Raw genomic sequence first — 72,089 nt, 5'->3', positions numbered from 1 at the left:
TCTGTTTCACCATCTTGGTTGGGTGGGTAGTAGAGGATCCCTACTGCTATACTCCTCCTTGTGCATGGAATTTCTATTCATAGAGATTCCAGAGCACAATTAGTTACTTGTAGAATTTATATCCTGCTTGACTCTATGCAATCCTTAACCTTAAGAGGATAATTTTATGACTGCGCGCATAGGCTGCAGTCTATGTGTAGAAAGTACATGCGTACTTCAGCCTGAATTTTCAAAGCAGACTTGCACGTGTAAGTTTGCTATGAAAAATTAGCAGATGTATGTAGAACTTTGCGTGGCATATGCACACACACAAATTCATATCTATATATGTGTTCATTTATGCAATAATGTTCAAAACTGAAATTATATCCCAACTCTGCCCCCCCGAATGCCTCTTCCATCATGCATAAAAGTGCGCATGAAATCATTTTAATGCATACTTTCACATGCACAATCCTCACGATTGTGGGGCAACCACTGCTAGTTAGGGGCAGAAATGGACACTCCATCACATTAGGAGGCGGTGTACCTGAATAGGGTGCATGGCCAGATGAAGGTTGAACCAAGGCCTGTAAAACCACACCTAGCTTGGGGAGCATCTTGGCATGCAGCTCTAACACTGGAGCAGGGTCAGAATCAGGCACCTAAGAGAGAGTATTGGAACAGGAACACGAGAGAAGCACTACAAGGATAGGTGTGAAGCAGGAACAGGGGAGCTGAACTGCAGAGCTGAATGTGGTGCAGGTACAAGGCCATATTAACAGAGGTTCCAGAAAACATATCCCAGGAAGCAAGGGTGCCCCTCAGTTACTCTTCTTGTATACTCTCAATAATCAAGGTGTGTCCTGTGCTGAACCAATGGGATCTTCAGAGGGTGGCTAACTATCTAGCAACTGGAGGGTAAATGTTCCCTGGTCTTTTGCTTCTTCTTTATTGCCCATTGATCCTCTGCAGTTTTCTGGCCTCTGCCTTTTAGGGTCACTGATTCAAGGCCTGTCAATCTTGACAGAACTCTACAGTACTCCATGGAGGCCACTTATCTGTTTCAGAGAGGACTATAAAGAAAGGGGGGTTTCATTAGCTTAAACAGTTTGAGTGTTGAGTCTGATAAAGTGCTGGTTTAATAGTTCCTGATGTATGGGTTGGTGGCAACATTCATTGGTGCAGCCTCAGAACACACAATTGTCTTTGCTGTACTATTGATGCATTTTGATGTTTTACTGATGTATCCCACTTAGAATGTCTTGGCAATTATGGTGATTAATGCATTGATTAAATAATGAATACATACATACAAAATTAAATAAAATTACATAAATGGTAGAGGTAGTTGTTTAATTGACAGTCACATGCAAGATGGGAGACCCCTGTTGGTAAGTTATACATTATAAAGGGTTTCAGTCTCAGAGGAGGCTCTCCTCACAGCTCGAAACTAGAGACCTTGATTGCATGGTATCATCAATTGTGAAATTGGTCAGAAAAATGAAAATATAAAGAATTGGGCAATGGCAAAAGTTCCTCATTAGGAGATGCTCTCTTTCATGGAGGGGATACAGCAATCTGCATATTCAAACATATTAATCGCAACTACCATTTCCAGAAAGAAATGGGCTTTTTAAAATTAATTTATTGAAGATTACCAGATTTTAGAGGTGTAAACTTTCTTTTGAAAATTCATTCAGATTTTGAATGTGCTTTCTGATTGAAGTAGGTGCTTACAGGAATGTTGAGTGGCATCTCATTCTGAGGTCAATATCAGCCTCCAATCTGAGAACTGTAGATGCTGGCATTCTGCTTTTACTGTTTAGAAATGAGTGTGTGGGTAGCTCTGTAGAGTGACACCTTTAGACCTCCAACCTGGATACACAGTGGCCACAAACAATTATTTTTGGAAGTCATTCATTAACCTACCTGAAATGAGTTGGTCTCAGCCCAGCAGTGGTTCACCTGGCTAAAACCATAGCAACATAGTGAATGAAAGCAGATGAAGACCAAAATGGTCCATCTAGTCTGCCCAGCAAGACTTCTGTTAAGGGTAATAGCAACAGCCGCTCCGTTCAGGCTACCATTATCCTGAGCATCAGATATTTTGACACATTCAGCAGAGGGGCCAAGGACTGAATGGACCTGGAAACTGAATTACCTTTCCAGCTTGTAGAGCCCCTGATTGTGCTGTTCCTTTTCTACATACCAGTGGGGGCCCTGAACTTCACTAAAATTTAGTTTATTTTTAATTTTTTAAAAGTCTGAGGTACTACTAGTTTATTCCAACTTGCTACCCTGTTGCTATCTTCTTTTTATGCTGGCTGTCTGCTTGTTGCATATAAGAACCAGATTACACATAAGTGTTTCCTATTGATTCGAAGGAATATTAGTGTTTGTGAATCTTTTGCTTGCAGCAGCATCAATATCAATTTTCTCTCAGCAATCTAAATCCATTTTCTGTTCCTCATTAAGATTAATTGCTGAGCCATTTTTCACTTTCCTTTCAAGATATTATAACATTCTTCTGGGGACAGGTCAGGCCTATCTACCTCTGCTTTCCTGTCCTGTCACTCCGTCTCATTCTGCCCTCTGTCCTTTTTCAGTGCTCAGTGAGATGCGTATGGCGTGATTGTTTTCTTTACCCCTGTGCTTCCTCCAGTTGGATGTGTGCCATGGTTTACTCAGCACCTGAATGCTGCAGGTCTACAGTACAAAGAAAAAGTGCTGGAATTTACTGTCCCAGTCAGATGCAGATTCAATAAACTTTATTGGCATGACAGTCTGTAAATCTTGCCAAAGTAAGAAGAGGTCACTTCTATCTCCTTCATTGAGAGGCACAACTAGTATGGCACAACCAGCTGAAGTTGCTAGAACTACTTTGGTTGAGGTGTATGTGATAGCTGGCTCATCTTCCAACACAATTGTGTCTGGCAGGGTTGGAAATGCTTTGGTGGACTTGCTTATTCTCCAGCTGATGTTGTACTCTCAAAAAAAAAGGGTCAAGTCACTGCTGATGTGGTGAGAGAGCTGGCCAGTCAACCTGGCTCTCACCTCTAATCCTGAAGCCATTTCACCTTAACGGAAAATTAATGATGCAGATGGGAGCCATTGTTGAACGAAAACTGGTTGGTTTAAAGTACTGCTACTAATTTTAAAACAAAAACCACAGCAGGGATAAACAATCTCCAGATTTCAGAATATTCTTAATAAATATGCATGAGCATAAGGGAATTTAGGGTACTTCTGGCAGCTCCATTATCTGACCTTTTTAACACTTCCTTAATGTTGGGAGTGTTTTCAAAGGATTGGAGACAGACAGATGTGTTTTCTCTTCACAAAACTGGATGTAAACTTGGTTAATCTGACCTCAGTGGTGAGTAAATTAATGGAATCAGTACCAAAATGGAGGAAAGAGCAGTTTCTGAAATCCAATGGATCCAAGGCAGCATGATTTCACCAGAGGTATGTCTTGCCACCTAATCTAAGCAATGTCTTTGACCAGGTGACCAAAGGTCAGGGAAGAGTGCTAAATGTCATGGATTTCAGCAAGGCCTTTGACACACTGATGGGGCTATATGGGTGACTTATAAACAAACTCAGCACCCTAGATATGGGCCCTAAAGTGACTGACTAGATTAGAAACTGGTTGAGTGGGAGGTAACAAAAAGTAGTGATAAATGGAGTTTTCTCCAAGGAAAGGGGGCTACCAATGGTGTGCCACAAGGATTGGGCCTTGATCCAGTTCTCGTCAACATTTTTGTCAGCAATTTTGCAGAAGGGCTATCAGGAAAAGTATGCCTTTTTGCAGATGATTCTAAAATCTACGACATGGTAGACATCTTGGAAAGTGTGGAAAATTTGAGGAGGGATCTAGTGAAGTTTCAGGAATGTTTTAGAATTTGACAGCTAAAATTTAAAACTATAAAATGTAAGGTTATGCATTTGGGTTGCAAAACCAAGGTCAGTAGTACAAGAGTGGGATCTAGGGTAGACAAGGCAAAAACCAGGAGGATGTTTGGCTGCCCAGGGAGAGGAATAACCAGTAGGAAAAGGAGGTGATAATACTTCTGTATAAATCCCTGGACCTCATTTCTAAACATGACACCTTCAAATGTATATTAACCAAAAAGTATCAAGAGCAGCCACTAAAATAGCCAGCAGTCTTTATCATAAAGCATATGAGAGATGTAAAGATGTAAAGATCTAAACATGTCTACACTAAGGGAAAGCAAAGAAAGGGGAGATATGAGGAGATATGGCAAAGACCTTTAAATACCTCCAAGGAATAAATGCACAGGAAGCTGGACACTTTCAACAGAAAGGAAGATTTGGAATGAGGGGTCATGGGATGACATTGAAAGGAGTAATCTAAGGAAATATTTATTTACAGAAAATTTGTAAATATATGGAACAGTCTTCATGTGAAGGTGGTAGAGGACCATATCAGAATTCAAGAAAACATGGCTCTAGCACTGAGGATCTCTGAAGGTTAGGAAGGGACTATAAAGCTGAGCAGGAGATATAGATGGGCAGACTGGATGGACTATATGGACTATCTGCTATCATGTTCTCTGTTTCTATGCTTTTATCAGATAAATTTGCAGATAACTGAAGCAGTGTGTATACATAGAAATATAGAAACATATAGGCGATTTGTATCATGTTCTCTCTACCTTGCTTGACACACTCTCTACCTAGCTGCAATCAAGCTAGGTAGAGAGAACATGGAACAAATCTACTCTTCTTAAGAACATAAGAACATATGAAACATAAGAAATGGCCATGCTGGGTCAGACCAAGGGTCCATCAAGCCCAGCATCCTGTTTCCAACAGAGGCCAAAACCAGGCCACAAGAACCTGGCAACCTTTCATCCCTCCAAATCACATCGAATCTTCACTGATGGTAACTGTGAGGTTCGTATGTATGACTGTGCATGCTAAACTGCCTCCTAAAACCCAACTCACTCCCCAAACCTCACTCCGAATTACTAGTGCCCCCTCTTACAGTGGTATAATTAGTTAACTTTTTAGTGAGCCTCTACAGAGGTGCTCTCCAGGAAAATTACCCTAACTACACCCTCTTTTTTTTTTTTTTTTTTATTGTGGGTGCTATTTTTGCTATATTTATAGAAAAATGATGAAGCTAGGCCTAATTTAGCTTTATAATTCCCATCTCTTCCTTAGAGATCTATTGTATTTATCATATGTTTTCTTGAATTCAGATACTGTCTTTGTCTCTATCACTTTCACAGGGAGGCTGTTCCATGTTCCTTCTCTGTAAAAATATATTTCCTAAGATTACCCCTGTGTCTGCCCCTTTCTAGCTCATCCTATGACCACCTAATTCTAGAGCCTTCTCCTGTGCATGGAAATCTTTGAGAAATTTAAATGTCTCTATCATATCTCCCCTTTCTCACCTTTTCTCTAGGGTGTACATAGTTAGGTTAATTTTTTTTTAATTCATTTTTACCAATCAATACAAACACATTCTGGATGGTGAGTGGTTTCTGCACACCTTCCTATAGATACAACATGACAGATCCTACCATTAACACCCAAGAGAAACAAAACTCCATAATCCCTCCGTTCCATCCTGTTCTAACCGCTTACCCCTGTACACATATGCTAGAGTGGTACAAATGTTAGAAAAGGTACAAGGTTAGAAAAGGTACAAATAACTGCCACTACATACGCATGAGGTAAGACTATGCAAACCGGGGCTATTTCCATTAGGAAAAAGATAATTAAGAGGAAATCTAATTACACTATGGAAACATATCAAAGTACCCTACAGAAATTTCATAGGCACTCTATTTACCGAACAGCTATAAACATAACAAGAGGCGTCCCCTAAAATTAAGAAAAAGTAAATAACGCCGCCCTCAATGAGGGGAGTTTTTACTGGGAGTGGTAAAATTCTGGAAGATTTTGCCAGCAGAAGTCATTTTGGCCACAACACTAAATAAATTCTAGAGGAAAATGATATTAGTGAATATAACGATATAGCTAAACACTAGAGAAAAGTGCGAGCCCAGCAATTCTGAGCTGATCGCTGGATTTGGAATCGGGAAAGATTTTTTTTTTTTTTACACTGCTGCAGAACTGGTTAGAGGAAATAACTCCAAACACACTTTTATTGGCCAGATACTAGCAAATGAAATACAGAAGAGTGCGATAAAAGCAAATTCCAGGTAAGCCAAGAGCATGGTGCTTAATCCTTGAAAACTATGTGACAGTGCTTCCCCTTTAATAGGGAAATATGACTTGCAATTATATTTTGCTGTTGCTGTTTTTGGGTCCTGAGGAGGCTACCATCACTGCTGAGATGGGGGGTTGTGAGCTATGATTATGGGTTATTAAAATGCTTTTGTGACTTTCGGTGATTGGGAATAAATTAAGCTGTACACAGCAGAATGGGTAAAACTGTACTATAATTGCTTCATGTGCCAGGCTGTAATTAAATGAGGGCAGAGAAAAGAACTGAAAACAAGAAGAGGTGGGGGGATGAGTGAGAAGGGGAGGGAAAAGAGAGAGGACAGGAAGGGACAGAGAAAGAACAGATGGAAGAGATAAAGGAAGAAACAGAAGGGGAAGAAAGTGAGAAGGAAAGAGAGAGAACAGGGCAGGCGGAAAGAAAGAGGGGAAATACAAGGGGAAGGAGAAAAACAGGGAGGGAAAGAGCAGGAGCGAGAGAAAACAGGGAAGAGAACAAGGATAGAAAAAGGGAGAATAGAGGGAAGTGAAAGTGAGCCATAAGGGGAATGAGAGTTTAGGAAACTGACAGAATAGGAGAAAAGGAGCAAAAGAGAGCAAAACAGTAACTGAAAGAGGAAAAGTAAGATAAAGAGAGAGGAAAAACAATAGAAGGGAAGTGACCTGACAGATGAAGAACAGAAGAAAAGAATAATAATTAGAAGAATAGAAAAGGAAGGGAGACAAGCAAGACAGAAGGAGAAATAGGTCAGCAATTTACCAATTATCCATAATTATTCATTTGAGTTTGCTCTCTGGGTTGCGGTGTGACTTATAATTCTGGGTCAGCACAAAAATATGTCTCATAAGACTATACGAGCCTGGAAGTTCCCATATTCACTCCACCTCCAGAGGCTCTCTGTATCCATACACTGCCCATAAATTGTTGATTTGTGTGTGTGTGTGTGTGAGTGTGTTTGTGTGTAGAGAGTGAGGCGTGCGTATCGGGAAGGGAAGAGTCTCAGGCCAGCATGCACCACGTGGATTTTAAGAAGTGCCCGAGTACACGCATATCTCCTGGTATGTGCACAAATCGAAAAGTTAAAAGAGAGGGGTGAAGGCAGGGCATGGGCGGGATATGGGCGTTACAGGAAGGTCACTTGTAATGTACACGCAGGGGTCCCCTATCATGTAAGTTTACTTCTGCTATGGATGGCATGTAAGTTTTAAAATAAAAAATCAGGGCTAGTCAGTGGGATTTGAAGGGTCGAGGCTAATAGGGTAAAAGGGAAGAAGGTTAACTGGGGGGGGGGGGGGGGGGGGTTTAGGAAGGTGGGAGCCTTTACCTTGGTGAACTGGGAATGGACTGGGGAAACTGGTAGTTGCGTCGATGCGTGTATCTAATAAAATCCCCCCACTTACGCAGTAGAGACAGCTTTTGCTTGCACAAGCGCACATCTAGACAAAATTGCATACACATGTATGCATGTACATTCTATTTTATATCATATGCGCATCCATTCGTGCAAGTTTCCATATGTGTGTACATGTACGCTTGTGCGGCCATTTTAAAATCACCATCCCATGGTATTACCACAGGTTTCTGGTGCTAGGCAGAAACTGGCATCCAATGGAGATAATTTTCAAAAGAATTCCACAGTTAAAATTAGAATATACATGTGTAAGCAGATTGTACTCATACATGCTGCTTTACAAACATCAAAAGTACACGCATATTTTGGGTTTTGTGAATGCATTTACCTATGCAGAAAAGTGGCAGTTAGGGGCCAAGAAGTAGCTACAAAAATTTCTATTTTATAAGAGAGTTACATGAATACATTAGGCAACTCATTCATGTAATTTTACACCTGCTGATTATCTAATGCAATTGATATCAGACTCATCTGTTTTTGTTGGGTGGGAGGTCTGGGTGAACTGTGGATTCAGGGTGAAGTACTAGAGAGACTCAATGAACTGGGGAAGGACAAGGTGAACTGGCGGAGGGAACAGCAAACTAGTGATTTCAAGTACACATGTGTAAATGCACTTTACCCAAGTAAGTGGGCTTTTGAAAATTGTTATAATATATGCCATTGAATTGTCAATAGGTTTTTCTCACGCTAAGTGCACTTAATGTGGGGCACCATAGTATGTTGTATTTAGATTTGTAACTCCTACACAAAATCACCTGAAAATATAATATATATCTAAAATGTAATATATATATATATATAAATATATATATATATATATATACAGAAAGAGAGAGAGATGTAAAATAAAAATAAAAAATAAGGAAATATAATTAAGATAAAAAAATAAAAGATAAAAATAAATCCTAAAAAATTGCAACATACCATTAGTGGGATACTCACTTGGATATCCATTGAACACCTTGCCTGTCTCATGAATAGACACCTTCCCCTTGTGGTAGCTTTTATCTAGTTGCACTACAGAGAAGAGAAAATGTTGTTCCTTCCTTCTTTAAATCAAATACAGTATGGATATTATGTATCATAATTGCTTCTAATGATAAAAATATTTACTTTTAACACTAAAAACAATAAAATAATAACAATAATAAAAAAAAATTAACAGAAGACTGCTTTAAGTCTCCAATTCACAGATTAAAGCACAAAGCATATGTGGAAGGGCACTCAAAACAGCGAGAATGCCTCTAAAAGCCACATGCAGAAAAGCAAACGGACATGTATGTGGGAGCCTGTGTGTATGTATGTATGTATACCTGTGTGTGGGTATGTGTGTGGTTATATGTGTGTGTGTTTGTGTTTGCCTGTGTGTATGACTATGTGTGTGTGCCTGCCTGTGCCTGCCTGTGCCTGTGCATGAGAGCCTGAGAGACAGGGCTTTGCAGACAGAGCATGTTAGCAAAACATACCCGGTGTTGCTTGAGTTGTCTGGTTCACAACTGATGTACATTTTCACAACCAAATAAAAGTGGAAAAGATATTATTTTAATGATTTAACAAATTAAAGGATGAGCCTGTGTGTGTGAGAGAGCCTGTGTGTCTGTGTGGGTACCTGAGAGACAGGACCTTGCAGTCAGAGGATAATGTCTTTGCACAATGCGCCTTCCACTGTTCAGGGCGCCATATGGCGGCCACAGACATGACAGCATGATTGGCACAAGCCTTTTAAAGATAGATAGATAGATATCCTTAATCACAAAAGTTAAATTATCTCCATACCTAGAGTATGGGGATAAAGCCTTTTGTCCTTGAAGCTAATTTTAATCCTATAACTTCCCTTCTCTTTCCTTACAAACTATTGAAATCAAGTTCTTAGTTCTTAGTGCTTATGTTTTATGTTCCCTATAAGGGAATTCTGGATCAGTTTTTCATGTTTGATTTTTCTTCCTGAGAAAACTTTGGCAGCTCTTTTGAGGGAGGCTTGAAGGAGAGGAATGGAGGGGCCTGGACAGGTATGGGCATGTGGGTAGGTAAGTGAGGGAGCAGATGAGTAAATAAGGGCGTGGGGTGAAGGGATGGGTGTCAGTAGCTGGGTGTGTACGTGGGTAGGTGAGAGCATGGAGGAGTCAGCAAGTGGAGTGACAGGTGGAGTGACAGAGTGGAATGGGTGTTTGTGTAGGTATGGACGAGGTGAGTGAGAGGGGTGCTGAGTGAGTGGACTCTCAATTGGCCCTTCCTTGTCAGTGAACCTCCAGAAGGGAAGTGGAAGGAATCAACCTCATGCACAGAATTGTAAGTCATAGAGAGTGAGGTGGGCACAGTTAAAAAATCTGTGGGAGGACTGACTTTTGTTAAAGAATTGCTCTACACTGTACTGCTGTACAATAAAAGGATTCTATTAATTCAATAATTCCCAGACTTTGGATGTCAGCCATCTTTAACCTGTGCGCTCCTCCTCACTCTCTTTGCTTTCCTTGTGAATGACTAAGGGTCTCGTTTACTAAGCTTTTTACCCCTGGATGCAGAATGGAGAATAAACCTTAGCAAGCCAGAGTCCGTCAGTTCTGTTTCTCCTCTTTCATTTTTCTGCATGTTATTCTGAACCTGAAAACCCGGAACGAATGGAGTCCAAGGCCAATTCCAATGGACAATAACTGAGAATAGATGCCACTGAATCTGCTGCTGCATCCGGTTAAAAGAAGAACATGCATAAAATATTCCAAGTAAACTGTGAAAAACGGTGAATTTCCTTTTTCATAGTGGTGGATTCGTGGCAGTAGGCGTTATCAGATGATCACCCTCTGACGTTTTGCCGCATGCCGTTCATTTGCTTTGGGACATCAAACTGCCAATGCAGGCAGGTTATAGGCTGCAGGTGGGATCACGTAACCGAGGCTGAGGGACTGATAAACTAAGCTTGTTTCCCACAAACACTCATACAGGCGCATATCAGCGCGCAAGCAAAGATACACTGGAATTTTAAATCGTGCGTGCACTAGCCTGCGCATATTTTAAAATATACCAACCACAAAGAAGTATGCCTTTCCTAGGACTTTATCGGCTTTTATGTGCATATGTAGTCAGATTTTAAAACATGTTCGCGCAAGGGACAGCTCAGTTTTTCCAATTAGTCCGCCAGTTTGCCCCGTTAATATCGAGGTCTTCCAGACCTCTCTGGTTCTTCATCCTGCACCCCCCTCAGTTGACCCCTCACCCTGTCCCGTAAGCCCTAGAGATCTACAGCCTTGCTCCTCATCTGGAGCAGCAGTAAATTTTTGCGGAGAACAGGCTGATGCGCGCCGCAGTCTCCGGTTTTAAAATACAGAGTTATGCGCGTAACTGTTGGCCCAGCTCTGGAACGCTTATGGTCCGCCCCTTTTCTTATTTTTGACATGCGCACCAGAATATCCGCGCGTACTTCGCAGCTTCTTAAAATCCGCGTTGCTCGCAGGGTAGGTAAGGGCATAAGGAAATTCCCTCCCAAATCGCTCCTTCATTGGAGCAGACTGGGAGGGAACTGGGGAAGGCCCGATTGCATTGCTGTGCATTTTTTAAATAAAATCCCCCCCCCCTGGTTCTACACGCAAGTTGGAACCTGCACGCATATGTATGCGCCGCTATAAAATCGGGCACGCGTGTGTGCACGGGTATCAGATTTTATAACATGCTCGCGTCAACGCTTCCATGTTATAAAATCGGCGCGTCCATATACACACACCAGGAACCACGCGCACATGGATGCCCATGCGGTTTTTAAAAAATCTACCTCTAATCTCCTTATTGCATCGGGTGCTAGTCTAGTGCATCCAAAACGCGCGTCCCACCGTGCATAAACCTGAGTGCTAGGCTGGGCACATTTTATTGCATCGGCCTGTCAGCATTTGTTTCTCCTACTGCAATCCGTCCTCTCATACTATTTGATAGCCCATGCAGGCATTGCAATATTTGCATGTGCAATTGGGCTGAAATAACATAATAATCATAGCAGCAATAAAAATTCATTATAAATTTAGCATAATAAGCTAACACTTCCTAAAACTTTATGCTTTGTTGACCTTTTCTTACTCAACAAAACTGCAGTGCTTTGTAGGTAGGCATGAGATAGGTTGTCACTGGGAGAACTAAGTGTGGATCTTGTATGCTCTTCTATCCAAGATGGTGGAGCACAAAGGATGGAGACTTAACATAGATTGCCCTGGATGGATGAGGAAGTTCTTTCTGGGTTTTCTGAAAGTCTCTAAGGAGATTATTCCTTCCAATTCTCACTTATTTTATTGGCCTGGTTATAAAGTCATTTGCTTTGATTCTGAAGTGGGTATGGTTTGAACATTGTCTTGATAATTTTGATCTTTCAGGATTCTTAGAGCCGTGATGGAGATAACAGAAAGAGCTGCTCTTTTGAAACAGTTACCCAGGAATCAGAAAAGCAATGGATGATGAAGTTATGAAAGACACCCACTTTTTAGGTCAGAAAATTGCATTATTCTCGGATATTTTTAAAGAAATACAGCAAAGAAGGAAAATGTTTCTTTAAAACAAAACAAACCAACCCAAAAACAAAACAGAGAGTGATTGCCTTAAGATTTGCTTTCTTATTAAAATTTCCATACAGCTGTATTGTGAAATATCAAGGTGGTAAGTATATATTTTTTGACCCAATACAGCCTGAGGGATTTTTTTGCAGAAGAAGACAATTCCTATAGGTTCTGCCAAATGATCCTGAAATTTGGATTAGGTCCTTATACTTTTTTTGTGTATTGTCATCTAGAAAGTTTGACTTTTTGAATCTCCCACTATTTGTGGCCTAAATAATAGAGGTATTTTTGCTTTACATTTTTCTTGTATTGTTCTAGGAATACTATTGCATTTAGACTGCTATAAGAACATAAGAAAATGCCATACTGGGTCAGACCAAGGGTCCATCAAGCCCAGCATCCTGTTTCCAACAGTGGCCAATCCAGGCCATAAGAACCTGGCAAGTACCCAAAAACTAAGTCTATTCCATGTAACCATTGCTAATGGCAGTGGCTATTCTCTAAGTGAACTTAATAGCAGGTAATGGACTTCTCCTCCAAGAACTTATCCAATCCTTTTTTAAACACAGCTATACTAACTGCACGAACCACATTCTCTGCTATGTTTTCATGTATTAATCTTCTCTTGATTGTAAGTTTGAAATTAATAGAGAGATTAATATCAGACTGTCCTGGATAAGCAGGTATCTTGCAGGTGGTCACACTCTATGGCTGGCAGCTGGGATGTATCCTTAGCAGTGAAGACAGAATCTCTGGGCAGACTGGATGGGCTGGATGCTCTTTTTCTGCCGTCATATTGAGCAAGTCATGGAGCAGGAAACGTATCTGGTGAAAGTCTCCTGGGTAACTTTATTTGGATATTCAGCAGAACATAACTAGCTGATTGAACCCAGCTAAAGTCAAAATTACCCAGATAAAGTTATCTGGATAACTTTAGGACAGCCCTCTGGCACGACCAGTTTAACCTGGACAACTTTATCCAGATAGCACAGCTAAAGTCAAATCCCGTCCTGGAACACACCAGCATCACCTCTTTTTTTATACGGGTAAATTCTGTGCAGGGAATGAATTATCTGGATGAAATGTAAACGATGAGCTGGGGAACATTTTTTTTAAATTACCCAACGTTAACCTGGCAAATCTTTTGAAGATGAACCTCTATGTTACAACGTCACTTACTTCAATTTACCTAAATTTGTCTTGGTCTAAGCCTCAAGGGATGGAATGAGATGAGATGTGGCTCAGAATAATGTTAACTGCAGAACTTATTGCAAATAACTCTGACGATGTATGCCAAGAAACTCGAGTTTCTTTTGGTGTCCCATACTTGAATATGCATTTTGATATCTGACTTCTGCACTGGATTGTAATCTGACAGGACTTTGTACTGTCTCTATCTGTTTGTATAACCTTTAAAAATATCAGTAGAAAGTATATACTGAAAGAAAATAAATGTTACTAGTGTCCTGTTATTTTTTCTTACATGTTCTCTCCAATCTGCGAAATTAAACTTTGAAACTAGTTCATGATGCAATGTTTTATAAAAGAGAAACTTTTATGCACCGCATACAGTAGCACCAACGTTTTATCAAGGGAATAAGTTGAATCTCCAGAACTCCTTGGTAATAGTATGGACATAGGACCAGATAGTATGTGTCTCCCATTTTGGGCCTGATTCACTAAGACTTTTCTCCCAGTCTGTGTGTATAGGAAACAGTTTAAGTGAACCAGGACGTTTTCTTGTCCAGGGCTCTGGTTGGCAGGGCAGTTTTAGAAATGTGAGTGATAGATAAATAAATACCTTTGTGCCTATGGGAAAAATGCTTGGTACTGGATACAGAATGGGAGAAGACAAGACATAGTACAAAGTTAAATAGTGGCTGAAAAAGAATAATTGGCCCATCCAACCTGCCCAGTTATTCCTGTCCATATTGCTAAAAATACATCCCAGCTGCCAGTCAAACAGCATGACTGCTTAAAAGATATTTTTTCCTTAAGGCTCCTCACCCAATATGGGTTTGACAGTTTCTTGGTTTTGATTAATTGCAAATACTACTACTCTTATCATAAGGCTTGGGGGTAACTGTACGAAGCGGCAGTTACTACCCTTGAGAGAAACATGGGGGTATCCTGCACGGAGCGGCAGATACTACCATAAGAAGCTTGCTGGGCAGAGTAGATGGAACATCTGGTCCTTTTCTGCCATCATTATTATCTTATAATGTTACTAAAGGTTGTCCAAAACTATTTTTATCATCCTCCTTCTTTGTATTCTTTTATTCATTTTGGGCGGAAGGGTATACAAGATCTCTATTTAGTTCACACCCAGCACACCTCCCTTCTAGGTCTCTGCGGCCTTTTTGGATGGTACCCCTGCTACCACCAACCTGTTGGTCTCTGGGAAATTGTAGTTTTATCTCTTTAACAATTGACAATATAATGAGTTCTTATGTCAAATTCATTTCTGTCTATAGTAGTCAGGCCCAAATCTTATGGTTTGTCTTTTATTCTACACAGTCAAAGTCCAGTTGAGTACTTCTAGTTCTGTGAGCTTGCCAAACAGACCTGGCTGTGGTTGAGTCACTGACCCCTTAATTTGTAACTGGCTAGACCAATCCAGTTACCATCCTTTTTCTTTTCATCCTTACTCTTGATGTGTAGGCTGCTGGCACAACCTGCTACCCCCATGGCCTGTGGTGTCTCTAGATTGCGCTTCCTCTATCTCATTCACTTTTTGCAACGAAATATAGCTGCCTAGGTAGCACTAGGTAGTTATGTTTAGCCACTGAAAAAAAATGGCTGTCCCAGGAGGTATGTCTAGGTTGGGAGAGAAAAGTACACATGCATATTGGCTTATCCACTATGTGCATGTAGTTCTTCCATGTAAGTCAACCCACAGAAATAGCAGGTATAAGTTTACATGGGTATCAGATTCTGAGCTGTTCTGATGGGATTAGAATGGCTGACGAAGATTATAGCGGTGTCATGGAGGGACGGTTGTCTTCCAGAAAGTTTGAAAAGGCCTGTGGTAAAGCCAGTTTTGAAGAAATCTCATTTAGAACCAGCAGCGTATCTATTGAGAGTTATAAGAAGAGGGGTAAGAGAGGATCAGTTGGTGGGAGGGAGGGGCTGGGGAAGTGAGAGCAGCTGGGGGGTGTAAGAGGGGGTCAGCAGGAAGGGTGGAGGTTGAGAGATGGGGTCAGTTGGAGAGGATGGAGATTGAGAGGATCAGCTGGAGTATGGTGAGGGTGAGAGTGGAGGGATTGTTGGAAGGGGACCACACCCCTACTAATTTGCTTTGGTCGCTCTCTGAGCTCATGTGAATTTTCAAGTGCTAAGATGGGGTCACGTTGGCTTAAAGTTTTGAAAGCCCTACTATAGCTCTTTGTCCATGTGGTATTGACCCTTCTAGATCAGTGTTTTCAACCAGGGTCTGGCTAGCTACCTTCCTTAAATTATGCAGACCAGAGGTGGGAGGGCTCCCCCAGGAAATGCTCCCCTCGCCCACCTGGTCTTTAATCTCATGGGTCAGCACTGCAGCTGGTCTGTGTCACTTTAAGAAGGTAACTAGCCAGTTTAAGAAAATTATCGTATAGAAAATTACTGCTCTAATTAAAAAAAAAAAAAACACCTCTCTCTCTCTCTTCCCATTTTCCTCTCCCCTTTATCAGTCAGCCAAGAGTACTGTCCTCAAACAAAGAAATCGCCCTCTTTCTCTCAGCTAGTCGCCGGTTGATCACTGAAAAAAAAGCATCTCTCTCTCTTTCCCTCCCCTCCAAGCCAGCCACCAGTTGGTCATTTAAGAAAACTCTCTTTCCCTACCTCACCAGTCAGCCCCAGCTCATCATTAAAAAAAAAAAAGAGAAATCCCTGCCTCTCTCACCCCTGCCAGCCAGCAACACTTGCTACATTTAATGCCTCGGTGCCATGGACTTCCCCCCCCCCCCCCCCCAGGTGTGGCCTCATGTCTGGGGAGGGAGCCACTGCATGAGACTGTCAGCCTTGGCTCTGCTCTCAGGCCCCCACACTAGCCTTGCCCCCCCTCCTAGCCTCTGTATGCAACTTGGGGGCCTGAGAGAGAGCGGAGGGGATGCCGACTCAGTCTCATGCAGGCGCCTTAACATTCAGCTGCAAGATGCTCCCCTCCCAGAGTTGGGGGCTTCAGGGTTGGCTCCAACTGAGAAAAAAAAACTCCATCTGCCGGGCAGTGGGAGAAGGGTTAGAAAAGAATCTCTGCTGGGGGACCCAAGAAGATGGCATCTGCTTAGAAGGTCGTGAATAAGGAGCTCTCCCAAATTAGAATTTCTTTCGAAAAGATGCCTCATACTAAGAGGAAGGGAAGAGTTAGAGGGGAACCCCCGACCCCAACGACCTTTGTCCCCTCTCAGCTTACTATTGGGAACTTCTTTTCACCAAGTGGCGCGAAAACTCCGGGAGCGATTCCAGGCGTCGGCGTGGGTGCGGAGCAAGCACAGATGCCGCTGGATTTGAATATCTCGCTGAGTCCCGGAGAACCCGAGATGCCTCTGCCACCGCGTCCTGCACAGTCTCCGGTCTTGGGCGGTGGCGACCGACTGGAGACGTCGGAGGAAGCTGTCCCTATCGGGAGAAACCTGGAGAAAGAAGGTGCGAGACCTAAAGTTAGAGGGAATACTGATGGGAAAAACGGGCTCCCACTAACATCGACACCGCGAGGGCAAAATGGCCGGACGGAGGTCTCAGAGATGAGGAAGGAACCCTGTCCACAAGGAAAAGTGAGTTTGTTTGATAATTCGAGTGTTTCACAGACAAGGCCTATAACACTGGAAAGTATTTGGCCCACTTTAATGGATTTAAAATCAATCATTTTGAGCCTAAATGCAACGGTTGTAGATACACAAAATCGGGTATTAAAAGTTGAACCGTTAATATCACAACATGATGAGAACATCCTAGGATTTGAAAATCGGTTTAGTCAAATTGAAAAGATCCAGACGGGATTGATTCAAGGAGAGCTTGCAAACAGCAGGAAAATTGAACTTATGGAAAATCAAATGAGATACAACAACTTAAGAATTCTTAATTTTCCTAGTGTGAAGCTCATACCCCCATATGAACAATATAAGAAATATGTGATGGAGAATTTAATGCTAACTTTATAAGCAATTCCAACTATAGCAAAAAAATTTTTTGTATCATTGGGGAAAAAAAAGAATGTGGTTAAACAACAAAATGAACTCCAGTAGAATGAAATAAGTAATATTACTGCTTTTCTGGAACAAACTATGTCTGAACAAGTTGAATATCATGGAATATTATGTGTAAAATTTGTGTATGGAATAGATAGGGATAAGGTACTCAAGCTATCCCTAAAGAATAGAGATAAGTTGTACCTAGGTCAAAAAATTTGGACCTTTCCAGATATTACTAGAACCACACAGGTACGAAGGAGAAGTTTTCTCCAAATGAGCCAGGAAGTTAAGACCTTAGGGGCTCAGTCTACAATATACTATCTGAGTAAATGTGTAGTAAAGTATCAGAAAGAGAGGTTTGTGTTTTTAGAACCAATTGAGTTACGCAAATTTCTTGATGCCAGATTACCTGTTACTGTACCTTAGTCTGGGTGGGTGTTGTATGAAAAAGTGCTACTTTCATTCTAAATGTTTTGTAATTTTGCCTGAATTTGCTCAATTGTTAACTATCTTGGGTTCTCTTTTGCTTTATAAGAGGGTTATTTCCTATTGGCTGAGATATAATGATTAGATTACTACTGTAAACATATTTTCCTTTTGTTGCATATATATCGGCCATTAATCAATATTTGTTATTGTATAACTGTTTACCTGAACCTAACTAATGACAAGCGGTTATTGCTGTCTGTTTGTTTAAAACTTCATTAAAAAAAAAAGAATCTCTGCTGGCTGCGGGGCAGGTCCCGCTTCCTCCTCGTACCCCAGCGATCACCGTCAAGCTGCGGGCTGGCAGAAATGCTGCCGGGCACTGGTGCTGCCCCGTGGACTGCTGGTTGAGAAGAACCACTGCTCTGGATGATTGCTTACCGAGGGTAACATTAAGCACATCGCTTACAACATTTTACATTTCTTCCGTAAAAATGAAGATTCAAAGATTCCCATTATCTGGAGAGTCACTTTCTTGCTCTTTCTCTCTTTTTTTTTTTTTTTATCAATTTACACTTGGGACTGCATTGTTCTTTTAACTTTCCACTCTACACAGGTTGCTTTAGTGCCCTTTTGCTGGAAAAGCAGCCATGACTGTCACCCCCAGAGGTGGCTGCTTGATTTCTTTGAAAGAACTGAGCCTCGGTTACGTGTTAAGATTGTTTCCAGTAAGAGTCCAGATGTCTTGGATATGTAAAAAGGTAGTAAATTGTGTTCCAAGGCAGAGCCTCCTTTAGGCAACCGTTGTCCTTTGGAGCAAGGCGCAAATTCTAGCAAGGATGCCCGGCACATGCAGCTGCTGTTCTCCTCGGAGAAGGGCTAGTATTATAGTTATTCGCCTTTCTTTCCCACTCCTTCCATGACTGAACACAAGCTCTCTTGTAGTTCTTTCTTTTATGTCTCTGCTCATGTGCACTGAGATTGTTTTTCTTTTAGCACAGTTTAAAAGAAACTGACAACTCTCAGCCAAGAAATACAGAAAGCCCCTCCAGCCTAGTTCCATCCTGCTTTGAAATAGCAAACCCTGTCTCATCTCCTTCTTCTTTCTTTCCTCTCAGCCAACCTGATTTCTTTGTGTTTATTTCTTCTACTTTGTGTTTATTTCTTCTACTTTCTTTCACTTGCCCTCTTAATTTTACCGTCTCTTCCACGTTTTCAGTCTTTCCCCCTCCTGCTATCTTTTTCTTTCTTCCTTTTGCTCTTTTCTTCATTTCACTCTTGTTCTCCCTCTTTCTCCTCTTTCACTGTCTTTTCTCTTTCTCTTTCACTTTCTCACTTTGCCTTTTGCTGTCTTTTCTCCATCCTTCTCCTGTCCTTTTCTCCCTCTCTAGCCTCCTCCCCTTTCTCTCTCTTTTCTTCCTTCCAATCTGTTTCCGTCTGGGTATCTTCCTGCCTCTCTCTCTTTCTTTATTCTGCTCTCTCTCTCTCTGATTCCCACTCATTGTCAGCTTCAGATCCAGGAATCTTTATTGACCTGACAATGTGTACACAACGTTGCCAAAGCGACACAGGGGAATGCCTATGTACTAACAATCCTTTCTCCCACTTTGTGTCTATAAGAACAATGCCTTTGTTCAGAGTTGCCTAAAGTGGTTAAAAATAAAAGAAAAGACAAAACAATGTAGACTAGCAATAGTAATAGAATAAAATTACAAAGTAGGGAAAGAAAAAGAAAGACATTTCCAGGATTCTGGTGATGGTCAGTTCTCCTGTCGCCTGTCTTCCTGTCTTGTTCTTTTCCTCTTTCCCTCTCTTTTCTTTTCTCATTTTCTCTCTTTTCCCATTCCCTGACTTTCTTTCTTTCCTCCCTCTCTGGCTCTCTGTCTTTCCCTTTTGTTTCGTTAGACTAAACTCAGTCCATGCATGAGGGAGGAGGAGGAGGCTGTAAGATAAGAAGCAGGAGGGGGTCATTCGGTGAGGTTGGGTGACCGCTGTCTCTGAAGCCATTGCAGGTCCGGGTACAGAAGTGCTCTCTCTCTCCCCCCCTCCTCCCCATGACGTCAGCCATGCCCTATAAAAAGCCGGACAGCAGGGGCTCTCTCACAGCCGAGCCGGTACCAAGCCCACGAACCCACGATGCCCACTCCCAGCGCCTCCAGCGCTGCAGCCAAGAGCTTCCGCCGAGCCGTGTCCGAGCTGGACTCCAAGCAAGCTGAGGCCATCATGGTGAGAGCGCTCATCGCATGTCGGGGGGGGGGGGACGGATTACTTTTTGTCGCTCTTTTGGTAAAAATGAAACTTTATTTCCCATGAAAACGCAGACCCCGCTAAAAGACATAAAAAAAATACCACTCCACAAACAGGGTTGGATCTTTGGGGAGGGGTGGGGGGCAGGGAGAATTTTTCGTTTGTTTAAATACAGAAAAGAAACGTTTCTCTTTAGGGATCAGCCTGAAACGAGCTGAGACTGCTGGCAGGTTCCCGGGTGCGTTTCTCCGGCTCCTTTGCAGTAGAGCAGGAGCCCTGGAGCGTGTGGGCTGCAACTTTTCAGCTGCCGAGGGGTGTGAGGGGACGATCTTTATTCTGCTTGCGATGTTAGGGATCCCCGCCTGACCCCATAGGAAAGCGGAGCAGGCAACTCATCGCTAAGGCGAGGGTCGCCTGCCGGGGAAGGACACCCTGGGCCACCCTGGAGCAGGTCAATATTGGAGGGATGGCAAGGCTTAGACGTGGGGGAGGAAAGAGGTGTGCCGCTCAGCTGCCGACAGACGCTGCCGGTGAAACGATCCTTTCTCTAGTTTGTTAGATTAAATGGATATTTTGCTTTCGTCCGTTTCTTCAAGCGTTTTCCCCCTGTTGAAGTTTGGATCCCATTGATGCCCGGGGCTCGGGTTTCGTGGCAGTGTGCCAGCTTGGTGGCCAGAATGCCAGCACCGGATTGTGGGGCATGGGGGTGAATCCCTTCTCCATAAGCTGAATTCCTGGTGGGAGGGGCGGTGGCTGTCAAAAGTGGGCTTTTAGGTTTCCTCGAGGATTGTAACGCCTTTGTCTCTGCGTTGTTTATTCTCCATCCCATTTTCGATTCTCGGCGGACAATAGATCACCTCAGAGCAGTTTAACTTGACTTGCACGCGGAGCAGGGAACCAGTTTGTATCTTCAGACTGCGAGGCTGCTTCCAGTCTTGGCATTAGGGTTCTCTCTATTTATTGACGGCAGATGTCTCAAGGGGGCGAATTCGGATTCAATACATCTTAAAAGTAATAGGCAAAAGTGTATTTGCTTTTGGTTTTCGGCCAAATGTTCAGCTGGTGAAAACAAAAGTGCAAGATAAACTTTGCCTTCCGTGTAGGCTGTAGCAGCAGCTAGCTACTCACATTTGTTCTCACAAATTTTGTCTTTAATTTGGCAGTTATCTCTCAGAATGAAGGGAGCCTACGCTATTGCACCGTGAAAGCTTCAGCTTTTATATGCTGCCCAGTTTTCATCCCTGACCTTTCACATGCTTTAACTTTCTGATTGAAATCAGCTACAAGTCCGCATTGCCCCTGCTTTCTGCTTTACTTCCCCCTTCCCCACCCCCTACTGCTGAAACAATGTATAAGGTATCAGAGTCTCTCCGCACTTCTGCTCTGGGGCTTCTGGTTGCTTACAGAGCAGTTTGCACTTGCTTAAGGACATAAGAACCTAAGAACGTGCCATACTGGGTCTGACCAAGGGTCCATCAAGCCCAGCATCCTGTCTCCAACAGTAGCCAATCCAGGCTATAAGAACCTGGCAAGTACCCAAAAACTAAGTCTATTCCATGTTACCGTTGCTAGTAATAGCCGTGGTTATTATCTAAGTCAACTTAATAGCAGGTAATGGACTTCTCCTCCAAGAACTTATCCAATCTTTTTTTTAACACAGCTATACTAACTGCACTAACCACATCCTCTGGCAACAAATTCCAGAGTTTAATTGTGCGTTGAGTAAAAAAGAACTTTCTCTGATTAGTTTTAAATGTGCCCCATGCTAACTTCATGGAGTGCCCCCTAGTCTTTCTATTATCCGAAAGAGTAAATAACTGATTCACATCTACCCATTCTAGACCTCTCATGATTTTAAAGACCGCTATCATATCCCCCCTCAGTCGTCTCTTCTCCAAGCTGAAAAGTCCTAACCTCTTTAGTCTTTTCTCGTAGGGAAGTTGTTCCATTCCCCTTATCATTTTGGTAGCCCTTCTCTGTACCTTCTCCATCGCAATTATATCTTTTTTGAGATGCGGCGACCAGAATTGTACACAGTATTCAAGGTGCGGTCTCACCATGGAGCGATACAGAGGCATTATGACCTTTTCCGTTTTATTCACCATTCCCTTTCTAATAATGCCCAACATTCTATTTGCTTTTTTGATGCCGCAGCACACTGCACCCACGATTTCAATGTGTTATCCACTATGACACCTAGATCTCTTTCTTGGGTTGTAGCACCTAATATGGAACCCAACATCGTGTAATTATAGCATGGGTTATTTTTCCCTATATGCATCACCTTGCACTTATCCACATTAAATTTCATCTGCCATTTGGATGCCCAATTTTCCAGTCTCACAAGGTCTTCCTGCAATTTATCACAACCTGCTTTTTTCTACATTTTGAAATTTGTAGCTTGCCTTACCACGCTCAAGGCAGGTTACAACCAAATAAGAACACCAGGGTGGCAGTCTATCTGGTGCCACCAGGAGCAGCCGAGCTGTATATATTGGCAGAATACCGAGGAGAGGGCCATGCAGGGGCTGAAGCAGGATCCATACACAGTAGAGCAAAAACTCACACCATTCAGAAATGGTAAAAACCAAGAGGATATTTAATCTTAATTTGTAATTGTATCCCTTAATGCACTCATCTCTGATAGAGTCACACTAAGGAAATCAGTTTATGTAAGGCAGCAATTATTTTCACTCCGAGAGATTCATGCCACGCAAGCAAACTGTAGCTTTTCTTAGTCTAGGATACTGCAGAGCCAACCTGTCTTAGAAAAACTAATTCATGTTTCTTTTCTTCCAGAGCTGCTCACTAGGGATCAACAAGATCTTTTTTTTTAAATATCATTAACCAGAATTCCAACTGATTTCTGTGAAGGGAAAACTAGAGAAAGTCAGTGGTGAGCTCACTGTCCTTTCTGCTTTGGGGGAAGTTTGCCACAAATCAGTTTCCCTTCATTATTACAGAATTCTTTGACTCCCTGTATTATGTTATGTCCTTGAAGCCCTGATGTAATTAGGCATTAGAGGGAAAGCAGCATTAAAGATACAAGCACCTTCCTGGCTGTCTTACTTTAAGATTTCTGACTTTCCTATTAGGATCTGCCTGGTACTTGTAGTGTGACCTGGCTTGGCCATTTCCCCATGAATTAAGACTTTAGCTTCTTCATATTTGCTGTTGCAATGAGTTTTTTTGTGGGTAAAAGCGATGTCACAGTGCTCAGTGCACTCACTGGTATCGTGTACTGCATGGGTGCCCAAAATCAGTCCTTGAGGGGCCAGAATCCCACTCAGGTTTTCTATGATGAATATGCATGCAATCTATTTGCATACAATGGAAGCAATGCGTACAAAGAGATCACATTCATATTCGCCTTGGAAATCCTGAAATTCTGACTGAGTTATGTCTCTTCAAGACCAAGTGTGGGCATCCCTGGGCTAGGGATCCTGACAATTCACTGTCACTTCCACAATGCCCTGTTAAAGTATTACTGTCACTAAAATGATTGCTTCTGCCAGGCATTCTGCAAAATGCCATGATTAGAAACAGAAGTGTTTGTACCTAATTACCGGCACAGGCAATGCTTTTCTGAGAAGCAGAATGCAGAGGAAACAGCGCTGATGTCAAAGAGTGCATCCTGGGATACATACTATGGGCACCAGCAGAGAGAGGGTAGCAAGGTGGCTCTGCGTGTCCTGAGTCCAGGGACTTCCAAAGTAATTATTTATGCTTTGAACTTCACCTGACAGAAAAAAAGAAATCGCTTCTACTAGGGTAATGCACACATAGGTGAATTTTCAAAGTGCGACACGTGCCAAAAACTGGAAAATACACAAATATGTTTGGCCGGCGTGTGCCAAGTGGATTTTAAAGGCTGCCCGAGTTACGAGCATACCTCCCCGCTATGCACACAAATGAAAAAGTGGAACAAATGGGGCATGGGCGTGGTCTGGGCAGGGCTTGGCATTCCTGAATTTAGGAATGAAACCAGCGCATAAAAACTTGTGGTGCATGAGCGCGCCAGCGTCTCCTACCGCATAACTTTACTTCTGCTAGGGATGGCGTGTAAGTCCTAAAACAAAAAAAAAATATAGGCATGTCAGTGGGGTTTAAAGGGTCGGGGATAAAATGGGAAAAGGATGGCCATTTTAGTAGAGGGCTTAGGAAGCCCTATCCCTTACCTGGGCGAACAAAGTGGTTTAACTGGTAATTGCATCGGTGCACGTTTCTTACATGGTGGAGGCGGCATGTGCGTGCGTCCATATAAAATTGTGCGCACATGTAAGCGCGTACAGTCTATTTTATACCATGTGTGTCTATATGCGCATATGTTATAAAATGACCGTGTCTCTGGACGCAAGCCGACATACGCATGTATATGTGTTCCCATGCACTCGTATTAAAGTTACCATCACTGTAGGTAAAATCTGTGCAAAGAGTATTTTCCTTTTAAAATGGTCCCAGATATGCAGCACAACTTGGGTATAGAAGTATTGGACCAAGAGTCCAGGAAACGCCTGGTACTTTAACTGCTTAAAACCCACCCAATGGCATGTGTATGGTAATCACATAACTCTGAAAAATCCCAGCTGAAGCTTGTTTAGAGAGACATCTTGGTGTCATATTAATATTACTGCATCCTGGCCACCAGAGCGACATCTAATGAAAATGTTCTCAGTAGTAAACTCGCAAGTTTTCAGACTCCTCAGTGCATCTAGGTATAGTTTAGACACCAGGTTTTGTTCTGGAATTTGTTTCATTTTAAGATGCGATCATTTGAACAGTTTTAATTTTCCTGTGATTGCACAGACGTGGCTTAGCTCAGTTAGGCTGCTCTGAATCAGTGAATACTCTGGGAGGTGTCTCTGAAGCACTGGGATTGCAGAACTCAGACTGGGAGGGCTGCACTCTGTCCACGCACTCTTAAAAATGGAAAACAATGTTTTTGTTTTCTGATCTCAAAAAGTGAGTTCTCAAAACTGAATATTCAAAAGGTTTTTTTTTTTTGGCTTACATGGTTTCTTTTCTTGAAGAGATTTAGAGAATAATTAATAAATCCCAACGGGTCAGTTGAATTTTGATTAAAAAAAAAAAAATCAGAAAATTCACCGTATTTATGTTTGTAACTTATCTCACAGTATCACAATTAAAAGACCCCAATTTTTAAAGAACAACTTTAGAAGACATTTCAGTCTGTACTTTTGTTTTTGGATGTAAAATAGACTATAGGTAGAGGCTAGGTGAAGCCTTAGTGAATACAGATTGTATGACTAACAGCTGTAAACATGTTGGGGCTGATGCAATAAAAGTTCTCTGAAAGTGGACGCTCAGTGTTGAGTGCCCGATTTTCTAATGCATACCCAGGCACCTCTCCTGGGGGCGCCATGTAATATTTAAATTAGGAGTCGCGCTGCCAAGGAGGCACTAGGGTCGATTGCGCGCCCCTAGCACCTCCTTGGCAGTGGGTGCACAGGAAAGGTCAGCTGTCTGCGGGTTAGGAAAGCAGATGCTCAACTTTACAAGTGTCCATTTTCCTAACTAGTGCACAGCCATGGGTTAGGAAAATGGGCTCTCATTAACTGAGCATCCGTTTCCCTAACTTGACCACCGGCTCTTTCAAAAAAAATTTTTTTTAACTTTTTAAACTTTTGTTTCCTCCGACTTAATAGGATGTTCAGAAAAGCAGTATTTTCTGCTTTTCTGTACAACTTTTTGGGGTGCTCAGAAATTAACGCCTGCTCTGGGCAGGCATTCATTTCTGAGTCTAAAAATGTGCAAGTCCAGTGCACATTTTTTTTTTTGCATGTGGGGTGAATAACTAAAAGCTTCATCGACATGCGTTTGCATGTGATGAGAGCTATTAGTTTCATGGCACGTTGGTCGCACGTTGTGGACATGCTAATCCCCTTATAGCATAAGGGGCTGTGGACACGCCTTTCAAAAAGCCCAGTGACGTGCGGAAAGCCCCAGGACGCATGTAAGTCCCGGGGCTTGCAAAAAGGGGCAGAGAGAGGGTGGGGCGGGGCCATCCAAGGTGCAGGGTGGGGTGGGGGTTAGAGGTTCCTGGCAGAGCAGCCATTTGCCACTGTGCCGGGGATCGCGTGCTGGCAGTTGGCCGGCGCGCACAACTTACTTCAGCCCCAGGGCTGAAGTAAGTTGTGTAAATATATTAATTAAAATTAATATATTTACCCAGATATTTACCCATAATGACTAAATAGTTATTCTGTTTAAGTAATTTGTCTATTTCTAGTGATCAAAGTGAGGGTATATGGCAGTAGAGACTATGAATCTGCCCAATAGTGTTCAATAATCAGTCAGCGAGGCCCTTTTCTTTTGTGACTCTGTTTTCTTACATATAGCATCACTTGGGGTTCACACATGCCTGAGAGGATACCTGGGCTCCCTGAAAGGAGCACCAGTAAACCTGGATCTCCTTTCTCAAGGGGCCTTTCCAATTCGTCCTCATGGGAAGAATCTTTGTTATAGGGCAATGGAATGGTTACATAGTGCAGGGTTCCCTCATTCAGTCTGAGCTAGAGAAGTACCAAGGATTCTGTGATGTGACAAAGCCTACAGCTTCTCCCATGGACACAAACTAGCAGAATCCCTATGTGCATCTGAGCCACCCTTCTGCAAAGAGGTGACGTTTGATCACGTGGCTAGTGAAAACTTTTCAGACCTGCTCCAAGAGAATATATCACATCTAAAACTAACAGTCATGTTTTCACGTCTTGAGTTAGTAATTCAGTTATTGTTAACGGGTGGTTAAACTATGCAAACTGGACACGACGACTCACTGTGACATTCCTTTAATATCAAAGTAACATGTAGATGGGACACATTGAGGGGTGGGAAGAGGAAAGGACCCAGCGAAGTATAATTTATCATGCTGGAGCTATATTGCAGAAAAATAAATAAATGTCCAGGAGGAGAGGGGTTAGTGTAGCTTTTAACCTCCTCATCCTTACAAATAGAAAAACCTGTAAATGTCACAGCAGGACCATTGTGGAGCTGTCCAGTGCTGAAGCGTTTCCCCTGCAGCGTGCTGCATATCTGCTGTAGGTGCAGACCACCTGATCTCAGCACAGCGTGATCTCTGGGGGGGGGGGGGGGGGGGGGGGCCTTCCAGATCACGTTTGTATAATTTCACAGTCCATGTCTGTTCTAGCAGGTCTCAACATGCTGCAGAGCAGATCTAGCAGAGCAAGATCTAGTAGTGTTCTTTCTTTTACCTGAATGGGATTCTGGAAGTGGTGAACTGGGAGGAGGAAAAGAACACAGCTTGGGTTTTCTCAGATAGATTAACTCTACGATAGGCACAGAAATTTAGACTGGCCATTTAACCTAGGATGCAGAGTACAGACATGTGAAATCTGAATTCCAGTGTGATTGATACCTGCACTCCGCGCTGTGGGACTTTGAACAAGTCACCTAACTTTTCCTGGCATGCTTCATCTTTCTTTCTCCTTCCCTGCCAGTCTGGGCCAGAGGAGGCGACATCCCTAATCCGCCCACATTAAAGAGTGCTTTGGATAACAGGGAGGCACGCAGGAGGCAGATTTTTCCCAGATGAATTACTTTATCGGATGGACACTGTAAGAGATCTGCATCTATCTCACAAACACAGCTGTGTAAGGCAAATAGCCTCCTCTCACATCATTAGCATGTAAATGGCACTGGCCGAGGACACAACAGGGCAGGAAGGGGAAAGAGAGTTATAATTAAAAAAAAAAAGTCCTTTAACTCATTCATTGCTGGGAATAATTTTATTTAATGGTAAAGAAATGAAGCTGTAAGTTGCAGGCAAAATACATAGATGAGAAAAATAGATGATTTGAACTCACAAACACGCTAAAGCCTGAATGAATGAGAAAAAGCCAGGCATGTCAGGATAGTAAGGACGAGACTGGAATGTAATGAGAAAAAGCCAGGCATGTCAGGATAGTAAGGACGAGACTGGAATGTCAGATAGTGGATTCATTTAATGTATTGAACTTTCTATATGTATTAGTGTGCCTGACTTTTACTCATGTATTTAAACTGTATTCAAATAATATTGTGCCTTAAATCTCATAAAAAGGAGTGCAGTCTCCTTTCCTGTGAAGACAGGTTAGTGCTGTCACGATTCTTGTACATTTACAGCACTGCCAACCTAATTCTCCGTCACTTTGAGATTTAGATCGACTTGATTTTTTACAACTCTAATCTCCATGCAATTTGCAAGACAGCAGATGCCAGACAGCGACAGGACTATTGTCCAGTCAGAACTGGACTATTGTTTCATGAGGCCAGGATGTGAGGCTGACAACATCCAGATTATGTGCATCTCTGCTGCCCCTCTCCTCTTCCTTTTCCAGTGAAACTAATTTTCTTGCAACTGGTTGACTTATAACTTGCTCCTTGTAGTCTGCTGATTGCCCTCAGTGCTGTCTGTCCTGTGCCGCTCAATCATCCCCAGAGTGTTACATGGAGTCAGGGTCAGTCCACTTGAATAGTGCCTTGTCTGTGTATTATGCTTTGAAGAAGCGCAGGTAATGCATGCTTGTGGTATATTTATTGTGTATATATTGCATGCTTGTGGTATATATTTGCTGTATAGTTGTGGTATATAATCTGTATAAAAATTGTATGCTTTTGGTACATGTGCTTTATGGCTTGGGGTAAATTTCAAAGACTTATGCAGGAGCTGTGTGCATAACATCAGCATATACATGCAAGGCATACGTGTCCTCTATGCCCGGTAAGCAAATTTCCAGAACGGTGGGAGTACGTGCATACTGCTGCTGCTCTGCAGAAAAGTATGCAGGGTTAGAGGGAACATTGAGTGCATTACAGGGTAGAGTTTGGAAGTGCATGCACATGTATGTGTTTTATAAATGGAATATGTGCACATATCATCAACCATAAGCACATGCATTTACATCTGCTATCAAGTCATGGAAATTAAAAAAGACTATTTTTTATGTGCAGTTTTTTTTTTTGGGGGGGGGGGGTTTGGAGCAAGTGACAGAGGGTGTGGATGAACTGGCAGAGGGTGGGGATGAACTGGTGTAGGTCTCTGTGAACCGGTGCTTGGAAGAACGAGCAGAAGTATTTTCATAAGCCAGAATGTGCATACGTCAGCCAACTATAAAATACCTGCCTTAGCACATAAACAGAGTTATTTTGTGTGCATGTTAAATTATTTAATGCATAAACTATGTGCACATACTTTAGGTATGTAAACATTCAGATCCCTGCATTAAAATAAACGTATATGGATTGAAACATCTGTGCGTGGTGTTTGGGCTGTGAGACACGGTACTTTTGCAGCTCCCACTGTAAAGTTTATAAAATATTGGCATAGCTTTAGGCACACTTACTTGTATATGTATGTGCTGCTTTATGCACGCAATTGAAAATTATTCTCTGTGGGCCGGATTTTAAGAGGTACGCGCAGGAGCACATTTGTGTGCGCAACCGGGCGAGCACAAATGTGCGTCCAATTTTATAACATGTCGAAATCAGAGCGGCCTCGGAGGGAACTTTCCTTCCACCCCCCCCCCCCACCTTCCCCTCCCTTTCCCTACCTAACCCTCCCCCCAGCCACTATGCCAGAGGCCTCGGTCCAGCCCCTTCACAAAGCCCTGGGACATATGCGAGTCCCGGGGCTTGCGCGCATCGAGGGGCCCATGCACATCTCACTTATTTCCAAAAGGGGCATGGTCTGGGTGGAATCTAGGCAGGGCATGAGCATTTTGGGGCTTGGCCAAGAGATCTGCACGAGAATACTTGCACACCCCAGCACGCATCGAGGTCCCCTGCTATGTAACTTTACTTCTGCTATGGATGATGTGTAAGTTATAAAAGGATCAAGCCATTTTGGAGGGATTTAAAGTGTCAGGGGGTAGGATTGGAGGACCTACCTGTTAACTGGGTGAATTGGGGGGGGGGGGGGGGGGTCTGAATTCGTAAACTGGGAATGGTGTGGGCACATAGTTACCCCTTTTAAAGTCCCCTGACTTATGTGGTGGAAGGGTGGGGTGTCTCCATGAGTCACCAGGAGGCCAATATTCAAAAGCCATTTAAATGGATAACTTAAAAATTATCCATCTAAATGGTTTAGCCATGATATTAAATGGCTTATCCAGCTAAATTCTAGCTGGATAAGTTGGGGGTGTTCCTGGGACAGAAAGGCTAAAGACGTTAGGGCTGTTACATTTGGAGAAGAGACTGAGGGGGGATATGATAGAAGTCTACAAAATCATGAAAGGACTTGAACAAGTTAATGTAAATCGGTTATTTACTCTCTCAGATAATAGAAGGACCAGGGGGCACTCCATGAATTAGCAAGTAGCTCATTTAAAACAAATCAAAGAAAATTATTTATCACCTAGCGCATAGTTAAACTCTGGAATTCATTGCCAGAGGATGTGGTTACGGCAGTTAGTGTAACTTGGTTTTGAAAAGGTTTAGATAAGTTTCTAGAGGAAAAATCTATTAACTGCTATTTCGATAATTAATAAGCAATAGTAGCTTGAGATTTATTTAATCTTTGGGTACTTGCCAAGTTCTTGTGACTTGGATTGGCCACTGTTGGAAACAGGATACTGGGCTTAATGGACCCCTGGTCTGACCCAGTATGGCATATCTTATGGACTTTTCTTCCATGAACTTGTCCAAACCCTTTTTAAACCCAACTATACTAGTTGCCTTGACCACAACATTTATTATGACCAAATTTGATGTCACCCCTGAAAGGGAGTTACTATAGTCATTAATATATGAAACAATATGTATTGGAGAAGTTCTTAGACAACTATCCGATGGAATTATAATAGGAAATTGCCCAATAATCCACTGAGGATTATCAAACTAATTGTGATTATCATTTTTGACAATACAATATTCAAGTATTCCAGTTTTAGAACTTGACCCTAAAATTAATAACTTTTTACATAATCCACTGGGCCATCCATCGTGTCATCCAGTGGGTCCTTTATGTGGAGTGTCTTTCTCATGGAGATAAACGTTGGGTCTTATGGGGGGGGGGGGGGGGGGTTATACGCTTTTTAAATTCCACTTCTTTGTGACACCTCAAAGTGGATGGCAGCGTGGTAAGGTTAGGTGCTATTTTCTTCTTCTTTTTGAGTTCCTAGTGTGCTTCAAGCCAGATTTTCCTTCACACGAAGTGGTGGGCAGAAAGCTAGAACTGGTGATCCAGGGGACATTTCTTTATTTGCGTATGGATGTGCTGCCGGATTGCAAACGAGCCACAGACATTACAACCAATTTGGGAAACAAGCAGAAAAATAAAACATAGGCGGCAGTGCCCAGAGGAGGCTGCGAGGCGTGGCCAGGCTTCAGAGCTGTCTTTCATAATCCAGTTAAGAGCCCTTCAGATTCTTTAGAAATGATTATCTGTGCTAATAGTGGCAGAGAAAGGACAGAGAGGTGAAAAGCAAACTCTTGTGTTAGGAAAATCATTTCTCTCTCTCCAGAGACGGCACCAGATCTTTTTCTTGCCTGAGATTACTGGAGCTCGGTGTTCACCAGATCCCACACAAAGTCCTAAAAGTGCTTTTCATATGATAGCTGCAGCACCCCTGCTATTCCCACTGCCGATGTACCTCAGTCCTGGCCTGCAACAGCCCCCAGCTTTTTCAGTACTGAGCTCCACCTACAACTAGGCCAAGTCACCTCGCTCCTGCCCTCTCTGTGAGGCTATTCATAGTGACATCTAGTCTGCCCAGCAAGCTTCCCAAGGTAGTAATTGCCGCTCCGTGCCGGTTAAGCTTTTTTATTTATTCCCATCCTCTAGCCTTTAGGGATCCACAGTGTTTATCCCATGCCCCTTTGAAATCCTTCACAGTTTTAGTCTTCACCACTTCCTCCGGAAGGGCGTTCCAGGCATCCACCACCCTCTCCGTGAAGAAATATTTCCTGACAATGGTTCTAAGTCTTCCTCCCTGGAGTTTCAAATCGTGACCAAATCAATTCAGAGTGGTAGCGATCCTTTCACAGCTCATGGGCATGCCATACCTGGTTTGGTCAAGTTACTCTGAATGATGAGCCGCAAAGAAAAAAGGAGCGGAGGGTGATAGTGTGCACCCGGCTGCATCACAGCAGTGCTTTCACCTACCGCGGTCACGGCATGGCACACACTATCACCCCCATAGCTCTACCCTAAAAGGTGGTGTTATTTCTGGTGCTACTGCCGGCAATAATGTCTAAAACATTATCGCCCACAGCAGTACCAGAAAAAATGTTCCTAACCCCACCCAAACCCTGCCCTAACCCCTCCCCTTTCCCTCATTTAAATTTTAACGTCACGATGCGGTTGCTATCGCATGCATTAGGGCATTATCGCATGCAATATGGCCATAACTCACGCGATAAGGCCACATCGTGTTTTAAAGAATGACCCTGCAAGCGACTTTTGTACTTCCTTCTATCACTAACATATATTTTAAAAAGTCTTGCTCTCCCCCATTTGCCGCATTTGCTATTTTTTCTTCTATTTGAATTTTTGCATTCCTGACTACTTTCCCAGCTTCTCTTAATTTTTCCAGATATTGTTGACTGTCTTCCTTTTTCTGTGATCTCTTGTAGTTTATGAATGCTAATCTTTCCTCGCTTACCTCTTCAGCTACTTCTTTAGAAAACCATAATGGTCTCTTTTTCCTCTTCCCTTTATTTATATTCTTAACAAAAAGATTAGTTGCTCTTATGATATCTCCTTTTAGTTTTGCCCATTGCTCTTCTACTTCCTCTAGATTTTCCCGTCCAGCTAATGACTTCTTGAGGTGCTCCCCCATTATGAGAAAGTTAGTTTTCCTGGTCTAGGACCTTCACCTTGGAATGAACCTTCATCTCTTGCATCCTAATATTGAACCACACCATTTGGGGGTCACAGGTTCCCAGATGATCATCCACTCCATCAGAAATACTGTCCCTTTGGCCCTCTGTCAAGATCAGATTGGATGCATGTGCTAGCAAATATAAGTGAGAACAATCCGCACCTCTGTACTCTTTAATTCTTGTTACGTCCACAGTGACAGAGATTCATTCTTTTTGTCTATGTTGTGCTTTTTCCAATGGTCTTGGGTTATTATATCTGAAATAGAATGGCATTTATTATCTCCACTGAATATTTTGGGGTGGGGTTTATTTATACAAATAAACTTATGTAAGTTCCTGGAAAATGTGATTTCAAATTGTAAAACAATATTTTCTTGATGTCTAAATAAAGAATATTCTAGAACTGGTGCAGAGTTGCCAAGTGATCCAGTCTCTGGAGCGAGAATTTTGTTCGAGCCTGCATTTTTGAAACACCATCCTGAGGCATTCTGGTACTTATAGAAATGATTGCAAAAAGACATTTTGAAGCCTACAAATACCACAATATAGTAGGGTACAAGCTGAATGATATCTCTGTCTGGGTCTCTCAGAAGCTCTGTTAAAGAAAGCTAGACCTTCTGCAGTTTTACATGTTCTAGAGACTGGAGGAAGGGTAGGCTAGAGAGGAGAAATCAGGCTCTAGGCATTGAAGACTGAAGAGTTTGTAACCATCTCTCCTCTGTCATCCTCTCAGTCTCCACGCTTCATAGGGAGAAGGCAAAGCCTCATTGAAGATGCCCGGAAGGAGCGAGAGGCAGCGGCAGCTGCGGCAGCGGCGGCAGCAGCCGCTGAAGCCAGTGACGTCATGGACAGTATCGTGTTTGAAGAGAAGAATGGGAGGGCCATAGTGAACCTGCTCTTCACCCTGAAAAATAGCAAGACCTCAGCCTTGTCTCGCACACTCAAGGTGTTTGAAGTAAGTGTCTTACTCTTGTCCATTTGTGCGCTGCCGTGTGGATCATCACATCAGTGACACAGTGAGAAAACAATCCTGCAAAATAGAACATTCAGTTCCCCTGTAGAAGTCAGGAGATCAGATCTCTGTGACACAGAGACACCTATTACATTCCTTTTAGTTTTTAATTAGTTTTGTTTTAAGTCAGGGAAAGAATGTAAGAATTACCATACTAGTCAGACCAAAGTTCCATCCAGCCCAATATCCTGTCTCCAGCAGGTGCAAGCAGTGGGCATTTAGAAGAAATGTACAACCCTCCGCATTCATACGTCCAACTGCCCCACTAGAACAGCATACAAAGGAACCCTACACACTCCCTCTCACAAGCCCACCCACCTTAGCTCCACAAAAGATCGAGCTCTTTCGATTGCAGGACCCACCCTTTGGAATACCTTGCCTCCTGAACTCCGTCTAGAGCCATGCACCCAGAAATTAAAAAAAAAACCCAAAAGACCTGGCTCTTTAAACAAGCATTCCCTGAATAACGCTACGCCCCCACATCACCCAATAACAACTCCCTTCAGCCACCAAATTTTTCCCCCTCCCCCAGGTCTTACCCTCCTCTACACTTACCCCTCCCCCTTCTCCCTCCCTAACCTCTGAAATTCCCATCAGGCACTAAATATTTCCTCCATATTCCCCCCTGAACAGAGTCTCTAATACCTCCCCCCCCTCTCATATTTCCTGCTCTCCCCCCCCCCCCCCCCAGAATCCTCCCCAGCGCACACAAATCTATGCCCAGTTTTATAACATGTGCGCGCTGAGTCCTAGGGGAGCCCTGATGGCTTTCCCCGTTCCCTCCGAGGCTGCTCGGAGCAGACTCGGAGGGAACTTTCCTTCAGCCCCCTCCCCCCACCTTCCCCTCCCTTCCCCTATCTAACCTGCCCCCCAGCCCTACCTAAATCTCCCCCTATCTTTATTTTATGTTGCGCCTGCCTCTGGGCAGGCGTAGGTTGCGCGCGCTGGCCGACGGCTGGCCCGCGATCCCGGGCACAGCAGCAAATGGCCGCTGTGTCTGGAGGCTCCGGCCAAACCCCCGCCCCACCCCATTTTTCGAGCCCCGGGACATACGCGCGTCCCAGGGCTTTACGCCCGGCGCGTGTAGGCTTTGAAAATCTGCCCCGGTATGTATATCCCCTATCCTTACCTAGTTGTATATGTATATCCATATCCACTATGTTTTATCTTATACCCCCTCCAAGTTCAATGCACAGTGTTCCATGTACTACATTTAAGTTCCTTGTAAACCGATATGATGTTCCTACGAATACCGGTCTATAAAAGCTTCTAAATAAATAAATAAACAGTGTGTTCGATCCCATCATACTTTAAAACATTCATGGTTGATATCACTGATCAGTATTTAATATATGTATGGGCAAGGCCAAAATGTGTATCAAAAAAAAAGCCAGGACACAAAGGATAGGGACAAGCAATCCCATGGAGACATCTGGCAAAACTATAATAGAGGTGATAAAATCCTCCCACAGCAAATTTCTTTCTTAAAGAATCCACTGATTTCATGCAAAAAAATTAAAAAAGATCAAGTGGATGGGGCCCCTGGCTCAATGGTAAACATTACCGTGCAGAAGATCTGCCGCTTGCAGCCCAAGCTTCTGCCTGAATGCAACGAACAAGGTTTGTTTCATTTGGAGGGGGCTCTCGATTCATCTCAGGGCCCCTCAAATAAACCCAATTACTCTTAGCTGTCACGTTTTGTGCATTCATTTTAAACGAATGCACATCCCTAACAATTATGCAAAAGAATTACAATAAATATAATCCCCTTGATACAGAATACATACCTGCCACTCAGCCCATTAATTTGCACATACAGATCTATTCTAAAATACACAGTAAACATTTATATTGCACATAGCTGACTCCCTCCTTTCACTGGCTTCTGATATTCTCCACCCTCCCATACTATCTGTTCAAGCCTCTGGGTTGTTACCCCTCACCCCTCCCCGGGCAAGAGCCAATTCCCAGTCACTCTTGCCTCACTGGTGAATGGCATTGCTGGTGGAGCAGGAGACCTGGTGCAAGGTCTTTGGTTTAGGACTGACACTGCAATGACCAGATTAGGTAAGTTGTTGTGGGATATAAAGTAGAGAAGAAATCCTCTGGTATTTGATGGGGAGAATGTATTCCAAACCTAAAATCAGTTATCCTGATCTGCAACAAAACCCTGACATCTCCTTTCTGTGCATCCTCTACGTGTGTGGACTCCGGCCTCTCCCTGTCTGTAACTCGGTTTGCCCGGCCCCAGTCGTACCATACGCTCTGCATCTTGTCTTCCCGGATAGGATGCAAACTTTCTGATTAATGTTAAAGTATTAAGCTGAGGAGGGAGCATTAATTTGTGCTTCTCACACTCTGGATACGCCAGACGTTTGGAGCTGTATTGTCCTACAGAAAAGGGAATTCTTTGAGGGTTGTGGTGCCGTTCCTTGGGCCGGCATAAGAACTATCATTGTACATGAGCTTTCTGAATGATCTGGAGAAGGCACAATATGCTTGTGCCCATCCTCATCTTTGGGTTATTTTTATGTGGGTTTAAGAAAAGACACCACATAGCTGGCCCGCTGACATTGGTGCCTGCTGCCATGTAGGAAAGCTAGGACTGATTACACAGTGCAGCTTCTCTTGGCCATCGTTGGCTGGTAACATGGCAGAGGCCCTGGGGAGGCGGGGGTGAGGGAGCACGCTGCAGCGGGGATTGGAGGGGGTGAGGGAAGGAAGTACCAGGTATTGCATGACAGCGACACCTAGTGGCTGGCTTAAGAACCAGTTTGTGCTGATTCCAGAGTGAGCTATGGCCAGTGCATCTCAGCTAGACAAATGTCACTGCGATGGCTGGACCAGATGGGAAAGATAAACAAGGGAGGATGAAGGTAAAAACTGGGTAGCTAGAATGAAGGCTTATGCTCAGCTGTAACCCCTGTAGGGGACAGTTTTGAGGTTTTAATTGAACTGAAGCCCAATTGAACAGGAAAAATCTCTCACCCCCCCCCCCCCCCCCCCCCCCCCCCCCACATAATTGGTATCACAACCTGCAAATGACCCATTCTCTGGATAGAATAGACAAATGCTCAATGCTCACACACATGCTCCCTGATGTGACAGAGAAGCATGCAATAAAAGAATATATTTATTAGAGAAGACCTGCAGAATTGCAGAAACAGAGCCTGAGAGCTGCTGCTGTCCCTTCTTGCTAGGTCACTTGTTTTGCTCACATTCCAGTCCTGTGCAGTGATCTCCATCAGATGGCGGCTTTGAGAAGCCATCAGGAACCTGTGGATCACTCATACCTGCAGTTCCCTCTGGCCATGCATGGGAAGGATATGAGGAGAGGCAGCTGGAATGACATTTACATGGTGAGGGGGCTGTGTCTGCTCTGTGTGTGGTCACAGCCCTGCCTAATGCAATCACAGCTGTCAAATTACCACTAATCCATTAATTGTGCCTGGATAGGGTAACAGAGAACCTGAGATAAATTAGAAAGCTGGAGCCTAAATTGAATTCGTTGGTAACTTGTGGTCTGTTCCCTCTTGCATCTCTGTTTCTAATTAAATAAAAATCAAAGTCTCTGCTCCTCTTTCACATGCTGAAGCGCTAGAGGATTTCAGGGGTGTTAGGTCTGCCTAGGTCATTGCCTGCTTCCTGTAGTAATAGTGCAGGAGACTCCTTTCCTCTCTCCTGTGGTGGGAGAATTTATGAAGGAAACACTAACTGTTCTATTTACCATACTTTTATCCTCTCTAGCAGTGCCTCTCTCATAGTCAGAGCCCTTGGTTTCCTGTAGGTTTCCTGTAGGCCTAAGATCAGGCCTTCTAATGTCTTTCTTTCTTCGTCAGTTGTCTCCTTGAAGGACATGCTGAAGTAACATCACTGTGGTGCCTTCCTTCGTAGCAGATGGCATCATTTTGATGTATAGTTGTACATTTCAACAACCGTACATCAAAATGCCATCATCTGCACCAGAGAAAGGTGCCAGAATCACATTACTCTAGTGCATCTTTCAAATGGACAGCATCATTATTCAAAGATTGACAAAGAAAGATGTCAGAAGGCCTGGTCCTAGGCCTAGGCCCTGATGCCAGGTCTAGGTCTAGGCCTTGGTAAAGGAAAAAAAGCAATAGATGAGCTGGGTCTAAGCACCAGGTCTAGGCCTCATTGACAGAACCAGGCTTTGGGCCAGCCCTGGCATTGGGCCTAGTCTTTAGCACCAGGATGAAATCTCAAGCTAGGCCTTAGCACTGTGACCAGGCCTCAAGTCATGTCTAGGTACTGGGACCAGACCTTGGGTCAGGCTTTGGCACTGAAACAAGACCTCAGGCTGGGCTCCGGCACTGGTTTCCAGGCCTTGGGTCTTGACTCCAAGGCCTTGTCCCAGAGGAGGCCTGTTTTTTTCTGTTTGAATTTTTTTTTCTTGTTTTTGTTTTATTTCTTTTTTCAGTTTGGGACACAAACCATAAAAAAAACAATTAAATAAACTGAATCTCGATGAAAAAACAAATCTCCATAATGAAAAAGCAGACCGAAACGAAAATTCCATGGGGAAACGAAAATTCTGTGGCAACTGCCTCAGAATTTTCTGTTCCCCATGGAATTTATTATTTATTTATTTAGATCTATTGCCCGCTTTTTTGAATGCAAAATTCATACAGAGCAGATTCCAGTCCAATTAGAAGAGCAGCAGATGAGCAAAAGGCCATCTGCAACTTTACAACAGACAGTGTAAGCAATTTAAAGTTGCAGCAATTTAATTAGTAGCAATTTAGACCATGTCAAATTCGCATTGAAAAGGCGCTTAACAAATATTAAGTTCTATTGACTAAGGCCTGGATTCACTAAGCTGTGATATTTTATCATAGGAAGGGCCCAATATCATGTGTGTGTGGGTGTTTCTGCTATATTTTGCCCCTCCTCGATAAAATACCATGACCATATTGCCGCGTTTTTTTACCTCACATAAAAAGCCTACAAGACAAAAGAATGTGGCAGAGGCCTATACAAAGTGTGCTGGCAGTCCCCAATGCATGGGGCCGCCATCACCTTAAGTGACCCTGCAGCCCACCATGATTCCCCCCCCCCCCACACACACAAAAAAAAAGTCAATGGGTGCCTTATTAGATCCCCCCCCCCAGGCCCATCCCGGTGCTGCCAATTAAGCCGGCCCCACCAAAAAAAAAGTACAGCTTCAAGTTGCCGCATGACAACAATCCCCCCCCCATCCCACCTCTTAAAATTCCTCAAAAGAATGAGGGGCCCCGGACCTTGCATATCACATGATAGGGGCAAGGTCAGGTCGGTGCCATTTTGGAACAGGCCCAGGACTAGGCTCCTCGGGTCCTCCATATGAATACCAAGCTGTTTTTTAAGATATGGGAATGTCAGGGAGGTCTGAGGGGGTTTGAGGTGGGGGATCACTAGCCACAATCAACTAATTTCTGGACAGTTGAGGGTGGGGGTGGGAGGCTACTACCCTCCTTGTATTTTTATGGAATGGAGAGGAGGGAAGGAGGCTCACTCTTTGGAGGAGTTGGCATTAATAAGGAGCAGTTGAGTGGGTGGGGGGTCTAATAAGATCCCTGGTGACTTTTTTTTTGTGTGTGAGGGGAGCTGTTGTGGGCCACAGGGCCCTTTAATTCTACAATAATGTTTTTGAAATAGGTGTAGATATAATAATGTGGATGACAAATCCTAAATCAGCTGCATTATTTATTACATAGGATTAGGTATGCATGAACTGCTTTGCATGGATTTGGAGTCTGTTTCTGGACCAAATGTTGCATGATATCACCATGATAGGACTATATTGTGCAATATATAGCATTTATTCCATGATATATGCTGTTTAACATGCATTATAGCCTTATCACAGCTTGATAAGTCTTCCTACAAGCATGATAAATATAGTGTACTATTCTAGTGATTAAATTCTGGAATTAAATAACATAGCAAATACAGCAGCAACTTAAAACAGCATGTTTAAGGCATTTGAGGAGATGCCAGGCAGTGTCCCTTTGCCCTTCGATTTCTTTGGGCTTGGGATTTGGCATTAACGTCAGGCTTGTCATTGTTTCCTGAAATGATAGTTAATCATGTATTTCTTTTGGAGCCCTATTGAAAGGGAATTCCAAGGCTGGTGCTGTTCCAAGAAAGAATCTGTTTCGGGTGGCCGTTCTTTTAATTGATTGAATTTGAGGACGGAATGACTTCAAGGATCAAGTGAGGATCTCGGTGGTCTAGCTGGTAAGTATGCAGATAACCTTTTCATTTCGGTATATAGGCGCCGAATATCAATGACAATGCATTGAATTTCATTCAGTAACATTATTGGTAACCAGTCTCGCTTTTGTAGAGCGTGTGATGTGATTGGGCTTTTTGCATTCCTATCAGTTGTGTGATGGAATTTTAATTAGGGGAGTATGTGGAGGGCCTTATCTGTTAGGGCCTTTGTAAAATGCATTGCAGTAGTCCAGTCATGTGGGTTACTGTGGCATGGACCACCGTGAATAGATGATAGATGCGGTCTTCATACATTTCTTAGTTGACGATGACAGCCCTTTACTGTTGGCTGGATTGCAGAGGCATGGTGAGTTTTGACTCCAGTATGACTCTAAGACTTTTGGCCTGTGTTTTTATTGGGAGCTCATAAGTTACAAATGGAATTTTTAGGTCCAAAAACTTATCTATGATTGTTTTGTATCCAGAGGATCTCAGTTTCACTGGAGTTTAGGAGGTTCTTGTTGATTTTTTTGTCCATTCTTGTATGGTTGCAAGGGTGTGTGCTAAGCCTCTTTATAGCTGTTTGCAGGTCTGAGTCCACTGGCAGCATGAGCTGGACATCATCTGCGTAAACGTAAGCTTTTATGTCAGAGTCATGGATCAGCTCTGCTAGTGGCTTGAGATTTATGTTGGGTGACCCCAGAATCTAATGTCCATGGTGTTGATGTGTGGTCAGCAAAACATACAATTTGTTCTCTCTCTGTCAGAAAGGATTTGAACCAGGTAAGAACCTTATCACTTAGACCAACTTCTGCAAGTTGATCTAACAGGATGTTATGAGCTACAGTGTCAAATGCTGCAGAGAAATCTAATAGCACCAACACTGCTGTCCTGCTGCCCAGCTTCAATTACTGTATCTCAAGAGATCATCCAGCAGGGCAGTGAGGACTGCCTCTGCTTTGTGGCCTTTCCTGAATCCAGATTGATACTCCAGACATGGTTTTTAAGCTAGCTAGTTGTTCATTTCAGCTTTTACTGACTGTTTCATTAATTTCCCGGGAAAGGAATGCTAGACACGGCGGGAGTAGTTTCCCAGTTTGTCTGGATCCAGGTTTGATTTTTTTTTTTTTTTTTTATAAGCAGCCATACCATAGCTTTTGCTTAGCTCTGTGGGAAGCACACCCTCAGTGATTTTGGCTTATAATTTATAATTTTGGTTGCCCAGACTGTGAGGCCTTCTCTTGCTAGTTTTATTAGCTTGAATGGACATGGATGAAGCGTGCGGGCGTCTTTCTGAGATCATCTTCTGCGACTGAGGTGGAAGAATCCTACATCTCTGGTATGTTTGGCGCTGCCAGACTTACCTTTGACTCTGGGAAAGGGGTGTATTGATGTTGTAGAAAGCTGAAGGACCTTGATTTTATTTTCAAAAAGAGTAGCAATGTCATTTGCCGTTAGTTTCAGTTTGGCTTTGTTGTGGTGATGGTTTTACAATTTCAAATAATTTCTTGGTTGGATTTGGAGCTTGTGCAACAGAATGGGAGAAATAAGCTTTTATGGGTATGCTAATGTGTAGTTCGCATCTTTTCCAGTAGTGTTTTGTCCCATTTTCTTTCAAGCTTTTTCTCTTGAAGTTTTAGGTCTTGGAGTTCAGGTGAGTATCTATGGGAAGGGTATAGGACTTTTTTTTCATTCTGTGCCTTTACTTGCTCCTTTACAGATGATGGCGTCTCATTCAGAGGTGGTAGTTCTAGTGCATTGAGCAGGTTTTCTGGTGTCTGGGTTTTCTTGTTCCCGATCACTTTCGAGGATTTTGTCATATCAATTTGGGGGTCCAAGCCACCTCTACAGGCGGCAGAGAGGCGGGAGAAAGGTGTCCATAGACCCCACAGGGCATTAGTGAGGTTTACTGGGGATGAGTTTTGTGTCGCTTGGTCCTTTGTATTTTTCTGCAGGACCATCGGGGACCCACGCTAGTTTCCCGATGCTCCTGCAGGAAAATAACAACTCCTCCCTCAAATGCAATAAAATAATGGGGCTGATTCTTTTTTAAGTCAGCTGCATTATTTTATTAGCATAGGACTAGGAATGCATGAGTTGCTTTGCTTGGATTTCAGATTTGCAAAATTCATGTATGTAAATGCCATGCAAAGTTGCTCATTGTTTCAGGCTCAAACATTGCGTGATATCATGCAATATACAGCATTTAAAGGACATTGTAGCCATATCACGGATTTGTGAATCTAGACCTAAGTTAGCAGGATAAATGCCGATTTTCAGCATTATCCAGTTAACACAGCTGGATAACTAGGAATGTCGAGGAGAAGTCCTAAAGTTAGATGGATAAACTGATCTGGCTAAGTTTGATATAACTGAGTATATTCAGCGGTTCACCCACACTGCTGAATAACCCTGCAAAATAATCTTGATAAGTTTATCTGGCTAACTTTGGCCATCAAACCGCGATGTTTTATTGTAGAAGGGTTCCCACTGTCATGGAGGGGTATCACGCAATAGCTGAGCCCCTTCCCTGAAAAAGCATCATGGTTGTATGCTGTGTTCTTTTGACTCGTGTCCAAACACTGTAGGACAAAAGAACACAAGTGGCTCTTTAAAGTGATGCTGGCCCCAACCTCATAGGACGCCATCGCCTTAAAGGGCTGCTGACCAGAAAAATAAAAGTTGAGGCAAATGGGAAGGTTGAGTGGGGATCAGTACTCAACCCATCTCAACCTGAGGCCACCATCAAGGCAGCCCCAACACCTCTAAAAAGTTAAAAATGAAAAAATGTAGGCATGCGGCAAATTGAAGCAGTCTGCTTAAGAATTCCAGAATCGCCTTCCAGAACTTGCGTAACATAACTCAGCCCCAGAAAGTACCTGGAGCCACATTACAATTTATACATTGATCTTAACTTACTAATTTGGCTTTATAGGCAACATTTGTAGTACATATAGCCATCTCGGTAACTCCACCATTTTAAATAAATGTATCCACCCACTAATGGATGGTGGAAGTGTCCACCACTCAGTTAATTTCCACTTGGTCTTAAGCAACAGTGGGAGGATACTACTTTTATAAATGTTCGAGATATCAGCTGGGATGTTACTCCCTAGATACTTCACCTCGGTGTTGACCCAGTGTAATAGAAACGGCCCTGGTCAGTGGACTTTCATAGTCCCAAGGATGTCCAATGCATCCGACTTATCACAATTTATTTTAAGCCTAGAAAAGATACCAAACTGAGCCTGGAGGGCACAACAATTTGCAGAGAGGGAACTGGGGCAGTCAGAAAAAATAGGACGTCATCTGCAAAAGCAGCTATTTTAAACGATTCTTCACCCTGCTCAAACCCGTGAATTGCCAGGGAGTCAGCTATTTTCTGCAACAATGGGTCGAGAGAATATATAAAAGAGGGGATGGGGGCAACCTTGTCTTGTGCCAGAATGATAGAGCAAGGTTCCTGATATAATAAAGAAACATTGCGAATAAAATCACCCTCAAAGCCATAGCGATGGACTAAAGAAAACAAATAGCGCCGTATCATCTGGTCAAATGCTTTTTCGGCATCAAACCCCACCACTAGTGCTTATGTCTGGGAAAATTGACACTGAGGCATCGATGTCCACAATCTAACAATATGCTTACTCGCTATCTTCCACTTCACAAAACCCGCCTGATTCTGAGAAATCAAAGCTGGCAATATTACATTCAAAAAGGTGGCAAGAATCTTAGCAAAAAGTTTCAAATCAAAATTCAAAAGAGATATGGGCCTATAGGATGCAGGCTGTTGTCGGATCTTTCCCCCACTTTGGAAGGACCATAATGTATGCCTTTTTGGCATCTTGTGGGAATGTACCTTGCCGTAAAACCTCAGAAAAATATTCCTTGAGGGTTATATGTAAATCCATGCTGAGCACCTTGTAAAAATCTGCATTAAGGCCATCTGGCCCTGGAGTCTTATGCAGAAGGCTGGATTTAATGCCTTCCAAGATTTCTGAAATGGTCTATTTAACCAAGAATTTTGTTGCTCCATCACTCTCGGCAAAGGTAGCCCCTGAAAGAAATTGTCTTCTGCTTCCCCAGCCCCTGCCACTGTGGCCCCACAGTATAACTGTTCATAGAAGGACCTAAAAATCCGGCATATGGCCTCAGCAGAAGTCTGTCAAACCCCACAAGTGTCTTGCAAAGCTTCTATATAATTATGCCCCCTTTTAAGTTAATTTAATTTTTACCAAATTAGCCAATAATTTGTCAGCTTTATTTCCAAAATGATATAACCAATGTGAAGGGTATAATGGACTTTTTCCTAGTCTTTTGATGGCGATAATTTAAATTATATAGGGTCTCTCTATATAGCCGTTTGATAGCAGCAGGTGGAAATTCAATGAATCGAGCTTTAATTTTTTGAAGCTCTTGCTCCAATTAAATTATCTGCCTATTAGGTAATCTGTTTCTCCTAATCACTTAAGCCGTAATCTCCCCTTGCATCACAGCTTTCCCTGCTTCCCAGAATAACAGAGGATTCGGCTTATGCGATGAGTTATAATCCTCACAGTCCATTTTGTCTTAAGAAACTCACCATTGCCTGAGAGATGGGTAGGGAATTTCCATCTGCGCTGTCTTACACTAGTAGCCCCTCCCCCCTCCCCCCCATTTAAGATCCACCCAGAGCATGGCATGGTCAGAAAACTCGGTGGACCCTGTTTCTGCTTTATGAATCTGGGAGAAGCTTGCTATGGAAACCAGAATATAATCAATCCAAGACATGGAGTCATGTGCCCGCGAGACGTGAGTAAAATCCTTTTCCTCTGGATGCATAATCCTCCATACATCTGATAAATGTAAATGCTTACACAAAAACGGTATTCTCTTATTACGCCCCAGTTTAGGGATGGATACTCGAGATTGTCGGTCCATGGAAGGATCTGCTACACAGTTAAAATCCCTGGGATTGTCAAGGTTTGCATGAGCTCTGTGAAGAACATGTGAGAATACACATTTAGAGCATACACACTGCATATGGTAACTGTCCATCTAAACAATTTCCCCGTGATAAGCACAAAGTGGCCTTCACTATCCCTATATGTGGAGACATGTTCAAAGGCTATGCCTTTGCCCAGTAGGATAGCAACGCCTCCTTTCTGGTTGACTGAGAAATAATAGACCTGATCTACCCAGTCTCCAAGCAACTTGTTTGTTCTTGATCATTTAATGTGTCTCTTGCAGACACCCAATCTGGTCTCTCTGCCTGCAAAGCAGGGGCCAACGTTTTGGCTCGCTTGATAGGGGATCCCAAGCCGGCAATATTCTGCGAGAGTATCCGCAAGGTATCAGCCATGTTTAATCCAAAGGAAAAGACAATCGGGCCTGCAGAGCCACCCTTCTGTGAAATCTTTCACTGCTCCCCCCCCCTCCCCCAGCCTAGGGGATCAGTAGCTTGTAACGGGAACCCCAGCTACTGCACATGCCTCAATTCCCACAATTTCTACCAGCAAAAATCCCTTCTGTCCCTAACCAAATACCTGACTCTGCCCCCCCCCCCCCCCCCCCCCCCCCCCCCCCACCTCCTCCCAGACTTAACCTCCATCTCCAATAAATCTCCAAGAAACCAAGTAGGATCAGAGACTACATTTCAGATCTGTTCCGATGCCTCCCGTCCCCCCAAGCCCTATAGACCTGCACCCACCTGAGAAGCCCATATTCCAACTAATGGGCATATTATCCGGAACGCTATAGCATGAACATATGAAATAAAAATGAAATGACAGCAAGGATGCAGTCAAAAACACAATGTGCAAACAAAGAACCATAGCTATGTTATCCCAGTAGCCATGCAAAACGTTTAGGCACAACAAATGCTTTGCAGAAAAAGAATATCACTCCACAGACAGTGAGGCCAAAAAAGTCCGTGTGCTAGCCACAGAGTCAAACACTTTCCAGGCTCCGTTGTCTTCCACCTGCAGCCTCGCTGGATATTGTAAATTAAATTTCAGCTGGCGATTGTAAAGATCCGCACAAATCGGTGAATATTCTCTTCTTTTCTGGTAAACCAAAGCAGAAGAATCTTGGAAAGGTACAATTTTGTTTCCCTCATAAAGCAAGGATGACTTTTTTCCCTGTAGGCCTGAAGTATGGCCAGCTTATGTGTAAAATTAAGAAATCTAGCGATCACAGCTCACGGCCTTGTAGATCCCACTGCGTGAGCCCCCAGGCGATGGGCACGTTCGACATGGCAGCGCCCCTGAAGATGACCCAGGCCCGGTTCCACTAGGAGCCAACCTTCCAGCAAAGTATGGATGACGCGATCAGAAAGAGACTCAGGGAGACCCACAAATCGGAGATTGTTCCTCCGGGACCTGTTTTCCAGGTCATCCACTTTATTCCAAATCTAGTATCTTTTTCCCATGGTCCCCTGCTGCTGCCTCAATGCTTGTGCCTCTGATTCGACCTCTGCCACTCTTTTTTGAGTGTCCTCCACCTGCTGCTTGATCGCATTCAGCCTCTCGTTTCCCGACGCTATTTGCTGGGATAAATCATGAAAACGTCCATCCAGGGCCTGCAGCATGGCCCGAGTCACCTCCTGGACTAGTGCGCTACTTTTAGCAGCCTGGTGCGAGCATGGGGGGGGGGGGGGGGCCTGTCGACCATTTTGTTTTCAGTTGGCTTACCCAGTGTTTTTTTCTCCCACTGCGGTTTGCTGGCCATATCCCCACCGTTCCAGAATAGAAAATCCTCAATGCACATCTGGAAAGCCTCAGTGAGCGTGGTGTCAGCCTGGGTAGTAGAAAAGGGTGGGAAACAGGTCATTTTTTGGAGGAGGTACCAGGAGCGAGCCAGTTGCACGTCTCACCCGCTCATCGGATCACATGGTCTCCAAGCAGAGACTCTTAAATCCCTCATCCTATCCTACTCAGATTCTGTTGCCAATCATTCATTATCTGATAGTTCAGAAGAAACAGTATGGGAACAGAGTCAAGTTCATTAGCAAATTCATAGGTTGATTAAGTGGGCATAAGTTCCTGCTTAAGTAGAAGACAATTATTATTGAATTAGCTTTTCCCAAAGGAATACGAAGTACATTTCCCAGGCACAACATTATTAAGCATTGATCAGACATCCTTAACCCCTACACCGCTGCACAAGTTACCCCTACACACCCGTACGGACATTGTCTTGTGTAGTGGAAGTCTCAGGACATTCCTTTAGGCAGGGGCGGTTCTACAGGGTGACCCATGGAAAAGTAGCCCGCCTCCAATACCAGTGCCAGGAGGCAGGCTACTTTTCCATGGTCCACCCTGCATAATGAGGCAGGGTGAGGCGGGCTTCAGGCGGCGGCAGAATTTTGAGGGGGCAAAAAAACGCCCTTCTCAGAACGCCACTGTGGCGTCTGCCTCACCCTGCCTGCCCCTGCAGCGGCTGCCGACCCCAGGCCGGTGGTGGAAGAAGAGGAGGGTCGCTGCCGTGGGCTGCTGCTGGAGGCCACGCCGGCAGCGTGGAGGAGGGATGCCACTGTCAGAGGCCAGGCCGGCGGCAGCTGAAAGGGAGTGGGCGAGTGGGGGGGGGGGGGGGGGGTCGGTGGGGGGGGGGGGGGTAAAGTGAAAGGGAGTGGGGCGAGAGGGCACCGACCCTCGCCTCAGGCGGCAGATCGCAATGAGCCGCCCCTGCCTTCAGTCACTGATACGACTGCATGCTGGCAGGTGAAATCGTGGTGCCCGCTGACACTTAGTTGATACCAGCACAGCTGATCAGGCAGCAGAACTGCAGGGGGAGGTGGTGCAGCCAGGATTGAATTGCCGCTGATAGAACCTTTTTAGAAGAGACTGGGAAGGTCAGGGATCGAGCAAGAAGAGGAAAATGAAAAAGAAGAAAAATAGAAACAGGCAAAGAGAGGCAGCAGGGAAGGGGAGGTTTGTGATGGAGAAGACAGGAAGTGAAATAGGAGAGGTCGTGGGAAATAGTGATAAATCACAGGATGACCTTGCGAGACTGGAAGATTGGGCATCCAAATGGCAGATGAAATTTAATGTGACAAGTGCAAGGTGTTGCATATAGGGAAAAATAACCTTTGCTATAGTTACACAATGTTAGGTTCCATATCAGGTGCTATCACCCAGGAAAAAGATCTAGGCATCATAGTGGATAATGGATAATAGAAGGATTAAGGGGCACTCCATGAAGTTAGCAAGTAGCACATTTAAAACTAATCGGAGAAAATTCTTTTTCACTCAACGCACAGTTAACCTCTGGAATCTCTTGCCAGGGGATGTGGTTAGTGCTGTTAGTGTAGCTGGGTTTAAGAAAGGTTTAGATAAGTTCATGGAGGAGAAGTCCATTACCTGCTATTAATCAAGTTGACTTAGGGAATGACCTTTGCTATCACTGGCATCAGTAGCATGGGATCTTCTTAGTATTTGGGTAATTGCCAGGTTCTTGTGGCCTGGTTTGGCCTCTGTCGGAAACAGGATGCTGGGCTTGATGGACCCTTGGTCTGACCCAGCATGGCAATTTCTTATGTTCTTAAAAGATTTACAAGCCTTTGATTCTTGCCTCTGTATCTTCAACTACTTAATTCTCTCAATGTATAGCTCTTAGTGCAGGTTATGCATCATTTTGGTATCTCTACCTTATCAATGTGCAGTTATAGATTAGAGCTGTAATTTTGCTTTCCTCTTCCTTTAATGGTACCTTAAACTGCTCGAGCATCTGGGATTATCATCCTTGGTCTCTTTCTGTTTGATGGCTGCCAGGCCCTCCCCTTTAAAGAGGGGCAGGGAAAACGCCAAAGAACAAGGCAGAGTAAGAGCAGAGAAGGGAGGCCCAGGACAGAGTGAGGCTGAGAGAAGATCAGACAAAAAGACAGAGCCATCTGGAGAGGAGGTCCCCAGGACAGTAAATGTTGCTACAGTCAAATTTCAAGGTGAAATCCACCCATGCCCTGCCCCAGACCGTGCCCACGCTCCGTCCCTTTTTCAGAGCTGTTCATTTGTGTGCACAGCGGCAAGTAGATGCACACGCGGGCAGCTTTTAAAATCCGCTCGGCGCACGCCGGCCTGATTTCTGTGCACGTCTCCTGGCTTTGGGGGAGGGAAGCCGACCCCCTAGCACACATTTTCAGCCCTAACCTACGCATGTAACAGCCAAGCCAGACTGGCTGCATGCCCTCTCTGGAGGCTCTTACTTGGGTTTAAAACTCCCACAGCATTTCTTAGTGTTCAGCATCTTGTAGACGGTGCTCACTACAGTAGACGATGTGACATATGCTGGGGAATTGGCTCAAAGGATACCCTGATGCAGGTTTTTTTCCCCTGTGCTGTTTCTGGCTCACACATTCGCCTTGCCGTCATGAAAGTTTACTGAATGCCTTGGATGTCTGATCTCATTTGGGACAGGCAGTTTTTTTGTTGTTTTTTTTTTGTGTGAATTTGTTTATTGAGTAATATCAACAAAACATCAGTTTTTAAATATCATTTATTTGTTGTTGAAGAACTGAATCATTTGCTTGTTTGCTTTTTATGCTGGTTGCACTGTATAGCAAAATATTTTTTTCAAAAACCTGATTTTGGACTGGGAACAATTATGTTTTATAAAATGAGGATTCCTTATCCTAATTCCTTATCCTAATTGTATAGGGATCCTTTTTGCTATGTTAAATTAGTCCTTTGCCTTCATCCACTGTATGAGTTTTGTTTTTGTTTTATTTTTATACAATTCAACATTAAACCATCTAGTAAAAGAAAACTGTCTTCTGCAGACTGTGAAATATTTGAAAAGTACAAATGGCGAGTGGCAGCAGCCTATGCAAACAACTGCGCATGGCGACATATATGCATGTATAGCATTTTACATGCTATATCTTAGCATTTTATACATGCACATTCTAAAATACTCGGATCTCTACCCTGCAGCATACGCACAAGTGCATGTGATGCATTGAAACCACGTATATCAGTGCATCGAGGGTGCGTGCATTTCCTACCTATTTTAAAAATATACGTGCGGATATTTTACTCGCAAAAGTCAGCTAATTTTAAAGCATGCACACGTAAATGAAATTAACAGTCTCACCAGTTGGTCCACCAGTTGTCCTCCAGGTCATCGAGACCTTCTTGCTTGTTCAGCCTGACCTCCTACCAGTTCACCCAGACCTCCCACCCAGCCAGTTCTACATAACAAACACATTTAATAGATTATGCCAGATAATTAGCAGGCAGAAAAATCTGCAAGTAAGTTGGAAAATGCAGGCGGGTGTCTTAAAATAGCAACGTATACTTGTATGTGTTGGCCCTGCCCTGGAATACGTCTAGACGACTCCTTATTTTACGTTTGTACTGTATATGTGAGCGTGAGTGAAGTGAAATACGTGCATATTTTTGACTTTTTAAAAATACAGAGTACACAATTAGAGGCAATTATGTGGGTATATGGCAAATTTTTATGCAGGGAAAGTTTTGAAAATTCACCCCTAATGGTGCTTATTGAACATGTGCTTTTAAATTATATTTAAAGCTCTTTAGGTTGCTTTCCTTTAATTCTTATACAACCTTAGAAAGGCCATGTATGGTAGGAGCATCACAAATTCTGTCACGTATACTGGATTTGATTGCTTCGTGCAATGTAATTTGTGATATTTTGACCAGTACCAGCCATATTGCAAACAGGGTTACTGCAAGGGTTCAGCTTAAGTGTACAGGTCTGAGCTGATGCACACTTGCCAAGGATACCTAGGGTGGGCAGTTTTATAGCATCCTGGATAATTTGTGTATGAACATAAGTTACACCAATTTTCAAAGTGAATTTATGTGCATGAGTCTGCTTTGAGGATTATATTTGAAATTAAGCTCACAAACTCATCCGTCCATAGTTAACGCCTGCTTGTTGCAGTGCCTAATCTGTACATGTGAATTTACCTGCATAATTTTTAAAATAAAAAGTAAGCGGATAAATCCGAACTCTGCCCCAGCTTCGACTCTCTCTCCCCACACCTGGTATGCCTCTTTTTTTGTGCGCATAAAAGTATGCACAAAATCGGGTTACACCATATGGTTATGCATACAACCATAGGAAATTTTGTAAGGAGCCATTTACATGCATAAGCCTGTGTTTTATGTGCATCATGCAGTGGCTATGAAAAGTCACCTCTTAATATATGCAAGAAAAAAGCAAACAGCAAACAATGCTGTTTTCTGTGGTGCTTGTGACTTGGATTGGCCACTGTTGGACACAGGATACTGGGCTTGATGGACCTTTGGTCTGACCCAGTATGGCAACTTCTTATGTCCCCTTATTTATATTAAATCATAATGTGTCACACCTATGATTTCTAAGCTCTGTTTTCTCTGATTTTTTCCTGAAGACGTTTGAAGCCAAAATTCATCACTTGGAGACAAGGCCTTGTAAGAAGGCCCAGGACACACTGGCAGAGCTGGAATACTTTGTCCGTTGTGAAGTTCACAGCTCAGATCTCAGCACCTTGGTCAGCTCCATCAAGCGGGTCTCTGAGGACGTAAGGAGCGCAAAAGAGGACAAAGGTACCCATCCCGAGTTTTCTGACTTCCCATTATTTCTGTGGCTGTAATATTGATTCTTGGCCTTTTTAATCCCCTGGAACAAAAATAATAGCCTATAGATTACCACTAAGACCTAGCAGATTTCAAACTGGAGATGCTGGATGACTCTGTCCGGCCTTAAGTGCTGGAAATGACCATTTTAGCTTTCATTGGCCAAGCCAGGTTAGGACTCATGCACTTGGACGGTCATAAGAAGGAGCACTCAGACACAGGAATATTTTGCATAGGAAGCTGCAGAGATTTATTTAAACCCATTTCCAACAGGATGCCTGTGATATTTCTTTTTTCATGGCTAGAAATGACTGACTGGGGTGAGTTCAGCCTGCAGCCTGAAGTACAGAACATCTGAAAAGTGAAAAGGCAATGCAAACTAAACAAATTAGGATATTCTAGGCAAAAGGAAAAATAGAAAGCAAAAGGAAATGCTGAAAAGGTTGCTGCCTTCTGTGTGATATTATGTAATGGATGCCAGGTGCAACTATTCAACCAACTTTATTAGCACCGTGGCAGAACTTGCTATTACATTGAATCTCTATCCTTTTAGATAAGTTTGAGCAACTGTTATTTTATGTATTTAATAAACCTAAATGGAGGCTAATCTTATTACACATTAGAGTTGGTATGCATTTAGGATTTATTTTAATTCATTATTTAGGAATTTTCTGTCCCTGCTCACTTCACGTGCCCTCGCTTCTGGTGGGAGGATGTCTGTGGAAGGGGTGTGGGGGTGGTGTGTATGTGCTGTAGGGCAGGAGGTGTATGAGTGGAGGGTTGTATGGCTGGAGGCGCTATTTCCCTCCTTGCCTCTCCACTTTGTCCCCCCCTCCTCACCCTTGTGTGTGTGTTTTGGGGGGGAGGGATGGGGAGGAGGGTGGTGATACAGGTATGTGAGGTATGTGAAGGGGAGTGTGATAGTGGGGGGGGGAGGTGATAGTGGTGTGGGGGAGGGGTGGGGGAGGGGTGGGGGAGGGGATTTGGAGCAGTTTTGGGGAGGCGTGTGGGGTGGTTGGATAGGTGTGCATAAGTATGTAGTTGTTGTGTGTGGGGGGGGGAGAGGGGTAGTGATAGTGGTGGGGAATGTGGGGGTAGTGGTATAAGTGGGGTGTGTGTGGGTTGGACACTGTCTCCCCCTCATACTCTCCATTGTCCCTTTCCCCTCTTGTGTGTGAGGGGGAAGTGTTGAGTGTTTTTTAATATAATCTTCACTTTGTAGCCCTCCCCCGATGTGGTGTAGGTGGGATGCGTGTCTAAGTGGGTGGGGGGTTTGGAGATGCAGTTGCTGGTGTAGGTGGAGTGTGTTTGGGGAGTGTTTGTGTTATTCTGGGGTGGGTGTGCGTGAGGGAGAAGTGGCATGGCATTGTAGGTGGGATATATGAGGGGAGGTGTTGGTGTAGGCTGGATGAGGGGTATTTATGGGGGAAAGTGATGGAGTAGGGGGGTGTGTGTGAGTAGGTGGGATGTGTGTGGGGGAGGGGGATGGGTTGATATAGAGATGGGTGTGATTGAGAGTGCAGGGGCTAACTGGGGGAGGGTAGGGTTGTGGGTGTGTCCATGTACTTGTTTCCCCTTGAGTCCCCCCAAACTCCTTTCTTCCCCTCTTTCCCTTTTAACTCATCTCCTCTCTTACTTTCACCCTCCCCTCCCCTCTATCTCACTCAGCCCTCCCTCCCCACACTCTCCAATTTGTAGCCCTGTCCTCTCTGCCATCCCTTCTCCCCACATGTCTGAGTTGGAGGGGGCATTGATTGATGAAGGTTGGATATGTATGGGTGAGGGCACTCTTTCCTCCCTCCTCACCCCTGTGTGGTGGTGTGTGTGCATGTGATGGTGGTAGTAGTGATGTTGGGATGGGTTAGGGTGGATGGTCACCAGGCTCCATGTCATAAGAAACAAACTAATCCAATCCTGGTTTTGTCCTATTGCATGCAGGGACTTGTAGTTCTGATTGTCCCACTGATTTTCCTATGGAAATCAGAACGTCAAGTCCATACATGCAACAGGGTAAAACCAGGGCTGGATTAGCCTGTTTCTCATGACATGGAGCCAAGTGGTATCCCTAGGGGGTGGAGTTGATGGTGTGGGTGGGGATATAGGGGTGGGATGTGGAGGGGTATCTGTGGGTGTATGGATGTGTGTACTCTTTCCTCTTGTAGCCTCTCCACTTTGTAGCCTTCTCCTCCTCCCTCCCCCCAGTGTGTGTATGTTGGGGGTTGTTGAGTGTCATGGGTGTGTAGTGTGTGTAGCTGGGAGCACTCTTCCTCCTCACATCCTCAACTTTCTCTCCCTCCCTTACTCCTACATGTGCGTGTGGGGGTTGGGGGGGAGAAGATGGAATAAGTGTGGGTGGGTGTGTACTGATAAGGGGAGATAGGTGGTGGTGTGGGACTGTGAGGTAGGTGTGTGTGCATGCACTCTTCCCCCATTTAATCCCTTGCCCCCTCTCACCTGGTCCTTTATCCCCCTCTCCTACTCCCCACTCCCTCCCTCCCCTTGCACTCCTCTTACTCACCCCTGCCCGACCTTCCCTCCCAGTCCTCTCTTCTCATTCACACCATCCCCCTTCACTTTTCTCACTCCACCTACCCCCTTATACACTCTTCTCACTCACTAACCACTCCCCTCCCACCTCAGGCCGCTTCCTGCCACTAGTGGGACCTGGGAAACCAGGTGCTGGTTCACTGCCCATGCTGCATCCCCCCCCCCCCCCTACAATCTTCTCATTCATCTTCTCTTCTCCCTGCCACCTCAGGCTACTTCCTGCTGCTGATGGGGGTCTGGGAAACCTCACCAGCCTTCCTGCTGCTGAGGCCTGGTTTTCTTCCGCTGGTGGGGCCCGAGAAACTCCAGCAGCCTTGGCTGCCGGTCCCACTGCCCTACCACCTTGGTGCTGATCCTGCCTCACCTCGCCCCTCCACCTGATGCCTCCTGCAGTGGCTGCCCGCGTCCCAGCTCGGGGTGCACCTTGCAGCCACGTGTACAGGCGCGCCGTGATGCCCAGCCAGAGCCCTTTAGATTTATAACATACAGACAGAGTATGTGTATTACGAGGCTAATTTTCAAAGGGCTTAGGAGCCTAAATTGGACTTTTGAAAGTTTCTGAATGCCTAGTTTTATCAGAGCTAAATTTCATACCCTAAAATTTGATTGGCTATGGGTGAATTTAGAGGAGGGATAAAAAGGTTTAAGCACTTAGCACTGATTTTCTGCACTAGGCCCCTACCTTAGGCCTTGATTTACTAAGATTTTCCCCATGAACACAGAATGGGAGAAAGGCTTTTGTAAATCAAACCCTTAGGCTCCTAAATCTAGACAAATGAGTAGCAGGCTCTAAATTTAGTTACCTGAGTTTATCTGATAATAGGGGCCAACATTTAGGAGCTTAGGAGTTCAATATCAGGCTTGATAGGATTTGCTGCTAATTAATGTTTCTCATTTTGCTTTATTCCATGCCCGTTTTGGATTGGAATTTGAATTATTCTTGTTTTATAATATTTGATTTATTTATTCCATTTAGAGCCCTTCGTTTTCAGCTTTTCTTTTCTTTTCCCGGAAATTGATCAGTGTTTATTAGAACAAGAACAAAAACGGGAGACCTCAGTGGAAGAAAATGATCTGGCATTTTTCCAGGTAAATATCGTTTTTGTTCTTGTTGTAATAAGCACTGATCAGTTTCCGGGAAAAGAAAAAGAAAAACTGAACCTGAAGGTCCCCAGCTATATCATTTACCTCTGCTTGATGTTGTTATCTCTTGTTCTACGTTTGGAGCATCTGTTGGCCAGTAAACTAGTAGACCAATGGAAGGTCAATCAATATTCAGAGAATATCGCCAGTGACTGCACAAACACAACTTTGGCATACTTCTAATGAATCCTGTAATTATGAAAAACATTGGTGTTCCCACGAGGAGTGATGTTGTGTCAGCCCGACTGTATCAAGCAGGCCCGGAGCCGCGTACAATCCTGGCTGTAGTGCCCTACTCTGGAAGAGCATGCAGTTCTGGCTGAGTTACCCAGGGCCAGGGCTCTTGCTGACTCTCCTGTTTCCTCTTTATAGTTCACTGGTTTCCAAAGAAAATTTCCGAACTAGACAAGTGTCATCACCTGGAAACCAAGTTTGACCCAGACCTGGATTTGGATCACCCTGTGAGTGTATCGGCTTGACTTTTTCCTGAAAGTTCAGTTAGGCCCACACCCAGCCCTGCTGTTATCACAATTCTCAGGAAAGGATTCTGCTTGTGTAACCGTGGCTGGCAGAGCAGAATGAAATGTTCTGGCATGTTCCATGCCCTCTCTCTGTCTTTCATGTTCTTGCCTGTTTCTGAGCTGCAGCATTTCCACATTTCCTCACCGGGTGGCTGAGTACTAAAATGCACCAAATTTCATGCAGAACTTGCAATTTTCTCTGTGAGTTTTTCTGCCGAGCCTTGCATGCAAATACACCCTGGCAGAAAGCTTACGCACTGAAGTTTTCCACAGACAACTTCCCAAAAATAAAGATAACCATCTCAATGAGGCCTATTTGCGAGTATTTTAGCGCTGCAGACGTCATTAATGAGCTGCTTTGCGCAAAGCTGAATCACAGCAGCTCATTGACCTTGATTTTTCCCTAAAATTTTGCAAGAGTAAATTACTTTTGCTACATGCAAAGCCAAACAATTTCACAAAGTTTGTTTAGCGTGTAAAAAAAAAAAAGAAACTTGTCCACAAAAAAAAATTTAGGGGCAAAAGTTGCCATTTTAACGTGCACAGTGGCCTTTGCAAAATATAGCACACTTGAGTACATCGGCCTTTTGCTCTGTAAGATTTATTCTCTCTTTGTAACATCTTTCTCTTCGCCTCTCACTCTCCCTCTTATTCTGTAACATTTCTCTCACACTTTGTCATTAATCTGCGTCTTTGCAGGGCTTCTCTGACCAAGAATATCGGAAGAGGAGGAATGATTGCGGACATTGCCTTCCACTATAAGCAGTAAGACATCCTAGGGATGTGTTGTTGGTTTCGAGAGAAACTCTTTCAGGGAGCACTGCCAGCTGCTGGCGGCAAGTAGACAAAATGTTCCATCCTACAAATCTGCGCCGACCTCTGGACCCAAAAGCACAGAGTGCAATGTAATGTGCGTTCGTTCAGTGTCCCAGAACTTGGCAGGATGACTTGGCGACAGTGGCCTTTCAGCTAAGCACCAGTGAAAGATAAAATGGGAGGGCAGATCGCTCCCTGCCCTTTTAAATGCTCACAGGCTGATGCACAGCTTTGCCCGCCCTTGAACACCGATTTTGTGACTGTAAACCTTTACTGCCGATGCAGCAAGGAGGTTTACGCTCACGAAAGGTGCTTTCTAAAATGGGAGTCCTGCTTAGCGTCCTCACATGGAAATCCCATGTACATGAGGGCACTGAGCAGGACTCCCTGCTGCAGAGAGGTGCATTGGCCCTCATCCTGTGTTTGTTAATGCTGGACACTAACTCTAGGGTCAGAGATGGAGTAAAGCTTCCAGAGCTACTTAAAACCCTCTAAAATGGACAAACAGTTCAGCTCGACGCACTTTTTTAAACTCTCGATGCATTTGCATGGCATTAACTTACTCCATTGGGAGTTTAAAAAAATGTAATCTGGGCATTAAAAATCTGTGCTGAAATCCAGTGCTCAGGTTCTTAACGCCCAGGTTACTGCATCGGCCTGACAGTCAGCTATTAAGATTCCCAGCTTCTCCGCAGCCCTTCAACGTCCAGAAGTGCCTGGGCTGGGAGGAAGCCTATTTACACGATTGTCCTTCAGCAAGCCTGAGAGACTTAGCACTCCTATCTTAACCACAGAGGCAGGCCCATGCAATATCACCACTCAGCACCCGCTTTCCTAACACGAGCCCATCCGCCTCTCCCGGGCGGGCGATGCAGTAGGCTAATGAGCTGAGGCGTTAAAAAGGAGGCGTCAGGGGAAACTGTGTGCCCAGGAGACGTGGCTGTCAGTACGGGTTAGGAAAACGGACGCTCATATTCCTCCTGCTGGCACAATATACACACACATACATTTTTTGTACAGTGCTGCTTTCTGTGGTTCCTCCTACTTTGTATTGCAACGATACTTTTAGGAGGAACCACAGAAAGCAAAAGTTTTGCTGTTTTGGTTGAGCATTCCTTATCGCCAGCTCCCGGGCTGTCATTAAATTTGCCACATTACAATGGGCACGGGACTTTTTTTGAATTGTGGAGTAATAGCTCTTGTGATGAGTGCTATTAGCTACCCGCTGGTTTGGACGAGCGTTTTGGACGCGCTGATCCCACTATTGCATCGGGCGTAAGTCTAGCGCATCCAAAACGCGCGACCAACCGCGCATTTAGCGTTGCGCCGACCTGAGCATCTGATATTGCATTGGCCTGAGGGAGACTGAGAACCAGCAGAGACAGGCCAGGGAGACAGTGAAGAGACAGGAGATACAAAGTGTTGCCAGAAATTAAATGGGTTGTGAAGATCCACATAGGATGGGGTTAAGGGATGGGGGTAGAGTGAGAGAGGGGGGGGGTGATTCTGGCCTCAGTTCCAGCCCATGGCAAAACTGAGCCTTCCCTCTCCCCACCAGAAAATTCTGCTCTGGCTACGTTCCTGCTGGCGTTCCGGTCGAGGTCCATTCCTTGAATAGTTAGACTTAGGTAACGGGGGGCAAAACGGAGGGAGGTCCTGCGATAGCCGGCAGCGATTGCACCTCCGCGGTGTGATTGCTGCCGGCTTTTGCGACGAATACCTACACCATAAAAGGTGCACTTATTCGGTGCGAAACTGGTGACGATAAGGAACCTTACCTTTCACACCGCCAGCGATGTGTCCGCAGCATCGACCCCGGTGCCGCCCCAACTCCTCCTCTTCTGGGGTCGATTACGCCCCGACTCCAGCCCGAGCTAGCTATCGCGTGCGAAAAGGGACTTTTCGCGTGCGAAATCCCTTTTTGTGTGCGATAGCGTTAGAGAATGACCCCCTTAGTGAGTTGGGAAGAGGCTACAAAACAGGGGAGCAATCGCCAGGTTGTGAACGAAGGCTCGTAGCGCCAGATTCCAGTCCCAGTTCTGACGGAGCTGGAGGAAACGACCGGGCCCTTCCTCCCGTCTCATAAAAGCTGTCGGAATCAGGCTGGCCCGATATCTTTGGCAGCATTGTGTGCGCTGCTGTGTGGGAGATCCAGGGCGCGAGTCCTGAGTCCAGTTTCTGCTTCGCAGGCCAACCAAGTCAATTCACTTACATTTTTTTTATTTATTTTACTTTTCAGGCAATTCAAAGTGAATTACATACAGGTACTGCAGGGGGCTGGAAACCTGTTCAGAGTAACCTAATCAAGCATATAACCAAATAGAAATGCAGAATCTCAAATACTCATCAATAATGCTTAGCAGAGACATTTTCCATAAAAATTATATTACAGACCTGCACTATATTTAGGGACCTTTGTTTTCACTTTTTATTTTATTTTTCCTGGGAATTTAATGTTTTAGCGAAAAAAAAAAAGTCACAGGAAATACAACAGTTCCAACACAGATTTTTTTTTCTGTTTGTATAAGAAAGTCAATTTTTCGCTGATTATTTTTGGTATAACATTGAAATTCCCAGGACAAATAAAATAAAGCTAAAAACGAAAGTCCCTAAGTACCTGCTATGGAGACTCCGGCTCCTCTGCTCCCTACAGTGCTCAGGGTGAATCTGCACCAGCTCTGGTCCAGATTCAACCATTCAAGCAATCTGCACTGGAATTGTTTCTTTTTATTATTTTAAAGTTTTCCAAACTAGTTAAAGTGAAGTTTGTCAAAGAAGAACTTTTTTTGCTTTTTAAGTTTACATATTTCTTGTCCTGTAACAAACTCAGGATCTGTCTCTGTCATTTGCTGACTGTGTGACCATGATTAAGTCACATTAGCTTCATGTGTCTTGAGATCTGGTTGGAAACCAGTGATTTATCTTAATCTGACTTTTCTAGTTAACAGATTATTATTTGTGAGGAAAAGCTGCTGTGCTAGGAAACTTTATTTGGACATTATCTGTTTTTTTTTTAAATTTCTAATCTATTGCATTTCAGTAGATGATAGTTCACTATTCTTGCAAATGTCCAACAGAATAGCTCTCATATATGCTGTCTACAATGTTAAGTAGCTGAAAAAAAAGTATATTTTCATTGACATGGTCTTAAATCTGAACATCAAAATTATATCCAGAAGTTTACTGAAAGACATTCACATTTGCTCCAAAAATAATATTTTCACAGGGCTGCCTGGAGAACTAGTTGGTCTCTCCGTATCCTCATTAAGGGATATAAATATTATTGGAGCTCCCTCTGCTGGCTATTCCTAGAACTGCACCTTGAGCCTGAAATTAGGGCAGGACACAACTCCTGTTCTTAAACACACACCTGGAATCCAGTTCTGAATGCACATTAGTTCCAGGCTCACAGCTGTTTGTGTTCACACTTGGAGGGGATTGGAGAGCAATTTCCATAATAATCCTGAAATAACTAATTTAAGAGTGAATCAGTCTCACAGGCTGGGATTAATTATTTCAGGAGTAACTACCACTGGTCTGATTAATTACATTCATGTGGTCAGCTCCAGAGCTAAATTTGAACCTGAATGGAAAGTAATCTACATTAATCCAGGACTACCTTCATGGTGTGAAAAAATCAGAATGTATCCAGAATTTAATTCTGCAGTAATTAATCCAGAATTTGGAAGCATTGTGTAGGGAACAGCATAAACATAGACCTACAGGAAAGAGCATGGGATAATGATGAAGTTAAAATAGCAAGTCAGAATTGCCAAACATGCTGAATCATTTCCTGAAAGGAAATGATTCAGCATGTATAGTTAGAAAGGACTGACTACTTGGAGGTTTTAAACTTGTGCCAATTCAGCCCTTTCTTAGCATCCAGTCAGATGAATCCAGAACCAGTGGATGGAGCAGTATATATACCCCATGCAGTGACATCAGCCTGCCAGTATTCTCCGTCTCCAGCAGATGGTGGACGTGCATCCCCCTACTGGGGATTGCTTCGATTTGAAAAAGGAGAAATAAGGAAAATAATTTACCCCATTCTCCTAGGACAAGCAAGATGGTAGTCCTCACACATGGATGATATCATCGATAGAGCCCAGCATGGAACTCTGATCTCAAAGATTCTAGAGTTTTCAGCATGCCCCACTGAGCATGTGCAGCTGTAGTCATCACCCTGCCCCCTAGGCAGAGTCCCTCAGTCGCTTTTTTTCTGTAGAGCTCTCATCTCACGGTTGTGGAGCTCGTGCTCTTTTTATCAGAAAACGTTGTTTTTCACAATATTCAGCTTTGCTCTCTTCTTACAGTTTGTAAGTGATATTTTTCTAGAGCTGCAGCTTTTCTTTTTTAGTTTTATTCTTTTTTCCAACTGTCTGCCGGCCGCATGGTGGGTTCTCCTCTGTGCTACCTTACAGAGTCTGTTAATAATAATAAAAAAAAATTGCTCCTGCAGGTTTTGTATTTATGTCCTTTCTTTGCTCTTTCTTTTTTCCCCCAGTGCTGACAGGACTGAACTATATAGTCCGTCGGTGATCTGTGTAGGCTGCTGAGCCTGGGGACTTGCCTGAGTTCTACCCTCTTAAAAGAAGCACTATCATTAGAATCCATCTAGGAACCTCAACATTGAATAACATTCAAAGTATCTGCCAACAATTTTCTTTGCCATCTAGTGGCGATTGCCTGGTATTACACATAGTGATTTTCTCCAAGTTACCCTAAAAGAAATCCTGGGGCTCCCTCACCCAAAATCTCTTCCCAAACCATACTCCAAGATGTGGACCCAATTTAGGGGCCCTGTCATATGACGATAAAGTAAATGAAATTTTAAAACAAAATGAAAACCAAAAGTAAAGGTCATCACTGCCACTGTTATAAATGGTGCTGGCAGACTGAGGCTAGCACCTTTGTAAACTGTTGCCCAGCACAGACTGGGGCCAACCAGGCTCAGATCAGGCTGAAGGTGATGCCATTTAGCTTGGCACAAACGTACAAAGGCGCCGGCCCTGGTCTGCCCTCACCCTTTGCAATAGCAGCAGTTGTAGGGCAGATGGGTCTGGGATTACTGCAGTAAGAAGATAAGATGGTCCAAGGAAGGGGAGCTGAGGAGGATTAGGGGACAGCCCAGGAATGGGGGGCGGGGTGTTGGCATCATTTGTCATTTTTGCTGTGTTTGTCATTTTGTTTTGTTTTTTTATTGACAAAATGTGTTCAATTTCTTTCGTTTTGTTTTAAAAACGAAATGAAACAAACAGGAAATTTTGTTAATATTTCCTATTTCATTTCAACAAAAGCACATTGCTACTTTTTCACAACAAGGGCTCATCTGGGCTTCTTGCAAGCTTTCTTGAATTCCATTAGGTTATTGTGGCCAGCAGCTGCAGCTAAGGGCAGTGGTGACACTCCGTTGAAGTGGACGTTGCATGGTGGTATAACCCAGGACTCGTTATTGAAATGGTTTATTCCAGCACTCCCATGTGGGAGTTGCTGATAGGGTGATCTTTTGTTGTGTTTTGAGCATGCTCAGATTATGAGTCACTCTGGGAAGAGCTCGCGGACTATTTGGTGTTCGGTTCAGCACGTAATCCTAGTGGATGCAGGACCCTGTAGAACATTTGCCAGTTTCAGGGAGGATTATGCCATCACACTTATCTGGATTTTTGCTTAAATGGCAATCTGTATCAGGCTATTTCTCCAGTGAGCATTAGCCCAGTGAGGATGAATCTCAGCTAACGAGCTCTGAATGCTGAAAATGAAGGTGAATGTACTATTATTAATTTTACCTCCTCTTGGTGCAATAATTGTTCAGGATTTGGTGTCTTGAAATGAAACAGTTACCTCTTACTGGAGAGAAACTATTTTGTCATATTATGTATATGTGAATCAAATAAATAAGGTTGGACTCAACAGAGGTGTCCCTGATGTTGTTTGAAGTACATGTATTTATGAATTGCAAAGGAACCAATAATAGGAGAACCAGTGCTGGTGGAAGGGTGTCCAGCCGCCCGAGGTGGTGATGATGTCACGAGATCTTCCTCTCTCTCTCTCTCTGCAAATGACAAACGACCCCAGCTCATCAAATACATACTCAAAAATGGAAAACGCCCTCCAGCTCTGTGCCTCACCCAAACCACTTATCATCTCATCCATCCTTTCAAAACTGCCGTCCTTACCGTCTACTCTGCCGCCCCACTTACTTCTGGCACCCTAGGCCACTGCCTAACCCTGCTTAATGCTTCTGCCAGCCCTGAGGAGAACTTGCAGTTCTCCTCAGGTTCTGACTGCAAGTATTATGGATTTACAGGTCACAGTACCTCCCAGGGATACTGAGATGGGCTCTGCAGAGGTTCATTCCTAAGAGGAAATAGGGCTAAGGCTGAGCAGTACCATTTTGAGAAAGGAGACTCTGGGGAGTGGGGATCCTGGCCTCTGGGGGCTGGGATTTTTGCTGACGGGGAGGAGTTGGGGGTGGAGCCTGGTGCTGATATTAAAAATGCATTTTCCCTTTATTTTGACAACAGGCCACCTCCAAGGGCAGAGGTAGGATGGTGGGAAGAGATGTCTATGCTGATCCCTGGGACTTTTTGGTACCCTTGGGAGTGAAAGGGGCCATTGGACCCCTTTAAACGATGGTGGCCCCACAGTCCTATGCCCAAAATTGCATGATCTGTGGGCATATTTACCGCTGCTGAATTTTTCCCCGTTGTATTTAACCATAATAACACAGGAATTGCAACGTGGCAGGGCCCATTACTGCGGCTTTGTGATTCCCACGGTATTTTTAGCTTAGTGAATGAGCTCCTAAGTTTGTACTGAGGGAATGAAAGGTGAAATGACTTGCCTAAGGCCGTTAGGAGCAGCAGAGGTGCATCAGTGAAACAGGATGATAATTTAAAATTAAGAGTGAGCTCAGTGTCCACCCAGGACTGCCATCCTCATCCTATTTGCTTGTTTTTTCATCTCACAGTGGGGAGCCCATTCCTCGCGTGGAGTACACGGCAGAAGAGATCGCAACCTGGTAAGTGCCCTTTTCACGCCGGTAATTTCCTTTCCTGCTTTGTGCTGCCAGCTCCATCAGAACCAGCCTCTGTTGTGCCATGGCCTCATGAGCCTTCATTCATAACTTTCTGGGTTCCCCTCCCAATGTCTTAGCCCAGTCATCGCAGTGGCAGTACTTGGCTCTGGAATGCAAGTAACATAGACCCTAAGTCTGTCCACTAGGTGGCACCACTGAGAAAAGGCTCAGACTCCTTCCCACCTAGGGGCCATGAATGCTGCCTCTGTAGCATCTCTGGCCACCTTGGGGAGCAGAGTCCTGGCCCAGGAAATAAGTGCAGCATAGTAGCCTGCAACCACTGATCTGGCCACACCTCCTGGCTGTATTTATGGCCTCAGTCACCCTTTTGTCTGAGCTAGCTTATGTTTGGCATTTTAACTGCAGAAAAAATAGTTGGAAATCCGCTATTGATTGCCATTTCAGCCATCACAATAGTGACTCCTGAATACCAAATTACTTCAGTATATACAGTACCATGTCCTGCACCATTATGTACTTATACAGCCTCCCATCTCCAATGCTGCTGGGAAAATTTAAGATATCAAAGTTTCCTGTACATACCCAGATCAGTCCAGCCAAGTGGGTTTTGCATCCCTACCAGCAGATGGAGGCAGAGAACAAAACTTTGAGGCACTGCTACAAAACAGAGAGTGCCACCTGCAGTCCCTCAGTATTTCTCTGTCTCCAGCAGATGGAAGAGGTGCAAACCTGCAGTCTGACCAAAAGTTTAAACTGAGAGAGAGATTTGGTTTGAAGAAGTTTTTGAAGGCTTCCTTAGGTGTTAGGCTGCTTCGGTGGTGGTTGCGAAGACAGAGGAGGAGTGCCAGAGGTCTATCCAGCAAGTTATGGACACCTTGCAGTCGCTTGGTTGGGTAATTAATTTGGTGAAGAGTCACTTGGTGCCTTCCCAGTCATTGAAGTATCTGGGAGCACTCTTCGATACCCAGCAGGGCAGGGTGTCTTTGACCTCAAACGGGGTGACCAAATTACAGGCACAGGTGTCTCATCTGCTTCGGCTTTCAGTGCCAATGGTCTGGGACTATTTACAGGTTCTGGGGTCCATGGCTTCCACATTGGATTTGGTTCCATGGGCCTTCACACACATGAGACCATTACAGAACACGCTCTTATCCAGGTGGAATCCTGTGTCAGAAGAGTATCATCTGCCTTTACCTCTCTTACAAGAGTCGAGCTCCAGTCTATCGTTGTGGCTGTCGCGTCCCAACCTCGAAAAGGGTGTGGATCTGGAGACCCCGGACTGGGTAGTAGCGACCACAGATACCAGTTGGGTGCGGTGTGCCTGGGGCAGTCGGCCCAGGGACTTTGGTCAATGGAGGAGAGGACCTGGTCCATCAATCGCCTGGAAATGAGGGCAGTCTGCCAGGCATTAGAGGTATTTCTTCCCTGGATCAAAGGCAAGATGGTCTGGGTATTTTCAGATAATGTGACGACAATGGCATACATCAACCATCAAGGAGGGAGGAAGATTCATGCGGTAGCACTGGAAGCTCGAGAGTTGTTTGGGCAGAGTTCCATCTCGAGGGGATAGCAGTATCTCATGTCACAGGTGCAGACAAAGTGCAGGCGGATTTTCTCAGCAGGCAGCAGTTGGATCTGGGGGATTGGGAGTTATCCCTGGAAGCTTGGGATTATATCTGTGCCAGATAGGGTGTGCCTCAGTTGGATCTTATAGTGATGCGGCCAACGCAAAGATGACAAGGTTATTCAGTCACAGAAGAGAGATCGACGCAGTAGGCCTGGACACTCTGGTGTGTTCTTGGCCGAGCAGGCTACTCATAGCAGCAGAGACGGGAGTGAAGTGCTGTTTGCAGAAGCATTGCTGACAGTAATTGACTGTACATCGGATGAGAAATACACTATTGAGATTTTTTCATAACTGTGGAGCGTTGAAGCCCCTAAGGCAGCGGTTTTTGAACCGCGAAACTCAGCCTGAGTCGGGCGATTTTTGAACACGTCTCTGATCTGGGTATGTACAGGAAAGGAAAATTGGTTTTTACCAGTCCAGAGACCCTCCCCATCGCTGCTGAAAGACTGTTTCCTGATAGTTGATGTAATATATTCAGAAGAGTGTTTGTATATAACTTTTTTGAGTTTCTGGAGATGACAAAGGCTCCAGTGCAGGGGGTTCCAGCCCTTCTTTTCCTGTTCACCCTGGAGAGGGTTTTTAGGTTCTAATTCTTTGACCTGGGTACAGGTCAACACTGAGGGACTGCAGGTGGCACTCTTGGATATGTAGCAGTGCCTCAAAGTTTTGTTCTCTGCCTCCATCTGCTGGTAGGGATGCAAAACCCACTTGTCTGGACTGATCTAGGTATTCCAGGAATGAAAATTAGCAGGTAAGAACCAATTTTCTTATTTGAGACCATCAGCAATCACATTAGCCAATATTCTGAACATCCATGAGCAAGGAAAGAATTATTGATCCAAGAACAAAAATGCGGAGTCAAGAGGATCCGAAAGTCAAGTCTCATAACATGCAGATAGTTCTAATGCCATGAAGATGCTCAGTCATAAATAAAGAAGCAAACATGAAGATCAAAACTGCACCAAGAATCACACTAACGAGCATAAAGAATCAAATAACTAAAACCTGTATAAAATGAACAAATCCTATAAATGCTGAATAAAAATAGTTATCATAAAGGCCCACATACATCACAACAGGACAGAGTGGGCACATAAGCATGAATCCAGGTCAAAGACATCCCCGACATGCAGTTGGGGATTCATATATTGAGCATGTCTCTGATCCTGGCAGGAGAGAAGTTTACGTGACGCTGAAGAGCCTATACCCTACGCATGCCTGCAGTGAGCACTGGGAGGCCTTCCAGCTGCTGGAGAGGTTCAGCGGTTACAGTGAGAACAGCATCCCCCAGCTGGAGGACGTGTCCTGCTTCCTGAGAGGTGGGTACTGCTGTGCTGGAGTGTGATTCTGAGTCCTAACGCTCTGGGAATCGGAATCCCGGCCCTGGGAGCATGAATCCCTGTGCTAGAGCGTGGCGAGTCTGAATCCCAGCCCTGCAAGGCTGAGAGCATTAATCTTGGCACTAGAGCACTGAGAAAATGTAACCTAGTGCTAGAATGCTAAAAGTGGGAATCGTGATGCTAGAGCACTAGGACGGGGAATCTTGGCACTGGGAGTGTGAATCGAGATATTAGCATGTTGTTCCTGTAGTTTGCTCAGCCGTACATCCTTCCTTCTGAAGGATGTACGGCATTGAATCCAGCGTCTGTCCACAGCTCTGTTTAATGATTTTTAGCCAAACGCTGTCAGCAGTTTTCTTGTTTATCGGCTCTCTTAATCAGTATAATCAGGGCTTCCGGGCTCCTGCAATTGCGCAACCACAGTAAAGGACGCAAAATTTGGCACTTGCTGCGGAATTGGCCGGTCCTAGCCAAATTACCGCAGCAAACTGGGGGCTGGATCCTACCCAGAAGAGAAGCGCCATTGGTGGCAGTGGGAAGGTAACATTGGGCATTGCCTCCCTCCGATCCCCTCTCACTCACCCTCCTGTCAGGAAACGGGAGGAGAAGAGCCTTGGGTGGAGACTTCCTCCTCCTCTGCCAGGGTCTGAGTCGCACTTTTGAATTCAAGTGCATTTTTCCCCTCGCATTCTGCTCCAGTACTGAAAAGGAAAGTACATGCGCACTTTCCTTTAAAATTTGGAAAAGTACCCACAGAGATTTGTATCTGCTTTTCCTGTGGATAATTTCTCTCCTGAAAAACAACATATATAGGATTGAAAATGTAAAATTGCATGCCTTGTTGCCTCTTTTGATCTAACCCCTTCTCTGATCCAATAACTTATCCTGGGGGTAAATGTGTGCATTGCTGATCCCCGTACATACGTTTGCCCATGTACAGCGTGGGCAATTTTCAGACAGCCTGCTTACACGGGTGAATGGCTTATAAAATTGCCCTGAATACAGTAAAGGCCATTGCAGGGAGCACGAGTGCAAGCAGGAAACAGCAAAGAGTCAATTGGCAGGTACAAACTCCAGCATGCGTGCTTTGCCATTACCTTGAAATGGATATTCCATTCCGGCCAAGATTCAGCTAAATTGACAAGTTACTTCCTTCAAGTTATAGAGCTAAAATGTAGTGTTATGCATCTAAAAAAACAGAAAATATTGTTTTTTCAGAGCTGTGTGAACTCACTTTGCTGCCCGTTGGAGAGCTGTGTGTGTTTCTACTACTTCCCTTTGGAGCTGCACGTGCTCTAGGGGGGGTGCATTGTTTGAAACAAGATTTCATTAGGGTTTTTTTTCGTTCATTTCGAAAAAGAAAAAGGAAAAGCCCCTTGGGCCAGTCCCTCCCCCCAAAAATTGCCTGGATCAGGAACTTCCCCAGCCCCCACTTACCCCGTTTTTGGGGGTCCCATTGACATGGCTGGCCTAAAGCTTAGCCTAGGCCCAACCACATGTCATGGCCCACCACAACCCGACACCGAGGCCTAGCCTGGAGGCCAGTCCTCTTTAAAATGTTTGATCATAAATCAAAATGGTGCCCTCTACTCTGGAGGAAGGCACCAGAGTGACGTCACTCCGGCGTGTCCTCCATGTCGATGGAAGTGTATGTCTAGAGGCCTGGCTCCTGGCTTCCAGGCTGAGGCCTAAATCTTGGCATTGGAGCTTGGCCTCGAGCCTGGGTCCAGGCTGAGATCGAAATGCTGGGACCTGGCCTCTGGACTGGGACCCAGCATCAGACCTGGACCTAGACATTCGGGCCAGGCCCTGGCATTGAGCCTGCATCTAGACCTCGGCCTCAGGGTTGGGCCTCAGTGTCAGGCCTGGGCCTGACACTGAGGCCTCAGTCTCAGCAACAGGACCAGGCCTTGGGCCATGTGCCGGGTTTAGGCCTATGCCTAGGGCTGGCTATATCAATGGGACACTCTACGGATGGGGTAAGTGGGGGTCAGGGAGGTTCCTACTGCTTTGTTTTCTCTTTGCTTGGTGCCATGCTGCTGTGCTCATGGAGGATAACTTTCAAATAACTATGCAGCCGCATATACCTGGGTATCTGGCCACTTGGAAATCTGCAATAGTATTTTCTAACCTGTGTGTATCGGATATGCATGTATTATAACATATGCATATGTCTACCCTGCAACATACATGCATATATGCTTATGTGCATGTTTAGCTCCGTAGTCTGATAGTTTACTCCAGCTCTGACCAGGGGTTAAACTTCCAGCGTTAAGAAACCATCAGTTTAACCCTACATCCGCCTCTGCAGCAGGGAGTAATATCTAATGCCTTCATTAGCAAAGGGGGGACTGCACATTGTTTTGAACTACTGTCTCTGTTGGAGCTCCCTTTGAATAAAACAAAAACTGTCTTGAGACAGCACGACTCTTTGGCTACATACTTCCATGTACTGACTGTGTTTGTAGCGTCCTGTAATCCACAGTGTACTTCGTGCTTACGTACAAATACATGCAGTGCATTGAAAGTGAATATTTCAAAGCACTGAACGTGCATACTCTTTCCTATCAATTTAAAAAATATACATGTGAAAACCCCATTTACGCGCATTGTCGGTATATTTTAAAACGAGAGTAAATGCAATTACCAGTTTTCAGATTCTTCTACCAGTTCGCCCAGTTCTTCTCCAGGTCATCGAGACCCTTCTGGTTCTTCATCCTGAAGCCCTCCCCCCACCCCCACCCCAATTCACTCAGACTCCCACCCAGCCAACAGTACACAATAACCAAGTTTGATATCAATTGTGCCAGATAATTAGCAGGTGTAGAATAATGCCAGTAAGTTGTCAAATATTTGCACGCATAAGTCTCTCATATAAAATAATAACTTGTGCTCCTGGACAGCTCCTTTTTTTCACACACATATGTGCACGAGATACCTAAGTACTTTCAGTGTTTATCAGATAGCAATTACACGAAAACAAGCTACTTACACGTGTGTGTATAGGCTCATTTTTATGGGTGTAACTCTTTTAAAATTATCCTTTTTGCTGTTTTTTCATGTCGGGTTTTCTTCTGATGCTTTAGCATAGATAGCAACATTGTGAAGTTGTAAAGGGGAAAACCTGAGAGAAACTTTCATCTCCCATCAGCATGCACTGGAGAAAAGAATATTTTAGCATAAAGAATTTTTTGGATGAAATAAGACCTTTGTGGTCTCAGAGCCATGCACATCACCATCTATGCATGTTTCTTACTTGGATCCAATTAAAAGTATCACAGCATGCAAAGAACGCTGACTGACCAAGAGCGAGAGGGAGCACTTGCGCTCAGCGCAGGCGTTGCGTTCCACTGTGATCGCTGGCCACGTTTTGGTACTTGGCGATGATAACAACGGCAGTATACTGCTTCATTTCACACTTTGGCACATTAAAAGCTCTTTTGCTTGATGCTGCTTTTAACGATATACTTTTTTTTTTTTTTATAGTTTTGTTACTCTTGGACCCATAAAATCGTCCCACACACACACTGTTCCAGTCACTGGCTGTTTCTATTTCCTGCAGAAAAAACTGGCTTCCAGCTGCGACCTGTGGCTGGCCTGCTCTCTGCACGAGATTTCCTCTCCAGCCTGGCGTTCCGGGTGTTCCAATGCACGCAGTATATCCGCCACGCGTCCTCGCCCATGCACTCCCCGGAGCCGTGAGTATACTGTCCGCAGTACAACACACACTGCATCTTCCTGTTCTTAGCAAACTGCACATTCATAAAACAACTACCTCAGGAGTTTGCTTTGGGGTTGCAGGTTCCACATCCCCACTACAGGTGACCACATCTTCACATCCACTTGTGCCATCCCTTAGCAACTGGACAGCAGATGTGCTGCACATGGTGCATCCCTGATGGTGGCCAATTCTTTGCCCCTTCCCCAATAGTCTATTGCTCCAGGCTAGCTTGAGGAGCCTGCATGGAAATCAAATGACTGTGATGCAGGGGTGACCAACTGCGGTCCTCAATAGCTACAAACAGGTCTGGTTTTCAGGCTATCCATGGTGAATACGCATGAGATACAGCCGCATGGAATGGAGGAAATCCATGCAAATATATCTCATACGTACTCCTTGTGGACAGCCTGAAAACCAGACCTTTGTGTGGCTCTTGAGGATCAGAGTTGGCCGCCCCTGCTGCAGCGTCTTAACTCTCATCCTCTCCCAGAACACACACTCATCTGATCCCAGGTCATCTCTACCACTGCGATCTCGTTTGCTGTTTTTACTCAGTTATTCTCTGGGCATCATGGGAGTAATTCTGACACTGTCCAGGACCTGCCAACTCATTTTCAAAGGGAAACTCCCCGGGGAGTTTCCCTTTGAGAATATGGGATCAGCAGGAGCTTTGCCCCTGCAAAATACACATGAAAAAGTAAAAATGCACATGAAAAAGAACTCGTGGGGATTGCAAAATGATTTCACAGCCTCATTGCCTGAGCTCTTATTTTTTGTTGTGTGCCTTTTCTGTTTGTCTGAACTAGATTGTGAGCTCTTAGCAGTAGCGACTGCCCATTATCTATTTCTGTGGCGCACACTCCGGGTATGTGCTATACAAATCCTGATAATAATATCCTCACATACACTGTGCCCTCCTCATCCCCTTCCTTTTTCCCTGCAGTGCTGACCCTGCGTGTGCACTTTTAGCCCTGAGGAATTGAACCAGGCAACTGCTTAGTTACCCGAGCCAACCCCTTTGAATACTGCGCCCTTCTGAACAGGGAAAATGCCAATTCCAGAATGTTTTCAGGACTCCACGGGCCAGGCCAGAATCAGAAAGTCAAAATGGACTGGTGATCCAGGACAGGAAGCCGTAATGCCTCCTTCACAAGCCAGCGCACACTGAGAGAGGGCATCCAGAACAATTTTTCTGGCAAAGTGAAAGTACGCAGAGTGTTCACATCATAAACCCCGGGGTCAAGTCCCACCCATCAGGCTTCCTCGGGGGGTAAAATCACAGAGGTGCACTCTGGTCCCTAATGACTTATGTTAGCCTGCTCTCTAGGCACATAAAAATGAGAGAAGGTCTGTTACCTGTTTGTGAGCTGAGCACCAGTCTCTCATGGGTTCAGAAGAAATAAAATTGGTCGATCAGATGTGTAGTGGCGACAGCTTCACAAAACATTTCTTCTCTCTGGGTAGAATACATTGAAACTGCTGCCCAGGGTGCTGTGGCAATCAGAAAAGCAAACAGAATGTTAGCAATTATTAGGAAGGGAATGGTGAATAAAATGGAGGGTGTCCTAATGCCTCTGTATCGCTCCATGGTGAGATCGCATCTTGAGAACTGTGTACATACAATTCTGGCCACCACATTTCAAAAAGGATTTAGTTGTTGCACTGGAGAAGGTACAGAGAAGGGCGACCAAAATGATAAGGGGCATGGAACGGCTTCTCT

General features: G+C 44.2%; 1 protein-coding gene across 1 annotated transcript; it reads left to right on the top strand.

Annotated features, from left to right (window-relative positions):
- The first annotated feature begins 19,851 nt into the window (after positions 1-19,851).
- On the top strand, positions 19,852-70,350 carry LOC115082585 (tyrosine 3-monooxygenase-like). The gene is given in 9 exon segments (XM_029586802.1): positions 19,852-19,965; positions 33,560-33,781; positions 51,411-51,585; positions 55,678-55,766; positions 56,526-56,557; positions 56,559-56,591; positions 63,613-63,663; positions 66,482-66,627; positions 70,211-70,350. Coding segments are annotated over 9 exon segments (978 nt in total). The 5' UTR covers positions 19,852-19,875.
- Positions 70,351-72,089: the final 1,739 nt, after the last annotated feature.

This window comes from Rhinatrema bivittatum, unplaced genomic scaffold (genome assembly GCF_901001135.1).
Source record: "Rhinatrema bivittatum unplaced genomic scaffold, aRhiBiv1.1, whole genome shotgun sequence".
In the NCBI taxonomy this organism is placed as follows: Eukaryota; Metazoa; Chordata; class Amphibia; order Gymnophiona; family Rhinatrematidae; genus Rhinatrema; species Rhinatrema bivittatum.
The sequence above is the reverse complement of the archived record's forward strand: the minus strand, read 5'-3'. Positions and strand labels throughout refer to the sequence as shown.